Source organism: Pholcus phalangioides, unplaced genomic scaffold (genome assembly GCF_987345545.1).
Source record: "Pholcus phalangioides strain wild (caught in Gottingen) unplaced genomic scaffold, Ppha-v1.0 ptg000024l_1, whole genome shotgun sequence".
NCBI lineage: Eukaryota > Metazoa > Arthropoda > Arachnida > Araneae > Pholcidae > Pholcus > Pholcus phalangioides.
In genome coordinates this window covers 19,314,425-19,386,513 of record NW_028301616.1, presented here as the reverse complement: position 1 = coordinate 19,386,513, position 72,089 = coordinate 19,314,425, and the positions used below count along the sequence as shown (strand labels likewise).

Genomic DNA, 72,089 nt, shown 5'->3' with positions numbered 1-72,089 from the left:
ATATTTCATATCTTCAAGAAGGGGTGGTTGATGACGTAAGCAACCTTCAAACCCCCCTCGTCATCAAAAGTCAGCAGATCCGAAACCCCCCCCCCCCTCGATGATGACGTAATACTTGAATGACCCCTAATTACTGTTATAAAGTGATCAGAAATGACGAGGAGAGAAAAACTATTGTTTTTAGAGTAAAAAGATTTGACAAACACAAACTGTTGTACTGTATTAGCCTTTCCGTTATACCGGGGATCTTCGACATTTGGGCTTTGGAAATTTTTGTCGTAGCACACCGATCATTTTCAGAAAATGGTTGAAAACATTGAAAAAGGATTTATTGCAGAGAATTTAATTAAAGAAATATGTAATTTCGGAATCAATGGAAAAGGTAATTTCAGAATTTATGAAAGAAATAATTCTAGAACAAATCGATGAAAATTCAAAATTACTGAAATAAATAATTTTAGAATTTTTGAAGATAATAATTTCCGAATTAGTGAAAGAAAAAACTTATAAATCAATGAGAGAAATATATTTTTATATTGTCTGATGGAAATTATTTCATAATCAATAATTGCATAATTATTGAAAGAAATATGATCTCAAAATGCATATAATGTACTGGGAAAGAAAATAATTTCAGAATTACCGAAATAAATAATTACAAGATCATTTAAAGTGATTTCAGATTGAAATTAATCTCAGAATCAATCAATTTCAATCAGTAACTAAACAAAAAAAAAAATTCAGAACTAATTATAAAATAGAAAAAATAATATAATTTCAGAATAAAAAAAAAAAGTCTTCAGTTATTTTTCTCCTTGGAACTCCTTCCAACTCTGGACCATAGGCGTAAACTTATTGAAAATGTTGGGGGGGCTCAGGCTCTAGTGGAACCTCGTTTATACGACGCGTCGTATAAATGCGAAAGCAGTACTGAAAAACGAACTTTTTCCGAAAATTACCCTCCCCCCCACTTTTTTTTTACAGACGTTTCCGAAAAAAAATTTTGTGAAAATCTGTCGTTTTGATTCAAAATCTTATGCTTGAGAAGAAATATACTTATAATACTATCATAACATTATTGTTGCTAAAGTCTCAAGCAATTTTACGGTATTCATTTCAAGATTTAACAGAAAAAAAAGCGTTATTTAAACGTTATGTAAAACGTCCTTTACTTGACAGAGAACACCGTTACAAAATTATCGAATGTGGGGGCGACAAAAATCCCAGTTACAGCCCTGGCTATCAGCATACCGTAGCCCGTTCAATAATTATTTCAGTACCTGTCAAAAGCCATGGAACACAGGGCCACAACTAGGGAGGAGCAGGCGGGTCTCGTGTCCCGGGCGCTAGACCGGATGGGGTGCAAATTTCATTCTAAAACCTCTCCTTCAACATTACAAGGGGGGCGTCAAAATGCGCGCTTGCCCCGGGTAACCAAGCATCTAGTTGCAGCCCTGATTGAACCAGTCAATCATTTTAAATTTTATTACTTTTTCAGTAAAAAATATGCATGAGAAACTACAGTCGATCCCGCTTAGTTTTTCCGCTTACAAAGTTTCTTCATGATGGGTTTTTGAAAACTGTAAAACACTGTATTTCAGTGACACGTTTTCACCAATTGAAAAATTATGTGATTCGATTGATAGAAAAGGTGTTTTCCAAAGACTTGGGAGTTCGAATCGAAGTGAAAACGTCGATTAATTGAAGTGTATACAGGCAGGGCCCTGGGTAAAGCAGGAATTAGGAGGCTCTTGCGACAAGAGTCAAAGATGTTAATTGGTCAGTGAATGTATGTTGTTTGAATTTCGGGGGCTCAAAGTTATAAAGGCTTCATTTGCCCATGAAGAAATTAGGCCCTGTATACAGGGATAATGTATAGAAATGTATAGCAACTGAAGCAAAACCTCGTACAAATAAGTAAGGTCAGAAACGTAATAGGGAGATATATACAAAGGGTTCCATTACATTTTCCTAAATACAGTAAAATCTCCACAAATGATCACCTGTACTCAAACACAAATATGCATCAGTGGTCGCCTCTATTCGGCGTAAAATTTCTATGGTGGAGCCCCGTACGCTCTCCTTATATTCATTTATCGAATTTACTGATTTATTTTCTTCGAGTGGGTGCGGAGCCCCCGGGAAGTGTACACGGAGCACCGGTTGAGAACCGCTGCTTCAGTGAAAAGTCTCCCAAACTTTTTGTGTTCCATAGCTCTTCTTTAAAAAAAATTTCTTTCTCATTTCTCCCAACTCAAGCCCACCCATAGGATCCTATACTAAACCCATAGCTTCTATCGACCCTTTGGACAATTGCATCGACCCCTTCCCCCAGGGGTCGATATTTCACACTTTGGAAAGCACAGCTTCAGTGGCCATTCTTGGTTATTATACAACTTAATTTAATGAAAGGTCACGGGAAATTGACCTTTTTAATTTTGATTTATTCTTTTTTTTTTTTTGCACTATTTATAAATTTGTTATGATTAGTCCTGTTTGTTGCATTTATATAAATTAACCTCTTTTTAGCATTAATGTGTATATAAATGTATGTAATTGAAGAATTTTCAGAATAAGTGCAAATTTTCAAGTTGTGCGGAAGATTAATTAAATTTTTGTAATTTTTCAAATTAATATTGCTCATAATACAATAAAAGTTCGTTATAACAACAGCTCACAACCACAAGAAAAGTTCTCGCTGTAACGTAGTTCTCATTATAAACGAATTTTCACGTTTCGCTCTGTAAGGACATAAAATTATTGAAAATTGCTGCTTTATCTGCATTGGGACCATAGACTTAAGATATAAATAGACCGCGCACGCTATTCATAAAACTTGTCGAACGTGAAGAAAAGATGAGCAGTATTGTCGGGGAAAGAACAGGTTCTGCGCTATTACATTTGGCGCGTTTTCGCAGAAGCTAGGATGTTGCTGTAACGAAATTTGACTCAATTCGATCAAGTTGATGAAAACTTTCCTTCATTTTTTCAATGAATTTCACTCATTTTTATGTGAAATATTTAGGGAGTATCAGATTTGAAAAAATAAATTCTATAAAATAAACAAATATTGGAAAACGGAATTTATTTATTTTCCATTAAGTGATAATTCTTAATAATTTCTTAACACATGGGTTTTTAAATTTTAATTGAATATATAATATTTGAAGGAAGTGAATATAAACAGTATAAATTTCATGAAATAAATTTTTTTGGCACAGTTTTTAATAGCTTTCTAAATATCTATACACACACAGGAAACAAAATATTGTATACAACAAATATATAATGTTTATGTTACTGTAAATTTGATAAATCCGTAGTGCGCGTTATCTTCAGAAATTATGTATAATAGTTGGTAAATATATGCATAATTACCAATATTTTTAGTAAGTTTGATGAATTTCGTAGCATTTATCACTTTTTACGAATGAATCGAATAATTCTCAAAATGAAGTTAGTAAGTTTAATGAATATGGAAAAAATCCATGCTGAAATATCACTTTATTTCAACAACTTAGTTCTGTCCGTATGAGATGCGTGCACTACACATATTTCGCCATAAAAATTAAATTAATAATAAATGCGAAGATAGAGAGAGATTTTTTTTCATCGGCTTAGTTCATGTTGGCTTTTGCTGTATTTATCAGCATATGCAAACATAACCGTTACGAAGAGGGGTAAAAATACTATTATTTTTAGAGGTTGTTATGCATTTTTATGCAAAACTGCAATTGTCTAGAGGGGGGGGGAAGTTTTCCTCACATTCTATTTAAATAGAATATTTTTCATAAATTTCTCCATCTGAAAAGCATATTTTCTTCCAAGTTGAGCAAAACTCGAATGAACTCACTAGCTCGCCAAATCTCGCCAAATCTTGCGGAGACGTATATTTCAGTTAAAACTTCATAAAACTCACAATTTCAATCATTTATTGCCAAAAATTCTATTAAAACATTTAATAATGATTCATGCCATTTGAATTTTACCAAAACTTGGAACTTTAATTGAATTAAATCCAAAATGGAGTCGTTAGAAACTGAGATTACGTCAGAAATCCATTGCATCGTCAATTTAATATTCCAATTTTTAATTTATAAGAAGGGGAATAAGCAAAAAAGTATTCCTTTGTGAAAGGATAATGTTCCTCCTTTCCTAAACCGTTCAGAACATCCGAAAGCTGCACACGTGGTGACCATTCTAATGAAAAATAAGACAGCACTTGGAGATCGTCATACGAACAGCCATAAGGAAAGCATTGCCAGCGAGATTCCCTGACCAGCCTTTCGACCGGAATCACGTGACTCCGGATCTTTGCTTCACATTGTAACCCCTCGCGCGCACTCTATAGTATTATTACTCTGTGATTGGGACGTCTTTGAGATCATTTCGTTCTAATATTAACGATTGAACGGAACTCTAGTCATGTGAAATTGATTTTTGATCTCAAATCAGTTGATTCTCTAAGAGTATAAGACGTTTTCCATAGAATTTCGTATCATCAAAGCGGTTTAGATGACCAACTGAACAATTAAAAGTCTGAACTTATTACATTCATGCTCACTTCCATGGATTTATGGATCAGGCAACATCGTCTATCGAATCGGAAATTCGACATTTTCAAATAGTTTGGTTGCTCAACTCCAAGGACCTTCTAGCTACATGGACCATACCCGAAGCCCGGGTGCTTTATTTGCTTGTCATTTCTTTTTTTTCAAGTAAAAAGAAGTAAAATCTCAGGAGAAAAATCCGCCCATTTTTGACATTATTCATGTTTTGTTACTTGTGTGCACGTGTAGTTTGCTTCTTTTTCGAGCAACTTTTTCTTTCTATTAGTGAGCAGCTACAGTACTAATAACTAGAAATTCTTAAATAAAATACATGTAGAAATCATTTGCATGAGAATGTTTTTGCAAATGAATATGCATCGAGATAAATAGAAAAGATGCATTTAAAAAAGCATTTGCGTTTTTTGCTTGGTTATTTGTTCTTTTAGCACATATTTTCTCAGTTTTAGTTCATATTTAGCCATTTTTTTTAAGTGGAAAATTCGGGCTCTAATTACAGGCGAATCCCGTTTTAACGAATACCGTTACAGCGAAAATATCGTTTTAACGAATGGTTTTCTAATCCCTCTAATAAGTATACATAGGAACAATGCAAACAATCTGAAATTTCTTTATAATGAAGTGTTTTCTCCGGTTTCTTGGAGTTCGTTATAACAGGATATTCGACTGTATAACAATCATTTAATGTATTGTTATCAAAGTGAATGGGACAAGGGCGTAGCCAGAAATTTCGTTCGGCAGGGGGGACCAAAGTGACAGAACAATAGATTTGGTCATCTTTTTCCCCTTTTTTCGGTCATTTTCTCACATTTCGGACGAGGGGACCAGACACCCAAGTCTTCCTCTTCGCTACGCCCTTGGAATGGGACTACCCCTGAGCATGAGCGTACCCAAGAAAACCAATCTATTGGGGGGGGGGGGGACACGGAATTTCTTTCAGAGAATTTTTGAGTTGGTGCCAATTTCCCAAAAGCATTTAATTAACAAAAATTTATTTGATTGTTGGGGGCGTAGCCTTTGCCCTTGAGCCCCATTCTAGTTTGATCACGGTCCAAGTAAAAATATACTTTCATTCTCTCTCTCTCATTGAAACGAGCACAACTCCGGTCTATCGCCATAGGCAATTTATTCAGATCTAGTCATGCCGTAAATCTGAGTATATCCTCCCAGGATTCCCCCAGATCTCATGAATCCCGAAATCCCCTGGGCGGGGTCATGAAAATGACTATATACAAAAAATATATTCAGAACAGTATATGCATCTTTATTTATTCCAGGGTTGGACAAACCCCAAGTGCCAGGTCACCATGGTGACTGGAAAATCTGTATTCGCGCCTAAAATTTTGTATATGTGATTGCTAAATCAGAATCTAGTGATGGCTCAAAATTTTCCGATTTCATAATTGTCTTCCAACATGGAAAGGAGCAGAGCCACAACTAGAGAAAGCAGGTAGGTCTGGTGCTCCGGACGCTGGACCAGAATGTGAGTCGAATTCACCCTTTAACTGCTTCTTCTACATGCAAGGGACGCCGAAATTCCGAATTGCCCCAGGTGACAAAGTATCTAGTTGCGGCCCTGGGAAGGGGTCATCAATTCCCAGAAAGGTTGAAAAAAGATTATTTAAGATACTTCTCTCGTGAAAAAACCATGCTTGGCTCTTACAAAATTTGGCTGGTGCCTAGATTTTTTAATGATTTTTATCGAGCCCTGTATTTATTTATATTTTATGATACAGTGTATATTTCCCCCAAAATCAAATTACATGTCACTTATTTAAGATTTATTTTGCTCTCATATATTGAGTCATATATCAGGTTTTAAATTAGAAAAATAATAATTTTTTTAGTTGCATAAATTTCTTATTAAAAACTCGATTCAAATATTGTCACTTTTACAAGTATGCAAGCCAAATGGAGTTTAAATTTTTCTTAAACAAATTTTAAATATGATTGAAAAAAATAAAACATGGTAAGTTTTATTAATTTATTGATATGTCTAACAGAAAAAAAAGTATTTTATACTACGCTTTATTGATTATAAGTATTAGAGGGCTGCAAAATCTAGATTGTTTTTGAAGATTCTGAATAAATTATCATTAAAGAAAATGTTTAAAATGCATGAATTTATCAAAAATGTGTAGCTATATTTAATATTGCTTACTTTTTCTGTCAGGAAACTGTGCGGAATCACGAGGAACTTTTCCGTTTTCTTGTAATACAACATGTTTTACTAACAGAAGGTTATAATGTACGTGCACAACCGAATGTGGTCCACACAAACCATAAAATACTGTGGAACTGTCTATCTCAACATTTGTGGGGTTTTTTTTTTCAGGGGAAAAACAAGGAGTTTACTTCAAGTGGCTCCAAACACAGCTATTCTTATTTTGCAGAATCGCAAACCTCGTCTAGATTTTTCTTCACCACCGTAATTTCTTTATATTCCAATTAGGATCATCTATGTCGGCGTCCTTCACGGATGGCCATCCATTAAGCACAAAAGCTTTTAAAGCCTTGACCGGCGGCGTCAAGAAGAATGTAGTTTTCAGGATCAGAAGGGGGGTCCCCATATGGACGGATGCCTCCAGGTGACATATTCCCCACATAAGCGACACGCTATACACTCCCCGTCCTTCTAATTAGGAAATGGTGATTGTATTCAGTAAACCTGCATTGAAGCAGCCGAAACTGAACCCTATTGAAATGCTCTTTGTCAGCTGCAGAAGGTGCGGCCCCTTTATCATGGAAAAAAAAAAAATACATGGAATAAAAAGTCCGTCAAAGCTCCCAGGCTAGAAGCCCTTCTCCAGTATGTGGGAGTCCATGGCCGTGCTTATAGCTCGCTGAGTGCCCCCCCCCCCGGGAAACACGCCACTAGATGCCACAGACGGGCTGTAACTAGGAGTGAAGATCATTTTATTGTCGGGAAAGGGGGGGGGAAGCATCGAAATACCTCCTTGAGATCGACTGTGATGCCGCAAGATATTTAAAATTTCTAACAGTGCTGCGAACGTAAACAGGGCATGTAAAACCCCCTCTTTGCGGTCACCGGCTGGACAAATAGAAATTCGTCCGTAAAAAAGAATTGATCGGGAAAGGAGGAACCCTATTAAAACCTTGAGAATAATTCTTCATTTTGAAATAAACACAATTTTTCGAATAACATAAGTAAGAAATACTACATCCTTTTTGGAAAAATTCCCCAATTTAATTTGCAATGGAACATAGAAAAAATTACAGTATTTTCCGATAAATAGAGGTCGCATCCTGTAAAATGGCCGGAAAAAAGTGTTTGTGGAAAAATCGCCACTTTTTTTTTTACATGTCACAGCTTCGTATAAAGGCCCAAACTCACTGTACTGACGTGACGTGATTATTCCGAGTCTAGGTGTGGAAAACGTATCCATGCGATTTTTTTGGGGGGGGGGAGAGGGGAAGATTGAGCCAGCTCTCCGAAATTAATAAGAGGGGGGGGGGGGGAGTCTCGATCCCATTGGCTTAAAACAAGTTACGACAGGTAATATAAGTTACGACTTAATGCACTTAACATACGACTTAATACAAGTTACGCTTACGACAGGTCCAAGCACTTCCCTGTGAAAAATCGGGGTCCTCGCGAAAGATCTGTCCAACGGCGACAGGATCATTTTAGTCGTGGAGGGAGGGAAGAGTATGTAATTTTTTCACCCTCTCCCCACTAAAAAAAAACGATCGAAACGATATTTCTCGTCTTCCACCCCCCCCCCCCCAGAATTAGCAGTCCCCACAAGAATTCCGCCTGTGAAAACTGCCTTCTTCCCCAGTTCCGGCCCTGGCTACCTAAGTGTTGGAGTACTGGAAACAGGGCTGGGGGGGAGGGGTCGAATGTCTAGGGTGCCGGACCAGAGGGGGGGGGGACGCAAATTTCACCTTTTAACCTCTCTTCAACATTTATTGAAATACCGTATTTAAAATTTCTATATAAGAGTGCTGCTAACGTAGATAGTTTGAGAATCCCTGATTTATAAGGAGGAAATTTCATATTCCTAGTATTAGAATGCAATGGTACCCGGCTCAGGGGGCTTTGAAATTTTCCATTCATTTCTTATTTTCTTTTTTTTTGTGTGTTAATTTTATTTTACTATTATTTATTTGATTCCCCTCAAAGGCACCGGAACCTAGGAGTGGAGGATATTTGAGCCCAAAAAATTTTGTAAGGTGGTTGAGCCCCCCCCCCCAATAGTTTTTAGAAGAACAATGCAGTGCGTCCTCTGTTTCCTGCGTATGTGCTTCATTTCATCCCCGTATATAGGGGACGGCCAGCAACTTTCAGCGCTCTCTCCCCACCCAATGTTAATTTCTTCATGTCAGCGCCTCTGTTGTGAAGAACTTGTTAATAAGCTTAATCATTGTTCACTTTACCTCCTCCCACTTTTTTTCTTTTTTGTGTTGTATCATGTCCCGGTAGCGAGTCAAAATCGGACGGGACATATGCGGACAACATGGAAATAGGGTCAAAATCGGACAAATTTTGCCGCGCCCTCGATGTTGGCGCTGTATCTCCCATTTGTTTCTCCAACCTGTTAAATGGCGACAAAATGGATACAACAAGAAACCGGGTCAAAATCGGACAAATTTTGCAGAGCCGGCGATGTTGGCGGTTTATCCCTAATTTTTCCACCAAGATGCTAAGTGGCGATTTTCTCTTGGATGGACATTATAAAGACATGCAGAGAAACTTTTGATGAAATTTGAACAATGAAAGACATGAGTCGTCTACCAGTCGCCAGAACAAGTTAAGAAAAACCCGTCCTCTTTGAACCACTGACAAGTGACGGAGGTCACTTGTCCCCAAAGGTCACACTCAACAAAAGAAGGAAGAGATGCTCTTGAGTTTACCGACAGTGCAAGCAAGAGAAAGGTTCCGCCCCCCCCCCCAAGTTATCTACACTGGTGCCTTCAGGCACCACTCTGGGAGGACGCAATTTAGGATGAATGGATGCTGGATTGATTCGGAGATAAGACTACTATTGTCACAGAACAAGTGCGTTGAGATTCTGAAGAAAAGTAAAAAAATAAAATTTCGAGCAGATGGATTTCTACTATTTAAAGAAATTTTTTGTCAAAAATTTTTTTCTGAGCCAAGTGTGAAAAACTTATCCACTCGAATTTTTGGGGGGGCCGAGCCGGCTCTTCTAAAATGTTGGGGGGGGGGGGGGGAGCTCGGGCCCATGGGCCGGATACAAGTTTACGCCTATGTTCTACCCCCACCCCCAGTCAAATTTTGTTGTAAAGGGGCTTGAAAAATGTTTCGGCATCGGTCCTCAAGATCTGTTATGAATGGGCATTTAGAATGTGCTTTTTTCCCCAATATTTTTCAAAAAAACATTGGGGGGGGGGGCTAAAAGTTATTGGTCCTCCCGCATATACCAGACTCAAACGTGTACGAAGGAGAGGAAGAATGCATTGCACAATGGTTTTTTTCAGTAATTACTGGGAGGCTCAGTCCCCTTACAAAATGTATTGCGGAGAGGGGGGGGGGCTCAAATGGCCTCAGCCTCTAGGTTCTGGCACCTATTCTTTATAGAGTGTAATTTATTTCGGTTTCAATATCATTGCTTCCCAATTTTCAACCTTCCCCCTCCCCCCACCATGCATCTTTGGGCATATTTTCATGTTGGCGCCATGGCCGTCCTCCGGTCGCAGTGAACAAAAGAAGAGACACTCAGTTTTTGCCACAGGCAAAGAAGAAAGAGCCCCCTCAACACCTCAAAGAATCTTCCTCTCAGCCGTGTCTTCTGGCAGTAAGGATTGGAACCGATGGAGGGTGCAATTGGGGATTGAACGGCAGGGAAGAAATGAGATAAACGTATTGTCATGGAACAAGAAAGACAAAGACCATCCAGATTTTTTAAAAGAACTAAAATTTTGTGCAGATTGTTTCCATTAACTAATTCATAATTAGGACAACTTTTGGTTAAAAAGAAATTTTCATCATTGCAAAATGAATAAGCCATATTCATACGAATTTTTGGGGGGGCTGAGCCGCGTCTTCAAAAATGTTGGGGGGGCTCAGGCCCATGGGCCCTATAGAAGTTTACGCCTATGCTCTGGACCCGATTGACCCCTTCCATTAAGATGCCACAAAATTACATAAGTTGGTTTCCCGCGGGTTTCATGGGAAGTTTAAATTTTTCCCACCGTGCATGAAAATTGAGAGAGACCCCCTTCCATTATACTTTTTTTAATCAAGAATCTTCCCGCGTACATAATGGTTCACTTACTGGTTTTTTTTTTTAAATCTTAGGCTTCAGAAACTATCTCTAAGTATTCAGTTTCAGCAACATGGACAGACAGGCTATTCAGAGCCATGAATGTGAAATCAGACGAAACAACCCCAGAGAGAGAGATAGCTAAACTTTTTTCGGTTCTTGCGCAAATATGGAGTGTAAGCCAACTACTTTGACAAATTATGTTAAATAATACAAAAGTGACTTAAATCTTGTGGATGTTAAAATTAGTGATGTCCCACTCATCCTATAGTAATTGAAGGATGCTGAAGAAATTTTTAAGGTAATGTTTACAGACAGTGACATTGCAGAAAAGGGAAATCTTGCATTCCTTGATTGTGTTAAAATTTTTTCAATAAGCCTATTTGAAACGCATAAATGCATGTATAAAAAAATTTAATAATTAATAAGTTACGATCATGATGGTGTTTGGTAATTAATTAATATAATTAATTTCGTAATTAATATAGTTAATTTTTTATATTAAATTTTCGATTAAAAAACTAACTGGAATTTTTTAAAAATTTGATAGGAAATGTCGGGGAAATTTTATTACGAAAGCATTTTTTTGTGCTTCAGTACTCGTGTTAATTTGTTGACATTAGACCGAGCACCTCCAGAACCGATTCAGAAATAAAAATTTCCCAAGTGGAGCTCAAGTTAAGCAGCCACATGTTTGAAACACTTCTGACGCCTGGAGAAGTGACCAGCTACATCGTCAGACTTCAAACACTGGCCGTTTCCCACAGTTCCCCAAACTTCTTGTTCCATCTCAAGCTCCTTTAAATTTTTTTCTCCTCGTCAACCCATACTTTCTGAGGTGGGTGATGGAATGCAGGGCCGTAATTGGGGGCGGGGGCATGGGCGGAAATACGGGGAGGGGCCCCCAGCGTCAAAGGTGGAGTCGACCTATTTAATGTATATATGTGCTGACATCATCATCGTGCCCCCCCCCCCAGACTTCCAAGTCAATCTCCACCTATGGTCGGGGAGCAACTGCCTAGGACGGCAAGATTCAGGGGGCGGCAGTTTTAGGTAAGAACAAAGAACACCATTACAAAATTATCGAATTTCGAAGTTGTGGGGGGCGGCAAAAATCCCAGTTACGGCCCTGATGGAATGGTCCAGAGGGACACAGGCTAAAATAATATGCCTCTGAAAAAAATGTCCATATTTCCTCAATATATTATCATTAATATATCAATGATTTAAAACTGATCTCGCATATATTGCTTGCGAGCACCCAAGACTGCTGTTCAACATCCTGCAACTGAGATCTTTGGCACCCACAGCAAATTTATACTGTGAAAAAAATATAATTAAAGAATCGTCCTGATCTGGAGCCTTGTCAGACCCATCTTTGTGTGTGGACATGACACTCACCCGCATAGGGGAGATCATGGCCCCCACATCCTGGAGCAGGTCCCTTAGGCTGGGATCTTTTGCGGGCCCCCGGCCACACTTTCACTGGCCCGGCCCCAGGGCTGGAGCCCAGTCAGCCCACCTCTTGTGGGGGCCATGGGGGAGATAGACTTGAACGGTAGGGGCATGATGATGTCAATTCATATATGTGCCTGTGGCCGGGATTAAACTATAAAAGTTTGATAAAAGATCTTGCATTTTTCAAGTTTTATAAAAGGACTTTCAGAAAACTTTTATAGCGTAATCCTGGCCTATGGCTGGGTTCTCAGGGTTAGACTTTTATACTGGAAAGAGCTCTGGGCAAAGCCTTAGAGGAGAAATAAAAAAAATAAACTTATATTTCTTCTCGATGGGCAAAGCAGACATTAAAGAGCCTCCTCTATAACTTTTGTGTGTGTGTGTGTGTGTGTGGTGGGGGGGACAAAATCTCTTTTTTTTCCTGACATGTTTTTTTAATTATAATCTGCACTGGTGAAATTCATGTTTTTATCCGATTTATAAGCAGCAAAACGCTCTAGTCATCTCTGGAATATTGTAAGCATTTAACATTTAGGACGGTATTACACTATAAAAGTTTTCTGAAAGTCCTTTTATAAAACTTGAAAAATTCAACCAATAAGCTTATCGGTTGCATTTTCTAGAATGTAACGTATGAGCTTCATTGGTTGGATTTTTTAAGTTCTATAAAAGGATTTTATCAAACTTTCAGTGTAATACAGGTCTTTAGCCGGGTTTTCCTAGGTAGGAGCAGGTTTTTCTTCGCCGTGTGAACCGAATAGGACCATTTTCGGTCGGCAGAAACGTATAACTTTATCACACTACGCGGTTTTTTTTTCCTAGCGGGGCGCATCATCTGATCTGTCGTCTGCATATTCACGCATTTTTGCCATTTTTTACAATAAAAAAGAAAACGATGAAATGAAAAAGAAAAATTCCCTTCCAAGAATTGATTATTTCTTGAAATTAATATTCAAAAGACAAAAAAATCCAATGAAGGGGAAAAAGGCTTTTCTTTTCTATTTTTGTTATTCGGAATAAAACAAAAATAGAATATAGCGGAATAACTTATTCCGCTTCAAATAACCTCAGTGAGGTGAGACGTTAACGGTATTTTCGCCAGAATGTTTGCTAAAGATGTTATTTTGGCATTAACGATAAATGGCCAGGCCTGACCACTTTACAAAATCAACCAATCAGGGAACAGAATATAGACTGCCTAACATTTTGTCTGTAGATATAGTAAACACACTGAGCTATAAGTAATAAGTAAGCTTACTTATAGCTCAGTGAGTAAACATGCCCTGCTGTTGGCACCATTGAGTTAACTCTACGCACTTCCCTGCGCCCGTCATCTCGGTTTTCTTTCTGCACGTTTGATTGTTAAATTTAAGATAACGTGATCGAAACAAAAAAATCAATACAGTAGAACCTCTGGATAAATGGGATCAAAATTTTTGTCCGCTGATGGGGAGGTAAGATATGCAGTGGAACTTCGTTTATACGCCTTTCACATTTATACGACGCTTGGGTCTCGCAATTTGTTTATATACCTTTTAATGGCAAAATATGTGTGTTGCTGTCTCTCTGAAAGTGATACACCGGTGGTTAACCTTAATCACCAACCGTCTCTATAGAGAAATTTCATTTATATTTCACAAAATTTATCTATTTCTCCGGTGTGATTATGCATAATTTCTAAATAAAGTAAGAAAAGCTGATAAATATGGAATACATAACCTTTCTTCTCTTCATTAAACCAATTAATTGTTTTTACCCGTACATGATGCGTGCACTACACATATGATTTGCAATACAAACTAAATTAAAATAAGAGCGAAGATAAAAAAATTAGTAATAACATTATCAGTCTTGTAATGCTGACTTTCTTTACACGTATCAACAAACAAAACCAACATTACCATTCGAATTCACCATCGTGGACCTTAGTTATGTTCAGATAATTAAGTGATTAATTGACACTTTATCAATAGTACGAGCTTGGGATTAAACATAATCTTAGCTGAATATGATAAATTCTCGGTTCATGACCGAAAATTAATAAATTGGAGTTCAGAAAAAAATTAGAGTTTGCCTGATCCGCTATCGAGAATGTCCGCTAACGGGGAGTGAAAACATTAAAGCCCTATTCCATGGGACCGGGGGGTCAGAAAAGTGTCCGCTAATGGAGAGTGTCCGTTCGAGGAGGTTCCACTGTACAGGGTGACATGTGCGAGCTCTTGAAATGAAAACACAAATTCTCGTGAATATGCAATGGTAAAAATATAATAATAATAGTTTGTCTCTAATTAGCTACGGGGGCTTTTTATATATTTCTCGCATATAATCCGTTCACGTACGTTTGGCCTGTAGCCATGCTTTTGATTCCTGCATTGAATCATCATGGAATGAATCGCTTACACTTGATGAAAAATGTCCAGAATCGGTCCTGCATGGTAGAAACGGCATGTGCCCAGCGTCTAAAAATTATTGAATGCCAAAGAGGTACTCTTCTACATCTACATGGAATCTGCATAGAGTCATTGTAATGAGAAACAATAATATAGTTCTCTCAACAGATGATTTAAGAGAGATGTTGAATTCTCAGCACAAAACACGTAAAAAAAAAAAGGCTTTCTGAATATTAATCCCTTTACGATCACGGGCGAAATATCTTGCTCAAGTTCCAGTGAAAAAAATTCATTCCAACTGTCTACTTCCTTTAACACCTTTCTTCTCATCGCGAAGCTTCATTGTAACTCTATGTGCGAACCGAAGTTGTTTTCCCTTCCCCCCCCCCCTCATTGTTGTTTCTATTCTCTTGTATTTAATGTGTTTTCCCGTACGAGAGCGATAAAGAAATCCACTCTGTGGAACTACTCCCTTTTCTAATTTAGTGTTTTCCCCTTCTATTTCTCTTTTTGTTTGTTTCTTTACCTCCTTCTTCCTTCTTTAAAGTGCGAACAATCCGGATTTATCGCCGATACTTTTGATAGAGATCATCCAAATGTACTTAATGTTGAGATGAACTTTTTGACGAGAAAAAACTGTGCTCTAACTTCAACTTCCAATTTGAAAGTTGTTGCCCTGTATCTCCCGAGGCCAACGGAAAAAAAAATTCCATGTTTCTAAGTGTAATATTCACAGAGATTATTTTCGAATTCGGAAAAATGGAGGAAGTTTGGGAAAGAAGAGCACTGAATGTGTAAAAACCGTTTTAACCGCATTTAACGTTGCTGTTTCCCAAACTTCTCCGTTTTCGGAATTCGAATGTCTTTGTGAATATTGCACTTCAAAACATGGATTTTTTTTTTTCGGCATCAGGAGAGACGCGCAACAACTTTTTAATGGGAAGTTACACCACAGGAAGACCGCATAAAAATTTATTTTGATTTTTTATTTTGTGACACGCTGCATTTTCCACTCTCAAAACTGGTACAGGGCAATATTTGAACGTTTGTTGAGCATTTTTAAACTGGAATCACACCTCTACGACGGACGGTTGATGATATAAAGGGCGTGCTATCACTTATAGAACACCCTGTATATCTAAAGCCAGGGTTATATACGAATTCACAGCCTACTTGCAGTGATGGTAATTGGTAACCTCTTCGAGCGAAATTTCCCTCAAAAAAAATTTCCCTTTTGACAAAATTTTTCCCACGCATTCAGGAAAATGTGCTGCTATCTAGCGGGAAAAATACGTAATCAAGTATTTTACAATAATAATAATAAAAAGTATAGTAATGCATTAATTTATTTTTTTGCCAAAATTCTTCTGTTTGATGAATTCTCGAAATTTCCCACTTGAGCAAATTTTGGCCAATTTTACCCACGAATATGGGAAATTTCCCACGAGTTACCATCACTGCCTACTTGCATATGTTTTGGAATTTTTAAAATATTAGTGCATATAAAATGCATAAAATTTATGAATTTTCAAAAAAAGTTGATATTTTTAAAGTTTTACGAAAGCTCAATCATATTTTTATAATTTTGCAAATGGTCATTGCCGAACCTTATTTCTTTCCACGAAATCTCGTATTTCAGCGAACATTAGCATTTTGTAAATGAATATGTAAAAAAGAGATAGGCAATATGCATTTGAAAAACAAGTTTGCTTTTTTTCGCCTGATTATTTGTTTTTTTAAAAGCATATTTTCTCAGTTGTAGGACACATTCTGGAATTCTTTTAAGACTTTTTTGAGTGTTTTTGGAGTATGCTTTTTGCATATTTCGCAACATTTTAAGTGCATATTTTTAGATCATATTTTGTCATTGCTTTAAGTGCACATAATCCAGCCTCTAGTTAAGGATGCAACGATGGTAATAGTAAAGTAGACCACAGGGATCGTAGTAAAGCAAATTTGATTCCAAAATTAAAAAGAAAAAATGCAAAAAAAAGATTTTTCCCCACAAAATGCTGATGGTTTCCCATGATGCTGCTTTCTCTCGATATAACAATAATTAAGGGATATAAAACTTGTTCTAGATGCAGTGGTTCCCAACCTCTTTTTGGCCATTCCCCACCTAAGTATCTTGTAAAACCCCGATGCCCCCCCCCACCCCCAAGTGGCACGCGGAGGGTTATATGGGATCGATGCCGCCAGAGGCGTATTAACTGTTGGTACACCGACTTCCCTGCAAAAACCTCAACTTCACAATTTTTTTTTCTAATTTAAAGAGAGGGTGGCGCCATGGTCCCTTCATCTCGGAGCAGGGCTCCTAGGCTGGGATCTTTTATGATAAATTTACAGCGTGCAAACCAAAAAGTTATGAGAATCGTCCCAGGGCCGGAGCCCTGCAGCCCCCCCCCCTTGTGGGGCGAGCCCAATATTTTCTTCTGTGCTCGGGACCTCAACTGATCTTAATCCGTCTTTGCATGCAGCCTCCCTTCAAAATGATCGAAATTAGAACGAAACTGTAAAACAAAAAATTCTTCATAAATGATGTTTTAATCAATTTCTCTGTGTGAGAATTTGAAATGCTTTTGACGGTCAAAGACTCCAAATTTCTTGGAAAGGAAAAACTCAAACCTCAAATCAACCTGTGTGCCCTCCGCCCCAAAAAGTAAGTCCTGCGTACACCCCCCTTGTCCATTTTCCGTGGCATGTAGTTCTTATTACGCAAATAAAGAATTCCTATTCACATGGAGGAGGCCGAAAAGACTATTAATTGGTCTAAAGATGGGGTTTCCAACTTTCTAAATATTGCGGGTCAAAAAAACAAAAAAAAAAAAATCCATGAAGCTCAAAGGCCAACAAGCCATACTGTGGTATCTCGATTTACACAATGGCGTCTTAACGGGGAAGTCAAACGGAGCGCAGCAGTTCTGAGTCAAACAGAGCGCCCTACGTTATTGGAGAATTTTATATTATGGGATGATTGTTTTTCATTGAATATGAACTTTCATAAATCATGATTGCTTCCCTTAAAAGTTAAATAGTTCCCTTCAAAAATCATATTGCCGCCGCCGCCTCCTTGTGAGTTGTGGGGTCCCACATTGGGAATCAGGATTCTACAGGGCCGGATAAACCCATATGAATACCCTAAGCACTCAAGTGATTTTGGTGCCCCAATCTCCTTTCAAGGGCGTAAAGTTATTGAAAATGTTGGGGGGGCTCAAGCCCCATACAATGGAACCTCGTTTATTCGTCGCGTCGTATAAACGAGGTTTTTAAGCACGTCGCCGAACAGTCGGGTCAAAGCGTCGTATAAATGAAAAACCGTATAACTGAAACGTTATCTCTACCTTACTCTTCCGCAAAAATTTCCCTAAGAAAACTAAAAATTATTGTAATTCAAAACCATATTTCATGAAATTGAAATCAAGAAAAAATTATATTACAAAAAAAATTACTCTAAATACAGCATAACATTGCTGTTTCATAAACCTCAAGCACTCTTATGATGTTCCTTTCAAGATTTGAAATGCAAAAATGCGTTATTTATAAACTTAAACAAAAAATTCGTCAGTGTTGTTCGATTTCTATATTCAAGAAAAAAGTCAATAAAGCATAGAGTTCAGCTCTTTGAAAAAAAATCAGTTCTGCTTTAAAGAACTGTTTTTGCGTGCATCTACGGTCAACAATCAACCTCCGTTAGCAGTCAGTTCATTTCGGAACTTGCAACAGATATTGTTGAAGCCACCTCCATTCCGTGGCCACATCCGCAGGCGATCAACGACCAGCCTGGCCCCAAGAACTTTTTCAGTACATATGTTATATCGATATGTTATACCCGGTTCCTACAGGAAAGTCTTATTACTGTCCACTTTTATTGTATCATTGAGAACATAACATGTTGAATCAGCGTTATCTTCAGGTCTGTCTAGTCACAAAAAATTCTCTCGCGCAGTCCCCGCACTTGGCGACCGTTGGCCACAGTCTTTGGTGAGCCGCCGCACACTCCCCCCCCCCCCCCCAGTAGCGAACTTACGGTTCGAAACGGTCCGGGAAATGGACAGTTCGTCCGGAACGTGTTTTTCTTGTCTGAGGAACGGGAGGCGTAGGTAAGGTAATTCTTGTTGGTGACGGACTGGAATCGTTCACGTCTGAAGCCAGGAAGGCGGGTTTCAGTCTGTCCAGAGAAACAGGGGGTCTATTACGCTCATGTCGTTATGCCCGCGTTTCAAACGTGTTTGGGGTTTGCGGTGCATTGTGGGATAGATTTACGTCACCATCGCTAAAGGTTGATTTTTCTCACATCGTTACTAGCGATTTTCGTTATCGACATCGCTACGTGAAACGTTAACTAACGAGACCGGAGACCACTCGTTATGTTCGCGTTACGGAAATAAACATGGCCGCTCGCGCGTACATTTTTCGATGGTGAGAGCAACGGAGACAAATTAGTTAGAATTGGAAATTATTCATTCATTATTAATTTATCAAGTTCATTATAATGAATAATAATTCTCTGAATTACATTACTTAATTTAGTAACATGATTCAGAGACAGCATTATCGTTTAAAATGTTATCTGTACACATAACTGATTGGAAAAAATTATTCAGTGGTAAATCGTTATAAATTATTATACTCGGTACAAAGATAAATCACTCTACACAACGTTATTTTTTTTTTTAATCTTGTATGGAAATGTCTTTATTCTAATCTTAAACTCATCTCAATATAAGAATATTATTTAACTGGTAAATCTCTCTATCGCGATGTTTCAAGACATTTTGAAATTTGCTCAATATTTTTTTTACATCTCGTTCAAAATCGACGTCAATATATATTTAAACGTCTCCAGATTTTCCCCTTCTTAATTCGTTTAATAACATTGATATTTTGTAATATGAATTAAGTGTTGCTACTTTCTGTGCAGTACACAGAAGTGTAATGCAGTAAACACCATTACACACACACACACTATACTCTGTGCACTAAGTACACTATAAAAAATCAAAGTAAATTTTATTAATCAACAAATAAATTTTTTCTAATCCTTGAGTGCATTTTCTGATCGGAGTATAAAAAAGATGTCAACAACAGTGTAAATTTGGTGGTACTTCATTTTCATGTGTGAAACAAGAAAACCAATTTTCTAATTAATGATGTAAATAAAAGGTTACTTGTTCTTGATTTTGACTTAATATCAAGACGGTAGATAAATGTGTTAAAAACATGGTAAGATATGATATTTTTGATAGTCGTTTTGGAAATTCATCACATCATTGAACTTCAATAGAAAATCATTTTTTAAACGTAATAATTTAGAAAATTTCCCCGCGCCAGTATCATGTGCGTGCATAGCCTACCTTTTTCTCAAATGTTTGATGAAAATAAAAATAATCCGGATGAATTAAAAAAATGCAGCTTAGAAAATTAGGGACAACCAACACACACTAACGCGTACAAATAAATAAAATAATAATAACGCACGTGCTGCAGCACTCGTTGATAGTGATGATGATTATCAGCAGCGGAGAAAATTATCCGATTGGTCCATCCCTTTCGGAGCTAACGCAACTCTCGGACCAGGGAGTTTTTCGTAAAATAGATAACGACATACCGCTGGTTGCTGAGAAAAATCAAGTTTTTGACGATGGTCGCTGAGATTTGCGTTATGAGGCTCGTTGAGAATTTGCGTTAAGGGCGTGACGTCACTAACGACCTCGCTGTATAACGACGTGAGCGTAATAGACCCCCTGTTCTTTTTTTTCCACGGACATCGATGTCGAATGTCTTTTCACGTCGTTGAATCACTTGAAATGGTCCGTCATATGGAGCTTGAAGCGGCTTTCGCACTCCATCGTGCCGAATGAATACGTGTGAGCAGTCTTTCAAATGAGGGTGGACGAAAATACTTTGTGGTGCATGACAAGATGTTGGTCGCGGTCGTAATTTTGTAAAATGTTCTTTGATAGTCTCAATAAGTTCTTTTGATGATGTTTCCCTCGGAGTGGGATCGATAAAATATCTGAAACGAAAGCGAGCGTTTCTGGATCTATAACCGCAATCACGTTATTGTATTTGGTAGCGTCGTTAGTTATGGTGGATATTGAAAAACAACTTTCCACTTGAATGAACCATAACTTTATATTTTGCCGCCATATGGGCGGGAGTTTCAAGGCAACGCGACAAATTTGTAAGTTTTCTGGTGATGGGTCAGGTGGCGAAGGGTTAGGAGAGTTATCGTTAGGCATTTTTGGATACAGACTTTTATGCGAATCTAGTTATATAATTGCGAAAATAAAAATAAGAACATTTGTTATCCTGACCAAACAAAATAGAGCGATCACAAAAAGGTCCTACCCTGATCTTAATGGCATCGGCGGTGCTGCACACATTGGGCTTCGGCTGAGTAGATTCGTCATCTTTATGTCATCAGAAGGTTGCTTCGGTCTAGGTCACCACTATTACTGTCCACTTTTATTGTATCATTGAGAACATAACATGTTGAATCAGCGTTATCTTCAGGTCTGTCTAGTCACAAAAAATTCTCTCGCGCAGTCCCCGCACTTGGCGACCGTTGGCCACAGTCTTTGGTGAGCCGCCGCAGTCTGTTCAAAGGTTCTGGTGCACCATGCGCTGACCAGAGAGGGTGCCAATTTCACCATTTAACCTCTCCTTCAACATTACAAAGGGGCGTCAAAATGCGTGCTCACCCTGGCCGACCAAGCATCTACTTGCGGTCCTGTTTGCAACTGACATTCATTAATTTAATAGTTTGAAATAATTTCAGAGCAATATCTCAAGTGCAGTATTTTTCTGTCAGATTTAAGAGCAACACCTTTTAAAGCTCAGAAATACCTCTAGATATGCGTGACCATGTATTCTGTTTTGAACATTGTCCCGTAACTCAAAGGTTCTGACTTTTGTCAGCAGCGGCTTTTTGCCCAATTCATGGTTCATCCGCGACTCCACGGAATAGCTTGGTAGATATTTTTACTTATAAAAGAACCACTTTTCAAAGAATAAATAAGCATACAAATCAATATTCCAGCTTGTCGCGCCGCCCCTGACAAAGGTTAGCTACACCGCTAGAAGCCACTACGCACACTTGAGAAACACTGACGTAACTCATATGATCGTTGTTGTTCAGTTCGTTTCCATCTCAGCAGAAAGTAGTTTAGCGGGGATTGCGGAGGGGGGGGGGGGGGGTAAGACAAAAATTGATGGAAGAAATTCACGAAAAAAAATTCAAACACCTTGAAAATGATTATAACTTTTTCAAGGACTTTTAAAGACTTGAAAATGAACTTTTTCTCTAAGGATTTTCAAGGACGGTACGAACCCTGTCCCTATATACCAGGGCTTGACAAATCTCGGGCTCCAGGTCACCATGGCGACTAGAAAATTGATATCGGCACCAAACATTCTCTGCATGTGATTGCTGGAGTGGAATCATAGGATGACGAAAACAGTGTGGCCTTCGACATGGGGGGGGGGGGTCTCCGTAAGTCCTGAAAAAATCTAAAAAACTTCTTCAGCAAAAACCATGCTTGGCTCCTCAGGAATATGGCTGTTTCCTACATAGTTTTTGATTTGTCAAGATCGGCTATATTCAAATGAGATCAAAACAGGAATCATTCAATGTTTTTAAAACAGTATTGAAATTCATACTCGATGAAAATTCCAAAAAAGCATGGTCATATAGGCTTATGCAGCCAGAGCCGCTATCCTATAAAATGTTTGACAAATGATTTTACTTCATGTTCATTTCTTTTTCTCTTTAGAGGTGGGGGGGGGGGGTGAAGAGGACAAAATCACTGAAAATATTACGATTTGATATTTTGGTTTTTTGTTGGTCGGCATTTCTTCGAGCAGAAATACTTAATTTCGTTTCATTTGTGTTCAATAATGTGCATTTCAATATAGTACAGGAGTACCGTATTTGATTTGCAAAAAATTCAATATAAACAAACAAAACAAAAATATTAAAATGTCTGAGTGAGTACAGTGTTTAAAGAGAGGAAAAATGCAACAAACACCATACTGAGCTCTTTCGCGTATTAATAATGAGAAAATTATTATTGCGTAATTAATGACAAAAGTTCGGTGTAGATAATATCTGATATGCTGATAATCTCATTATGAAATCAATGATGCAATAACTTTATTGCATCAATTAAAAAAAATGTGAAGGAAGAGCAACTTTTTTGCGCATTAACCCTATATAGTCCCGTTGATTTTTGAATAGACATGGTAAATGGTCAAAAAACTACAAACAGGTTTTTTGGTATTTCAGAAAGTACATCCTTTAGTGTCATTTCAGTACAAGGTACAGCTATATAAGTACAATAATTTTTATCTATCTAGAAAAAGCTGATTCCTTGTTGGTGTCATATTTGAGAGCTGTCCCAATTTTACGTGCTCAGAGATTTATATTATAGCACCAAATTGAGGGAAATGGAAATGAAATTCAAGGGACGAAACTATTCAACTTTGCTGAACAAAATTCTAATCTGTTTATAGATAACATTAAAATTAAGGCAGACTATATTTTACCCTTAATTAATTATTTTAGCTAGTTAAATCCAGTATAATTAATTAAATTGCTGTGATGATGTATTGTTTCTGTTAAAAATATGCTAACAGTGCCAATTTACATCGGTTTCTGGAAAAAAAATAATTTTCAATACGTTTTATGGAGGAGAACCATAGAGGGTATAAAAACATTGGTTTCGATTTTATTTGGCCAACATAGGTGATCAGTTGCTATTAATATTAAGGTGCGCCGCAGATAGCAAACGTTTAAAAACCCATTGGCATAGCAGCTCGCTTATTTTTCTTAACAAACACACACTTCAGTATTAGTATAATACTGAAGTCATACTGATATCAGTAAAAGTATAAATACTTTTTTTTAAATTCATAAATCAGAAGGGGGGAAAATCTTTGTTTACATGTAATATACGTCTGAGCGAGTGCTTATTAACCGAAATTTTAGTGTTTTTTTTGCTCATATACTACTGATGTATGTAAAACATTTCAACGTTGAAGGACCCTGCAGGACCGGTAATTATTTTTGGTCAAGCATTATCTTATTTGCAATCATTTTCAATAAATCAATTGATCAGTTTTGACCATAAACACCTACGTGATAGATATGCCATTCATATTTTATCCTAAAAATTAATTTTAACAAAAATAACTTAATAATCTAACGATATAAAAATTTTCAATCATGTAATGCTGACCACGGCCTATCGAAAACCACGGTTTAAATCACCAGGAATAACCAAACATAGCAGCAATAGCAAACAGTTCGAATGAAACGCATATTTATACATTTCGTTGATTTAAAATAAATATTTATTGTATCCTCATGTTGTTCATGTCAAATACTCACATTTAAATTTTCCTCAAAAAATACACACAAGAACCTAGTTATACAATTATATAGTTTCTGAACCGGTCCTAATTTCTGCATGAAGTGGCCCATTTAATTTAAACAGCACAGTATTTACTCTATTCGCTAATAAACTAAGCATCTTTGACCCTATTTATGCAGGGTTATAATTGTCCACTTTTTTCTAGGGGCACTTCAAGTCAAAGGTCCTGACTTGCAGAAAAACCAAAAAATTTGGGTGTCATAAGATGTTTTTTTTACACAAATTATTTTCGACTTATTTTGTTCCTTGTTATTAGAGACACTGTTTAAGCAAAACAAATTTGAATAATCCAACTCGCAGTTTTCCAAACTTTTTGTTTCATCGTCCTCCTCTTCAGAATTTGTTTTTTTCTCAATCCCCCCCCCCCCCCGGACCTTTCCATGCCCCGAAGGAGCGATATTGCCCATTATAGGATACTCTGATCTAACTGATCATAACTTCAATAACAATCTCTGTTCCCATTCTTCTAATCACTATCACCGAATATTATTTCCAAAATCTCTTGTGTTGTCTGATCAATAATTTCATGGTCGGTTTTCTTTCACCTTTCGTAGTTTTGTAATTTCTGAACTCCGGATAATCCACCCTCGGATAATCGAGGTTCTACTGTACTTTCGATTTCTTTAACAATCTTGTTCCAAACAATGTTTGTCGTAAAAGCTTTTGGCCTCAAGAATATCTGTATAAACATTTTATGCAATCGCAAAATTCCCAAAAAATTAGAGAAACTGCTAATGAGGTTGTACTTACCAAGATTATTGTTGCTCTGCTACAAATTGGGCTTTGATGATGATTCCTTCATCATGAAGGAAGGGTAAGGATGCAACGATCGATCAGCGTTGACTTGAAAATTTGTAACATGAACACTCAACGATGACACTTGGATTAAAAAACAACTGGATGTTTCTTCCTCTTCCTATATGCTATAGTTAATATGACAATCCTGTTTTCGGTATTGTCAACTCTGTACAGAAAAATTTCTCACGTCTTCGTGCGCAACCATTTATCGGCAATTACCTTTTGTAACTACTATAGTTCGGCTGGTCAAATTTGACCAGCCGAATTAATCTTTTGTGAACATTTCGGATGTCTTATTCTTCGTTTTTTTCTCATGGTTAGTACATCTGGACAACATAAAAATGTAACACTGTGCTAGCTTCCTGAAGGAGGGACACAGAGATGTGTGTTACTTAAACACCTATAAACACATGATTCAGTTAGATGGCGGTATCCATGACTGAAAATTTCGGGAAAGTTCTCACGCTTCCTCAGGGAAAAATTTCCAATACATCTGGCTGCCCATTCGTGTGCGTCTTTGTTCGGAATTCACCTATATATATGTGTGTGTTTGTGTATGCTCCGCCTCGCTTCAGGGCAGTTGTATTCTAGAAAGGCTACTAAATTTCTACAGTGGAACAAAAATAGTCAAAGCGCCGCTGACAGGAAAACTACAACATCCATCTCATTATTGCTATCATATAATACATTGCTACCTCCAGAGGGGTGTACAAACAATGAGGAAGGAGATCGTACAGGAAGCGATATAGACCCGTCAACCAGTTCCCAAGTTAACAAGTGAGGGGGGGTTGGGGTGTATTCTGTTGAATAGTTTTCTCCTTTTTTTTCCTTTTTTTTTTTAAACTCATAATGGGTATCTGTCACAGGCATAGTACAGAAGTGCATTCAAGAGGATTCACTGATGGCATTTTCTACTTCTGTCGCCAGCCGATCTACAGAGACAGAAAACAATCGTCAGCTAAGAAAAAATAAATTAGTGATTGCTCTTTTCTGATGCCCGTGTCAGGAGTACGTGCTTTGTTGTCCTCAATGGTTAATCCTGCCTATTGCGACCCAACGCTTTTCTTTGATCTTGTCCCAAAGCGATTTGCCTTGTCCTATCTACCCGCGAAAGCTAGTTGTCTGGAATAACTACTATATGGTCATACAGGCCCCCTAACTAGGCTGGGGCAACCAGGGCATTGCACCAGGGCCACATGCTTAATTGGGCGCCACAAAATAATGTACATTTATTTTGCATAATAATAATCCTTTCCAAGGGCCCCCAGAAAAAGTGTGCCCTGGGGGCCCCGAAAAGGCACGATATGGTCCTGTGTTCATAGAAAAAGAATTTTCTCGCTAAACATGGAAAGGAAACCTATCAATGTATAATTTTTTCTTTGTTGAATTAATTTTCAATTTGAAATCTTATAAACGGATGACCGAGAGAGAGTCTTGAAAAGATCTCTCATCCAAAGATCTCGTTGTAAAGTCATAACTATTAACATCATCAGACATACATTGCACTATAAACATGCCCCCCCCCCCAGTCAACGGTGGGACTAACCAACACCTTCTAGAGCAAGCTGCTTTAGAAGGTATTGGACTAACAGGGCTCCAGTGCGGGGGGACGATTCCCCCCCCCCCTCTATCATTTTTTGTTTTTCACACGAAAAATTCACTATATCCACCAAAGGCCCCAGCCTGAGGCCCTGATTCGGGATAGGGGATGCCTATAACATCTCTTTTATAGTCCTTGCCAACAAAATTAGTGAAAATAGTGGAATTACTCGTTATCAAGTTATCGCAGCTTCCGGTCATTTTTATTTGGTCCCCGAGTGACGTTATACCGAGGACTGACTATTTATGATTTATTGAATTTTAAATAGATACATTTTGCGGCACTTACATACCGATATTGTGCATGCATTTCACTATTTATAAAGGGGTGGCCAACCTGCTTCCTTAGGTAATTGAAGATTAATTTTTACTTTTTAAATTGAAGAAATTCTTTTCAATTTGTGAGCAATATTCTTTTTATGAATGAACGAGTCTTGTAGCCAACTTGTAGGCTATCTCCCTTCCCCCCCCCCTAACCGATAATGTGCAGTAGGCCATCTTTGCAATGACCTAATTGATAACTTTTTATTGAATTAGTTTTAGTTTCGTTTCTCATCTTCGAAATTCCCAACCAGATGGGGAGAAAACGTTGAGGGGGTGGGGATATCACATACCTCATTGGCGTTGCTGTCACTGCCTTTTCAGTCACCTCATCAATAAAAATTATACAGTTTGTACAATTTTTATTGATACACATGCACAATTTAGATTAGGATGTTCAGTTTTCCTACTCAAAAATTCAAAAAAAAAATTCTAATTTTCTTTCCTAAATGAGCATTCTTACGAAAACGAAGAGCCAGTCAAATTATATTAGTGGAGGGTGCAAATCTGTTCCACAAAACAAGGGTTATGGTGTTGACTACACTCTTTAGGAAGACGTTGGCTGAGGTGTTGGGCAGCATTTAAAATTTCCATGAGTGCTGCGAACGTAAATAATTCAGGAATCCCTTAGTTATAAAGATAATATTTTGTATTCATTGTTAAAATGTAGTGGTGACTTAACGAATGGGCCAATAAAGCCCGGTCGAGGGGTTGGTCTTGGACCTTTGAAAAATTATCATTTAGTTTTCATTTCCTTTTTTAAAATCAATATTATAATTCACTTGTTGTTTATTTGATTGAGGGAGAATGCATTGCACAATGGTTTTTTTCAGTAATTACTGGGGAGGCTCGGTCCCCTTACAAAATTTATTGCGGGGGGGGGGGCTGAAATGGCCTCAGCCTCTAGGTTCTGGCACCTATTCTTTATAGAGTGTAATTTATTTCGGTTTCAATATCATTGCTTCCCAATTTTCAACCTCCCCCTCCCCCCCACCATGCATCTTTGGGCTTATTTTCATGTCGGCGCCATGGCCGTCCTCCGGTCGCAGTGAACAAAAGAAGAGACACTCAGTTTTTGCCACAGGCAAAGAAGAAAGAGTCCCCTCAACACCTCAAAGAATCTTCCTCTCAGCCGTGCCTTCTGGCAGTAAGGATTGGAACCGATGGAGGGTGCAATTGGGGATTGAACGGCAGGGAAGAAATGAGATAAACGTATTGTCATGGAACAAGACAGCCAAAGACCATCCAGATTTTTTAAAAGAACTAAAATTTTGAGCAGATTGTTTCCATTAACTAATTCATAATTAGGACAACTTTTGGTTAAAAAAAAATTTTTCATCATTGCAAAATGAATAAGCCATATTCATACGAATTTTTGGGGGGGCTGAGCCGCGTCTTCAAAAATGTTGGGGGGGCTCGGGCCCATGGGCCCTATAGAAGTTTACGCCTATGTCTCCTTTACCACATTGTCCTGGGCTAGAACTCCTTAATACACTCCTTAATAAAGGCGTCTTACCCTGGGCCTCATGACAATCAGATCTGTTCACAATTTTCGAGAGTATGTAAATTGGTAAGCAGCAGAAGCGGATTAAGGTCAGTTGAGGCCCGGGCGCGGAAATATATATTGAGCCCTTTAAATTGAAAAAACAGTGTAAAGTTGGGGTTTTTCGATGCCCTTCAGAAGTCGGGGCCCAGGGCACGTGCTCGCCTCTGGTAAGTAAGTATTTTTTGAGGGATTCAGAAAAATCATTTTGTCCGAGGCCTATGTGATGTTACGGCTTGGTAATTCCAAGTGCCAGGAAAGCGTCATGACAATTTTATATGGTTTAACTTTTGGAGAGAGTAAGTATGCAAATTGGCAGGTAGGTATTTATAGCAGGACCACCATTACCAGAAGCGGGGCCTGGCACGAAAATAATAGAGGGGCTTCTTAGCCTTGATTTTTTTCTTCTGCGAGGGAAGAGGTCAAAAATATTCAGAAAATAAAAATCATGAAAAAATTCAGAATCAATTCAAGAAATACTTTTAGAATTGATGAAAATTCAGAAAATTCCACACACAATATTAAAGAAAATTCAGAATTTCAAAATTGGTGAAAATTCAGAACAAATGAAAAGTTTCAGAATAGATGAAAGTTTAGAATTTATTTAAAAAAATAATTCCAGACGTGGTGGAAATTTCGAATTTCCAGAACTGATGAAAATGTCGATTTACCGAATTAATGAAAATTCTAGATGAAAATGTCGATTTACCGAATTAATGAAAATTCTAGATGAAAATGTCGATTTACCGAATTAATGAAAATTCTAGATGAAAATGTCGATTTACCGAATTAATGAAAATTCCGAATTTATGAAAGACAATTATTACAACAAATGCGAGGCTCCCTAAAACACGGGTGACTGATTTATAGCTGAATAGGGGGGGGGGGGTGGCCCAGAAAAATTTGTTTTGTTCAGTGCGCCTATTATGCTATTCAGACAGCAGTGGGCTTACTTTTTGGAAACTGGGCGAAATCTCAATCCAAAAACTTAGCATTTGCATGAGTTCTTGTTCGAAATTTCAACTTAGTTTCTCTGCTTTTGTGTGACCCCAGAACCGTAGCTAGAAATGAAAATTTACTTCGTCAGAGTATGTATCTATTTTGGCACCCCTTCCCCGTAATTTGTTACGAAAAAAAGAGTAAACTCGGTGCTCTTCTTGGTACAGCGACGGGAGCACCAACAGATCCATTACCCTCCCTTGGTTGCACGTTTCGATAAAGATCTTCACCTAAGCAATCGAGTACTCTTGAAATTTTGACAGTTTCTACCAGATGGTTGATGTTGGGGGGAAAAATGCTCATTTAAAAGAAATATATACTATTTGATCCTTTTTTGTGGTGCTCCCTTTTCTCCCGATACTATAAGCGCGTACTCCTTTTGCTTAATGGTTAATTCGGCCCTGGGACTCTAGCTAGACTCAGAATGGCCGCACAGGGATGTTTTTAGCCGCTGAAAAATTTCTTCAGAAAACAGATTGCTTGTAGTTTCTTCTCGAGACTTTTATTGATCCCATTTCCTATTGAAAAATCCTTAATTAGACCGAGCTGTTCGCGAACGGTATATTCGCGTATTTGTAACTGATATTATCGCTTATCACATCACCACCATAAATTGCTCTCGAAAACGAATCGAGAACAATTGTGGAAAATAATAAATGCGACCTTGGGTGAAAAGTCTCTCTTGTGAGCCAGGTGTGAGTTACGGTATTATCTCAATGTCGTAAAAAGCATGTGCGTCAGATTGTATTTTAATCTACATATTTTGTGACAAAACATTTCAGAATGTTTACGAAAGAAAAATATTTGCGATAAACAGATATGCATTAAAAAATGCTATCGAGATATAACTGAATTTTCTAATTTTCTCTGCAAACTTCTCTGCGTCTTCTTTTACAGACATCCCATACTTCCTCCCGGGGGGGGGGTCATGTATCCAAGTGTAATGTTCGCTGAAATATTTGGGTTCAAAAATCGCCGAAAATGAGGGAAATAGCAGCCCCGTGGGAGGAGCTCGTCCGTTGTTTATGCGGTTCTTTAACTCATTTTCAGCGATTTTTGAATTCAAATATCTAACCTAATATTGCACTTATAATTATAGATTTTTTTTTCGGCCTCGGGAGAGACAGAGCAACAACTTTCTAATTGAAAGTTAGAGGACAGGTAAAAAATTAAATTCTGTATATCGGTACATATACGTTTTCGTAAAATAAATGACACATCTAAGATAGGCACGGCATTTAAATACTTTTTCTACGTGAAGGTATGTTTCGACGTATAGCCAATGGTTTCCGAGTTATTTGTGCTGAAACGAATTTAAGTTTACATCCTGTATATTAGGTTACACGAACATACTTTTAACCCCCCCCCCCCCCTCCCAACGGTACTCAACCGAATACCCCCGTTATCAAAAGTTCCGATAATAAACATAATAAAATCTTTCCCACGCGATATATCGCGTGAAGATATCGCCATGATAAGAACTTCATTTTAATACACGCTCATTGTGTTTAAAATAAGAATTATGAAATTCTCATTCGTGATTTTATGGTGAAATAACAAAGAAATAGTGGGAAAGAGTTGGAGGAGGGAAAGAATTCCCTGTAAGGCCGGTATTACACCATAAAAGTTTGATAAAATCCCTTTTATAAAATTCAAAAAATCCAACCAATAAAGCTCATAGGTTACATTCGAGCAAATGCAACTGATAAACTTATTGGTTGAATTTTCCACGTTTTATAAAAGGACTTTTATACAACTTTTTTATAGTGTAATCCCGGCCTAATTCCAATTTCATGTAAATAATGAATGCACCTGACACGCATTCTTAGTAATTGTCGAAGCAAAGTCGACCAAGTCGAAGGAAACATTCGCGTATTTGTATTAACATTTTACAGGCTGAATTCAGATTTCAATTTCTTTCAATATTTTTTTTTCCTTAGGCCGGGATTACACTATAAATGTTTGACAAAATATCTTTTATAAAAGTTGAAAATGCAACCAATAAGATCAACAGTTGCATTTGCTCGAATGAAACCGATGCTCTTATTGGTTGCATTTTTCGAGTTTGATAAAAGAACTTTCATCAAAATTTTACAGTTTAATAGCGGCCTTAGGCCGAGATTACACTATAAGTGTTTCATAAAATTTCATTTATAAAACTCAAAAAATACAACTAATAAGGTGCGTGATTGCATTTGCTAGAATGTTACCAATGCTTTTATTGGTTGCATTTTGCAACATTTATAAAAGTACTTTTATCAAACGTTTATAGTGTAATGCCGGCCTTAGAGATATCAACCGAAACATGCATGAATTTTTTTTTCCTGTATGGTTTCTGGACTTCCCATGTCCATAGAAACAACATTAAAATTAAAAAACAAAGACACTAAATTTTATTCTTTTTTAAAATTACGTTTAAAAAAACTAAATTAGTGACATATAAGTTCTTAAATTAATGAAATTTTTGTTTTGTAAATCAAGTTAGGAATCATATGTTCAGCGAAAAAAAAAAAAAAATCAAGTGCTTTCACGAACAAAACTATTTCTTTCTAATTAATAAAAACGATGTTCCCAATTGGGAACATTGGCCGATAAAGGTGATTACAGTGGATCCCACATGGTACGATTATCACCGTGGTCCCAACTTCTGTATCAGAGCTTGGCAGATCCCAGGCGCTAGGTCATCATGGCAATTAAGAAATTTGTATTGGCACCTAGAATTTTTCACGTGTGATCACTAAATTAGGGTTTGAGGACGACATAAAACTTGTTTCAGCACGTCTACTAACATACAAAGCGAATCATTGAAGTCAGGGGTTTTCAAACTGTGCGAGGAGAAGAGACGCAGCCCTGATAAAGGTTTTTCGAAAAGTTTCTTTGTTAAACTGCTCTGAGAAACGCGGATAAACGTTGATTAGGAAAAAGGCACCGCGGGTTTGGAAAATTTCAGATTTCAGATCTATATACTGTTTTATCTTGAAGAAAAACATGTTTTTGAGGCTTCTAAAAAATTCAGCTGACTCCCGAATTTCTTTTCAATTTGCCCTGAGAACGCATTTTACCCACATTTATCCTGTTTTTTTCCCCCATCTTTTCTCCATTTTTGAGTTCAAAAATATCTCATCGAATATTGCACTTAGAAATGTATAATCAGTTTGTTGGCCTCGGGAGAGACAATGCATCAACTTTCTAACTGGGTTTTTGGGCACAGGGTGTCCGTATGAAAAGTTAATTTTTTTTAAAATAACTATGCAACCCCTTGCAACACGAATGACGTATCTGAGTAAACGGATACGTACGTATTTGGATACTTTTTCTAATTGTATGCCTCCAGGATCAACGGTACACCAGTAATTTGCGGTTCGTGCTGTTACCTGTGCACCCTGTACGCAGGGCCGTCTTAAGAGCATCGTAGGCCCTCGGGCCAAGTGATATTTCTGAGGCCCTACCTGGCCAATTCTCGAAAAATTCAACTACTTTTCGTTTTTCGGAGGCCCCTCTTCTCTTGAGGTGCCCGGGTGGGCCCATGCGTTAAGGCGGCACTGCCTGTACGTGATCTTTTTCGTATTATGTGTAACCAGTGCCGTCTTAACTCATGGGCACAACTAGGCACCGCCCGGGGGGGGGGGGCCCTCACAAAAATGAGATCTGGTTAAATTTCGAGAGTAAGCATGTAAATTTGCCTGGTAGGGCCTCAGAAAAATTACTTGGCCTGGGGGCCCCATGATGCTCTTGAAACGGCCCAGGTGTATACTTATACGGTATATAATGTGTATGTTCTTAATTTAATACGTATATACGGTATGATGTCTCGTGCAAAATTATATGTAAGCTTTTCGGGCGTCATCTGTAATGGGCTGCAAATGGAAATCGGCTCAAGGGCAATATTGGCCCACAATAGAAATAGTTTAGAGCTCAATGTGCGGAAATTTTTGATATCCTTTTTGAAATGTATTTATTACAATTTTTTTTTCGTATTTTCACATGGTTTGGATGCTGGCCCACCCTCCAAAATAAATAACAAATAGAGTCCGGAATAATATGCTATTTTCCTACGTTGCATATTTTAGCATTTTTTATATTTATTGCATAAAACCATAGAAATTTTAGAATAAGTGCATATTTTTAGCATTTTTTTCTATTAATCGCATTGTACTTTTTTATTATAGCTAATATATTTATCTTTTTATTTTTCGAATTTGATCGCATTTCTCTAATTCCAAGAGAATATTTTAGAATTGAGTTCCTTTTAGGCATAATTCTGCGTATTTATAAATGTAAGTATTTATAAATACGCAGCATTTATACTCAGCATTTTTGCATTTCTGAATGCATGTTTCCTACTGAGTTTTTGCGTATATTTTTCAGTTTTACTGTATATTTTTCTTTTAGGACATATTTCAGTGCTTTTAACACTTTTTTTGATTTTAGTGCAAATTTTTTGTGTAAATATTTTAAATTTTTAGGTCATATTTCTGCATTTTTAAATTAAATGCACGTTAATTTTTCAGTTTTTGCGCATATTTTCCCCTCTTTAAAGAAACTTCAGAATTTCAAAATGCATATTTTTTCATTTCACACATATATTTCAATATTCCTGTGTATGTGGGGCATATTGAATAATTTTACAGTACATTTTTATTTTATGAATATTTTATGCATATTTTTATTTTATGAATATTTTATGCATATTTTTATTTTATAAATATTTTATGCATATTTTTATTTTATGAATATTTTATGCATATTTTTATTTTATAAATATTTTATGCATATTTTTATTTTATGAATATTTTATGCATATTTTTATTTTATAAATATTTTATGCATATTTTTATTTTAATACATGCATTTTTTTCATTTTTGTATATATATTTCATTTCTAGTCCCATACTTAAGCTTTATTAGATGGATTTTTCATTTTTAGCACACATTTTTGATTTTATGTCATATCTCGGCATTTTCAAATGCAGATTTATCTTTGTTACATATTTTTTAGTGAATATTTCAGCGTTTTTAGTGCATATTTTGCAACTTTTTTAGCGCACATAATTCGTGTTCTAATAATAAATAAATGCGTCCTGGTAAAATGTTTCAAATAATGATCCCGATAAATGGTCGAAATCTTCATGCGGCCTTGTCTACGAGCGACTTTCATCCGAATAGCTCAGGGTCATGGCTAACATTCCAGGAAACCACAGCCATCACGTACTCCATCATTATTGAACATCCAGCATTGGCGCCAAACACAGATTTCTTAGAGTATATGAAATGCGTATGGGTGACAATAAGTAGGCCGGTGTTTTTCAACCTGGGGTCCGCGGATCCCTGGGGGGGGGGGGGGGGAAGTCCACCAGTAATTTGTAAGGTGCCCACGGTATCATCTTCATTTATTATCATTGCATGAATGATACACAGTGATGTAAAATTATAATTTATTACCTCAAATTTATGATATGCAAACTATAAAAAACATAATTTGTGAGGAGGGGTGGCTCGGAAAATTGACTTTCAATACGGAGGGCGTAAGGGGGGCTCCACGGAGCACTAACCTTCGCTACAGGGACAGAGGTGTATTTACAGGAGGAGGGGATTGGGGGGGCTTAGCCAACACCAGCTATAGCAGAGCAGCCAACATCTGCTATAGTTGGTGTTAACTCAGCGGACTATAGCCCAGGGCGGCAAGTTCGGAGGGGCGGCAGATTTGAAGGAGAAAATTGAAGTCAAGAAAATTAGAGTGGAATGGGAGAAGGGGGGCAAAATTTCTACAATTTTATTCTACAATTTTTTTTTAAATTTCTACAGCTCACAGTCGGTAAAGCCGTTAAAATTAATACGCGTCTTCTGACGATTGACTTGGTCAGTGAATGACTGAAATGAGTTTGCAAGCATGTGATGAATGACCAAAATTGACTTTAGAGAAAGAAGGACCAGGTCAATGAGCTGAGCGACCAAAAGAAAGACTTGCGACCATATGAGCATAGGCACTGGAACCTAGGCTATTTGAGTTCCCACCCCAATAATTTCCGAAAAAAAATTCAAAATGCAACTTCACTCTCTTTTGTACGCGCTTGAATCCCATATATACGGTAAGATCAGCAACTTTTCAACCCCCCCCCCCCAATGTCATGTGAGTGACCTGAGGTGTGGAGGAATATCTCATTGAGCGGCCAAAAGAGCAACCACTGAAATATGCAGGCATATGAGTAACCAAAAGAGAGTATTTGAGCACGTGAGTGACCTAGAAAGCGAGGGAACCAGTAAGCGAGGCACAAAAGAGTGACCTAGAGAATGACATACCATGTCGGTGAGTGACCAAAAGAGCGATTTATAGCCTCAAGAAAGGGGCCTCACAAAAATGAAAACTGGATGGAGAATTTACCGGGTAGGGGTCTCAGGAAAATTACTTGGTCCGGGGGGCATGATCATAGGCGAAGATAGATTTTGAAGGGCTGGAGTGTGGGGGGAAAGATGTCATTTCATATACATCCATCTGCGATATGAATTGACACATCTCCCCATCAGATGGAATATATTCCATACTTATAGAATAAGACAACCATAAATATATTTTATATAGGCATTGTATAATATTTTATCATGTGTATATATTGTTTCTAGTTTTTGTAATTGCATTTTTAATTGGAGGTTTTAGAAATATATGACATCCATATTTGTTATGGGCATTTTTTTCCCAGCCACCTCGTTGGGCATTTTGCCTGTTGTGGCCTTGAATTTGTATATGAATATACATAATATCAGTCGGCTCCGCCATCGACGAGGGGGGAGGGGCATTGCACATTGCAACCCCCCCCCCCCCCCCGTACTTTCCTTCGCCCATGCCCATGATGCTCCTAAGGTGAAAGTTTCTCTATAGCTCAGTGGCGATATCAAAAAGGTTGGGAAACACTGCAATAGGCGACCGTCACTATAGAGATAAACAGCCAATAGTAGTTTGAAGCAAGCTTGTTTATTTCTTCTACCAACCCTCAGTATGAAATGAAGAAAAGAAAAGTTCCGTTTCCTTTGTGTGTTTGAGATCTTAAAGATCATTTTCGTGGAATTAATTTTTCTCCGAGAATATTTTCATTGACGACGCGACAGCTGCATTATTGCGGAACATTATTCTTTCGCAACAATGTTGCTCAAAAGGATAATAATGTAAGAAATGGCATAATGATTGTCAACTGTCTTCTCACCTCCGTGTGATCCTTTGAAGCACGTGCTAGTAAGTGTTGGTAAACAATACGTATTCATCATTGATGATATAGACGTGTTTTTCCCCCCATTCATTTCTGACCCCTCCCACAGAGATCTTTTTATACCTGAATAAGCTTTTTTTGTATGAGAGCTCGGTAATTTTTAAATTTCTTACGAACTTTTAGTGAAATAATAAAGAGAAAAAAAAAATGAAATTCTTGAAAACATTGTTGTTCGCAACGTCGTTATTCATCGTACATTTCACCAGTCCGGCTCAGACTTTCTCCTGCAAGAGCGAGAAAGGTACTAATGTTGATTGGTGAGTAGTGATTTATCAAAAAAACATTGTTCAGATTGTATGTGTATATATATATATATATATCATGGTCAAGGCCCGGATGTTGTTGACCTAAAAAATCCTGAAAAATGACCATAAAAGTGTATGAAAAATTCGAAAAAAAATGCTTTAAAAACTAAAAGAAAAATTTCTCAAAATTGACAAAAACGCTATTAAAATAAGAAAACTAATATCTCTAGAAACTGAACCGGTCATTATTTTGACTGGACGTAAAAGAAAAAAAAAACTCTAGTAATGAATGAAAATTCACATTCTTTCTCAACATTATATTTCCATCAAAAATTGCCAATGGAATTTTTCAAACAAGCAATTCATAATTTATATGTGGGTTAGGAAGTCTGCCCACATATAAATTATGAATACAAGAATTACAATTATGTGAATACATATTATGAATTACAAGACAAAATAGAAATTTCTGAAAAGACAAGATAAACTCTCAACATCAACAGATGTTATTCCAGATATTTGGAGGTGAAGGGAATCATCTACTCACAATTTTAATTTCTCATCAACTTCAAACTTCTAGACCAGCGGTTCTCAACCTTTTTCAACTCGTGGAGCCCTTTTAAGTAAAAAACTTCTATGGTGGAGCCCTGACAGCCAATTATTTAATTATTCATCAAAGTTACTAATTTGTTTTTACTATTTGAAAATACTTATTTTTTAATTTTACTGTTTTTTTTAATTTTCCTTGAGCGGCTGCTGGAGCCCCAAGGGCTCCGTAGAGCACCTGTTGAGAACCGCTGTTCTAGACGTTCCTGTAAAGACATCAAAAACATTTTTTGTAGGTAATGTCTGCTTCCTCCCCCATTATTTTTTCAAATTTCATGATGGTGAATTGGCCTACCCCACTTTCAGTACACTGACTTTATCCATAGCATCAATAAGCTTCATACATTTCTGTAAGGACTGAGAATGGTAGAAACCAGAATGCTGAAGATTGCTCTAGGGTCAGGTAAAATGGTCATACTGAACATAAAATGGCATAACTTGAGAATTTCAATTGGTATTGCGGTTGAAATGCAGTGCCCAGTCCCCCTTCATTTATGACCAAGAAAGTATGAAAGCATACGAGGGACCAAAAGCGTGATCAAGAAAGCTTGCAAGCTGGTGAGAGACCAAGAATCACCTAGATAGCGAAGGACCAGGTCAATGAGCATCCAAAAAAAGTGACCTAAAATGTGTAAAAGCATGTGAGGAAAACAGTACAAAGGATAAAAGAGTAAACTGCAGTGTAAAACATGTGAGTGAGGAAAAGTGTGAATGGCAAAAAAGTGACCTAAATAGAGTGTGAGCATGGGGTGGCCTAGAGAGTATAAGGGAGCAGGTCAATGAGCAACCAAAAGAGTGACAGAGTACTTTGCTCTTTTTGTTTGGTAAGTTTTTGATTTCCTCGTACAAAACATATGAAATTCCCACAGAAAAATTAACCTAGGTTAAAAAAAAAGGTCGAAAAGCTATCAATGGATTTTCGACCATTTTTGACAGACTTCATGATAGATGTGTGTAATATTTAAAAAAAATGTCTGCATTTATTTTCTACCTTTGTCTGAAGGTTCATCAATTACAAGTTGCCAAAACTGGAAAGCTATGGAGACACACTTCTCGGTAGAGGAGCATCATACGCCTACCTCGTATCGAATAGCAAAATAGACTATTTTAGGCTCTCTTCCACATCAATCACTTCTTTGAATTCAATGGTCGGTAGAACACTCAATCAGTACTATGAAAATTCAGATAATGAGGTATCGTTGTTCATTCAAGCTTGATTTCTTTTCTTTTACATCGTAATGATAATGAGATATTTTGCATAGTCAACCAGCATATTTTCATTTTCAATCAAACGCTGTATCGTTAATGATAAATAAATACATTATATAACGCTTCTCCATATTTTACAATTCAAAATTATACAGTTGAACCTCATAAAGACGAAGTTGAAAAAACACAGAAAATATTTTGCATTAACTAAATTTCGTATTAATAAACAAAACAGCAATTTGATTATATCCAACACGGAAAATACTTAATAGGTTGTAAGTGAGTATTTGTATCAAGTGTTAATGAAATTTGACTTTCTTTCAAACCAAGCACAACTCCAGTCCTATCTCCACGGGCAATTTACTACCAAGTGAGTTAGGACATATATATGAGTGAGACACAAGTGTTAGACACACTTGTTGTGTCTGATTTTTTCAGTGCTGCTATCTATATTTCAGATTGTGAGTGAAGTGTAATAATTGAACGAAGTTTAACTGTAATGAATAAAAACATTATATAGGTGCCAATGCTTCCGAGATTTACCCAAATGCCTTCCGATTTTTTTAGCCTTATGAAAATCTTCTGATTTTGTGTATCTTTATAAAAAAAATCCCAGAGAATTCTCAAATTATACTTCAAAGAAAATGAAAATCCCTGAACAAAATCACTGAGTTCTTGCATGCCAATCGTCGCCAAATATGATACGAAAACTCAGCAAAGTTTTGAAATATTGCTAAAATCTAAAAAAAAAAATCACTAGTAGGTGAGAAATGAAATCCTACTTCAAATCAGTGGATTAAAATGAATTCCTCGAGAAAAAAAATAACATAACAGACATGTGAGATAGAACATTCAGAGCCATAATTCCTGCAGCAAGGAATAAAAATTTTAAAAGGCTTCCTTGAAAATACGAGAAGAAATGCAACAATTTTTATAAAAAACTGTTGGCATAAAGGAAAATACAGAAACATCCCTGGTTAACTGGTCATATGGCCACCATAAAAATCCAGTTTTCCCTTTTATTTGTATGACGTGACTTCTTCAGCAGCGGAATGTATTGTCATGTGACAAACTACAGATTTTTCGAGTCTAAAAATTGTCAGCTATGTATTAAGAACTATAAGAATGAAATCTGATTGAATTTTATTTATTTTTTTCTGATTACAGGAACTAACTTATTTATTCTACAACGATGATCCTCCTGATGGAAAGAGCTTTGCAAATGGCCATACCAAAGGTAAATTGAATTTTTAGAGAAACCACAAACATTTCGTTTAATAGACGTTCAGATCGGTTGTTTGATTTCCATTCAGGTTTTACTGAAAAAAAAAGTTACTGTATATACTAGAGTATGAGTCTACTCCTCAATAAGATATAAAAGATATACACTCATTGCCATAAAAATTTGCGCACCAAGAAATAATTGTGGGATCGAAACGAAAGTTGGCCTGAAGGTACATGTCGGGCAGATATGCAAATGATTAGAAATGCAGCGTGATTGCGCATTGCATAATGCCACTAGAGGGCGTTGAACTTCATTCTCCTTGGAGTATAAAGCAGGTAAGCAGAGCTTGCTGGAGTGTATTTAATCGTTTGCAAAGGAAATGCTGAGGCAGACATGCCGTTACGCCGCCGTCGAAGACCATATGAGCAATTGTCAGAGTTTGATAGGGGAAGAATCATCGGGATGATGGAAGCTGGGTGGTCAGCTCGGCGAGTAGCTCGTCAACTAGGCCATTCTGATTTTACTGTGAGGAGGTGTTGGGACCAGTGGACAGAAGAGACGTCATTTACACGGCTACCAGGTTCAGGACGCCCTCGACAGAACCAGGTCGTCTTCAGCGACGAATCGAGATTCAACTTGAGCAGTGATGACAATCGTGTTCGTGTGTGGAGGTCCCGTGGTGAATGCTTCAGTCCTGCCTTCGCTTTACAGCGACACACCGCTCCCACAGCTGGTGTCATGGTATGGGGTGCTATTGCTTACGATACACGGTCACCCCTAATATTGATCCATGGCACAATGACAGCCCAGCGGTACGTCCATAACATCCTTCAGCCACATGTGTTGCCACTCATGGCAGGGCTCCCAGGAGCCATTTTTCAACAAGACAATGCTAGGCCACACACAGCAAGGATGTCACAAGACTGTCTCCACCACAGTACCACCCTTCCCTGGCCTGCTCTATCCCCAGATTTGTCACCAATAGAGCATATCTGGGATCATTTGGGAAGGCAAGTTGGACACCCTACGAGGTTGGTCGAACTAGAGGCGCATTTACAGCAACTGTGGAACGAGATGTCTCAGGACATCATACGGAACTTGTATGCCTCAATGCCCGCTCATATCGCATCGTGCATTCACGCTAGAGGGGGTCCAACAGAGTACTAAAACTTCTGTTCATCTGTACTTTTTTCTGCAATAAATGATCCTTTTTCTTGGATTTTCTAATCACTCACTTATATCAACGTAGTACTTACATGTGTAAAATTTTGTTTCATTTTGACGACTTCTTCTGGGTGTGCAAATTTTTATGACAATGAGTGTATATATATGTTACTGCCAAGGCCTGAAGTGTCCAATTTGCGAATTGCCTAACAGTTTCGGGCAAAAACTGATTTTCAAAAATGATTAAGGCTTTGGCCGGCCAATTCGCTGCCAAAGCCTTAATGGCTAAAGTGCAATGTGCTGATGTAAGACGGTCCAGTAAGTGCCAAATTCATTCTTTTACAGCCATGTGAAAAATGTCTATATATAGTGCTGTATTGAATTAGCTCCATGAGATGAGAGAGAGAAAGAAAATTTGAGAGAAAAAAACTATAAAAATAATAATGTATAGAAAAAAATTTCTGTAGAATTTTTTGAAGAGAAAAAACTGATTACCTCATAGTGTCTAGCTATGGGTTGCCATAGCTAGCATGGACATAATTATCACAAAAGGATATGCCAACTTGGCAATGACTCCCAATCATGTCTTCTGTTGTTGGACTTTTGCCTGGCATCTCTGGCCACTTCTTGAACTGGCTGGCTAAAGCCTGAAATTTTGACACATTACTGGATCAATTTACAATGAAATTGGCCAATTCATGAACTGGCCAATTTCGGGTTTTGGCAGTAACATATGCAACATATGCAATGGAAAATGATCAAAACCTTCCAAATATTTTTTCCTCCTCCCATTTACTCACTCAATCCTCTCCACTCTATAGGACAGCATTATTTTTTTTTATATTGTATCAATGGCTACAGCATGGACAAAAAAGCATGGTTGTACAAAATGTTCAGTCTGCAAGCCACATGCAAGAGATGGCTACCGTTCGTGGGTTTATAATCTGTTGTAATTATTGTGCTATATTGATACTTTTTTTAAACCTCTCTCTTTGCTGTAGGATCATCTCAATGTAGGCACTTACCTGTGGGCCTCGTGGTGCAGGGGGCTTATATGATCTTGCATAGCAATTACCATAAATTTTATCTAAATTGCAGGGGGGTCTTAGTGTATTGCTAAGCAGAAGGCCCAATGATTCTGAAACATGGCTTTATGTTCATGGGCCAAGTGGAACTACTTTGTGAACCTGAACTAGTGCACTTTTTGCTATGGGGGGGGGGGGGGGATGAAACTCTGGCTGAATTTTTTCCCCTAAAAACTGACTGGTGTATAAGCCCACCCTTTCAACGTGATAAATTTTCTGAACAAAAGAACCTGGCTTATACACGAGTATATATGGTATGTCTTTTGGAAATTGTGTTCATGCTAATATCATAGGCATCCAAGATAAAGATGAGTGACATTATTGGTTCTTCTTGCGGGGGGGGGGGGTGCGCAATTGTCTGTCTAGGTTTGACCATTAGACAGAGTTACACAGGTCACATCGCCATATGGCAACATCAGCTCATATTTTTTTAATTTTGGATGCCACATTCCATTTTTTTCATGGCAACCCACCACCTGTAATTCATCAAGTCCTGATAGTTGTTAATAAAAAAACATTCAGGTGCCTAAGAAAAAGAAAGGAAAAGGTTAAGTTGGTTTTTTGGATCTTGGATTCATTATGGTGGAGTGAATAATTCATGGTTCCGAAACTAAGGTGAAATATTTGATTAGGTCACAATCGTATAATTGCATTCATGTATACAGTGGAACCTCCCATTCACAGACACCATTTCAAATCCAGTGGTGCTTCAATGTATTTTACTATTTACAGACACTCCCCAATTAGTGGATACAGTTCTCAGTCTCACTGGTATCCGCTATCAACAGGTTCCACTAGGTTTCAATGAAATCACAGATTTCTATGTTCTCTGTTTACTTTTGCTACAACAAAATTTGAAAAGACAAATCCTTGAAGCATGTCATGATGCAATTTAACAGTGTAGGCCTATTGATCTGTGTCAACTGGCGAGAATAAAACATGAATAAGAAACATTTGACCTATAGTATACGATATCTGTACTACAGTGCACACCGCCGCTTAATGTGATCACATCAGGACTCAGGAGTTGTGATTAAAAAACCAATTGATAACTATATTTAAAAAAAAAACGCCTGTTGTAAGTACTATGACATGTCCCAATCAGCTAGATGGGGCATATGGAAACAAGACAACTCTGTTTTTCTTTCCAACAGAACAGGTTCAAAAATGTTATAAATTGTGAATTTTTTTTTTCAGTTTGATCTAAAATCCTTTATTAATTTAGAAATTGTAAAGAATTAAAATGGAACTTGTCTAAACTGTAGTAAAAATCACAATTTTTTTATAATGTATAAAATGTGTTATATAGAAGTGGATACAGTTTATAGTAGATAGTTATTAGTGAACCGTGAATGTGGTCATTTGAAAGAAACCGACCAAGAACTTAAGATAGGGATTTTCTTTTAATCTTACACATGCCATCATTATAGGAAAGAAATTGCAAAAGCAGCGCTATATACACGTATGGATCATAGCGGCTATTACAGCCCGATTCCGATTAGGACATAGTGAACTGAGTACTGAAATTTTTGCCAACAAGAAAGCCTTCTGACCTCCTACATAGTCTATCACAGTAGTTCTCAACCTTTGGAAGTCTGTGGCCCAGTAGATTTCTTTTTTTTTGTCAGGGGAAGGCCCTGTCATACACACGACTAACAGGGAATAAATGGGGGAAAATGAGACAGTGAATCATTCACGGCACGGTTTGATTGATGTCAGGGCCTGGCGGTTGAGAAGCACTGATCTAGCAGATTGATAATGATAACTTATAGGAAAAAAATGAGTCAACCTGAACTTCATAATATACAAAAAAAAAAGCTTTCAATAAAAAAAAATTGATAACAAACTTAAGTTCAAATAACTTTAAACAAGTTTTTTTTTCATGTTATGATATTGGTCTGTTGTGCACTTAACAAAAGTGACAACAATACCCGAATGGTAACATTATCTGAGATTTTAATAAGCGGCATCTACTGTATTGGTAATAAGGTTACTAGTCTTCTGTAATTTTGATGGGAAATAGCTTTATATTTATAGCTTTATTCATTTGGAATGTTGATGCACTTTCATGCCATTGTATCCATGAACAAATAACAGTAAACATCCTTTTTTTTTGGGTGGTGCAAGGGGAAAATAAACACAAAAATATAAAATTTTTCTGAAGTTTTATTTTTTCTGGAAATAAGATTTACCAATTGCATTTACAAATTTAATGTACAGCTAATGTGTACATGTTAATGTACAGCTTTATTTTTCATCCTTGGAACTTTCATTTCAGGCGCTCTTGTATTTGGTGAAAATAGTGGATTTTGGTTGATTCACAGTGTTCCGAAATTTCCATCCGATGATTCATATGAATATCCTTTGAATGGCTTTCAGAATGGCCAATCTTTCCTGTGCGTGACCTTCAACGTGGATGAGTTGAACGAAATAGGTATGGTTTTTTACTAAAAAAATTAAGTACTTAGGGGTCATTCAAGTATTACGTCAGCATCGAGGGGGTGTTTCTGATTTGCTGACTTTTGATGACAAGGGGACAGGGGGGTTTGAAGTTGCTTACATCATCAACCAACCTTTTTGAAGATATGAAATATTCTAAGCTGCTGATGAAATTTTGCTGACAAGGGAGGGGGTCAGTGTTTTGCTGACAAGAGGAGTGGGGGGGGGGGGTGGTCAAAAATGGCTAAAAATCTGCTTGCGTAATACTTGAATGGCCCCTTACTAAGTCTACCACCTTTTTTTAGAAAGAAACAGATTTCTCGTATACTCAACCATCAAATTATTGATGTTGTTTCATATTCAAATGTACTCATGCTCTTGGTCAAACTTTTATTTTTCAGGAAAACAGCTTTTGTTCTATGCACCTGGCACTTATGCAAATAAATTGAGTGACAGAATGGCTGACATACTCGACGATGACGTGAAAACACTTTTCACAGAGAAACCCATTCAAATTCGATCGCCACCTTTCAGTAGAATTACCATGTTAAAGAGCAAGCGAAAACAAAAATTCACCAGTTTTGCCAAAGACAATCAGTTGGGAAAGGGTAATTAGAATTTTGTTTTTGAATAAGACTGGATTACGTATTGCACAATTGATGCAATTTTCTATCTAAAATGTGTGATTTATGTCATGGTTAGTTTTTTTTTTCTAGTTAGTCATTTTTATCAGAAAAATTATTGATATTAAGAGATTTGAATCTCATGCTTGAGCATTGGTGTATACAAAAAGAAATTATAGTGTTATTTAGCAGGAAAAAAACGTAAATCCCCCAGAAGAAAAAAATCTTGATACTCCCCCTTCCAAAAATCCTGTGTATGTGCCTATGTCCTTGAGTATTTTTTCGTACAAGGTGGACACAAGAAAGAGAATTTCAGCATTTCATAGAGAAATAAATATCCCCACAATTTGACCTTGATTTAATGAATTAGATAAAGTCGACATTTTTATTCCTTAAATCGAGAAAAATTGCAGCTGAGATTAACACAAATATATGTGCAATAGCTTCTAAAAAAATTCATTGAATAGGGATCCAATTGTATTACAGTTGAACCAAGTGGATAGCAGGGAGGAGGATAAACCGGCTAAGTGGATAACTGTTTTAGTGAATGAAACTGCTCACCCAATACTCATTATAAGCTTGAAATTTCGAAGCACAATCTAAATAGCACTCCACAAACAGATACCCAATTTTCTTAGTGCATCTGTTTTTAAAAACATTTGGAAAGTGTGCAATTTACATTCAAAAATCTATTTAAGTATACTTTTGTAATAGAACAAATCAGTATTATTTTACTGCATGGGCCCACCCCAGCCTGGGAATCTGGCACATATCAAACGAGGGCGTGCTGCATTAGAGAAATTGCTAGATAACGGGAAGCCAATTAAAAAAAGAGGCCATTTAAATGATATAAATTTCTGCGTTAAGACATGCTTTTCTCTCAAATGCTCAAAGAAAAACCACCTAAAAATACAGAATTGCTGGACGGGCGGGATAAGCAAGAGTCTCCTATATTGTGATGGAATGACAGCTATAACATGTTGTCATTATATCGAGCGTTGACTGTACTAGACTGGAAGTCACCTGAAAACAGTCCTGCATGAAGTAAACTACAGCATCTATCTTGAGAATGTGTCAGTGTTTGCTTAGCAACAGCTAAATGCATCAGGAGGTGGTTATCCAGGGCTGTCTCAACAGCATCATGGGTCCTAGGGCAAATCAATTCTGTTCACCTAGCTAGAAATATCAACCTACCAGTTCACATACTTTCCAGAATCACGGAACCACATCTCATTGCAGCACCCAAGTGGCGTGGTGGTAAAATACTCGACTACCACCGCTAAGGTTGCAGTCACAGATTCAGGTTCAAACCCGGAGAAGAATATAAGATATTTTCCCTAACGAGCTTGAGGAAATCACAGATAGATATGACTTCTTCATTTCCAACCCATCTCATTAACAGCAGTAAATTGCAATGGCCAGAGTTGGTGTTTGGTGAAGTAGATCTCACTGTTATGGAGCCCACTCCCAGTGGGGTCAGAGCCACAGGTGCTCTTGGTGCAGGAGTGCACCACACTTTATTCATGGATCAAAATTTCCTACATTAAGTTCAAAGCCAAGCACTTCCAGGTCTAAAACACTTCAGATGCCTCTGAGTCCTTCTATGCAGCAGAGGCCCCATCAAATGGGTCTATAGGTAAAGACAAGGATTACATCTCTTTTTTTCTTTCACTCAGAAATAAACACAATGGGTTTAACAACAATGACTGATTCCTTAATAAACACCATCTGTTAAAACCAACCATTTAAAAAAAAATGCTGTGTACATAATGAAAGAGGGCCTGTTTTGGTTGATAAAGTGATGTGCAAACATATGTAAGTGATGTAAAATATAATGCAGAGAGAAAGACTATTAATTTTCACAATTTGCTGTAAAGGATTGTTAATTGCAACTGCTGAATTTGAACAATGATTTTGAATGTTGGAAAAATGGTGGTTAGGCTTACTGCAGAAATTTTCTATGTCAATATTGTGTTGATAGAGCATTATTTTTCTCCTGTGTGGGTGTAGATGTAATGAAAAAATAATTCCATCAATAATAGTAATAAATTATGAGTACCATAATAGAATGCAAAACAATTTTGGTGACAATCTCCCCCTCCCCAATTTTTATTGAATTTTATATGACTGGATGAGCAGATCCCAAACTGTACTATGGGGTGGGGGGGGGGGAAATGGCAATTACCGGAAATTTTTTTTCTGTGGGGTGGGGACTGAAAACACTTATAAAATTACTGAATTTTTTTGTGAAGTGGTGGGTGGGGCAGTAAAATCATTTTTCCCTCTCCCCCAGGGCAGTAGCCAGAAATTCCTTTCAGAAGGGGGGAGGCAACTGTTTGGGGGGGGAGGCAAAGTGATGGAACAATAGACTTAACCATGTTATTCCATAAAAATCAGCTGTTTTCTAACATATTAGGGACGATGACTGGAGCCTAGTCTTTTCCAGCCCTGATTACCATGAATGAATAGGCTACTTGTTGCAAATTGTAACGTGAATCATATTAACAAAATATGATATAACTAAATATAGGCATCAGCAGAATTTTCTTGAGGGAGGTTTAAGATTTTTTTTCCTTCTGAGGGGGGTTTTACTTTTTTTCCCTGCAAAATATTCCTCGGGGGGGGGGGGGGAAGGTCCCCCTTCTTTGCATACGCCAATGTAACTATAAATAATTTCATAATTAGATACCTACAATAATTGTTTTTATTTTCCTTACTCTATTGAACGCAGATCTTTACAGTGCCTTGATCGCTCCAGAACTCGATTCGGATTTGTTTGTGGAGACCTGGAGAAGAGGGAGCGGCACACCTTTGGATCCAACTTGCGATGTGAAATATGATGTGGAAGACGTTCTAGTGATCGGCATGTCTCTCAAAAATAAAAGCACAGAATACCGAATCGAGTTCAATTCTATGGAGGACCACAGCAAGTGGACCATCTCTCAAGATGCGAAATCCAGATGGGTCTGCATCGGAGACATAAATCGAATGGTAAGTGCAGAAGCCTGAATACCTCTGGTTCCATGATACTTTCAAAGTGAATACCAATCTTTTGCAGTTTTCCTTAGTTGAAATTTTAATTATTATTTGCAGGCATCCCAAGAAAAGCGGGGTGGAGGTTCCTTATGTTTTCAGTCTCTGAAAGCTTGGAGTGCTTTTAGCTCATCCATTGTCGAAACCGATCAGTGCAAATAATCCACAACAAGAAAATGTCTTGTTTCTTCTACTTAACATATATATATGTTTTTGTTGATCATTGATCATTTTTGTCACACCACGGTTATTTTCTGCACATGAGGGCTAATTAGACCAGGACCTACAATTTATTGTCGAATCTGAACGGTAGCCTTGTTTTTTTATACTCATCAAACGGTTGATGCATTAACCCCTTGATGGGGGGGGGGGTAATATCTTGCGGTAACAATCTTTTTCTGTGGTCATATCACCATTTCTGTTGCACCTGAGTCAGGAAAGTTTCTGACAAGGACGAACCGGGTATCAAACTCTCATGACACCTCTAAACATCCTTTGGTGAGTATCGACGTGGGCTACAGTGCCCCATACGTCTTTGTGTGAATGTTGGTTCAAATTGATTGTTTCCATGACGACAAAAATATTTACTGATACAATATTAATCTGAAGGTAACTGAAATCAGAAAAATTTAGAAGAATGTTGTCATATCATTTCAATATACAATAGCCCCCCTCCTCCTCCTGCAGTGGAATATGGATATCCACGAAGTTACAAATTACAGGAATGTAATGAGTCTATGCAGTTTCAGTTCACATAAATGAGTGCTGAATTGCAGAAATCATCATATACAGGGTGTTTGTAATTAAACTGACAGTACTCAGAGCCATCTGTAGCTTGATCTAAAAATCAGAATGACATCAAACTTGGTGTGGGGGAGGGGACCAATGGACAATATGGGATGAAGAATTCCGCAAAAAATATTTTAGGTCCAAATATTGCCAATAAGAGAACATTGCAATGAAACATCACTCTTTATGCATCACATTCACCTCCGTAGTCAGGACATGGACCACCTTCATCGTGACCGCCGTTCTCGTGGCCTACACTTTGCATAACATCCCCGGCTGCTGTTAGTACTAGAAATGGTTCACTGGGTGGCATTGATGATCTCTCTCACAATATCTAATTGTCTGTTCTGATCACTGACATATATGGGGGGGGGGGCATCTAAATAGTGCTATAATCTCTGCTTGGGTGGTCTAACCTGCCAGCCGTGATTATAGTGTTATTTTGTCAAGAAAAAATGTAACTCCCCTCCCCTTCAGAAGAAAAAAATGACTCTCCCAGCCCGAGAAAATCCTGTGTGCATCTATGGTTCTGAACTGTTTTCTGTCCTCTGCCATGCCAAACTGTGATTGAGCCTGTTCCTTTAAACTTCTGAATCATGCCTGTCAGAGAAATTAATTTATAAATAACTTTTACAAAGGTTGTGCAGTGTTTAAACTTGCGAAGAGCAAAAGCTGTGTTTCACTGATGATTGCACTGAAAACAATTTCATAAGTGTGTAATGCACTATTTTAACATAAAGCATCCGTTGAGCTGAGCTAGTTTACAAGATGACTTTCATACTTTTACCCATGTCTCTAGAGCCCAAATTACTGGCGATGTTTTCGCCTTGGTGGGTGTGAATTTGCATTTTGAATTCTTACCCGTGTTTTATAAAAATTCTCAGTAATACAGACTAAAAGAGCTCTACATTTTCTCATACCAGCAACATTTCAACTGTATTTTTTTTTGGAATCCATCTCCCATGTCTTCATTTGTTTCCGCCTAAGTTTGGAGTGAATCCGGTTGTTAGATCGAGCTACAGATGACTGAGTAGTACAATTTTAATAATAAAAAAAATAACTACTGCAATTCTACTCAATATGAAAATTCCAAAATTTTAATGGTTAACATAGCTCATCAGTGCCACATATGGAATTTCATCATTTTTTTTAATTACACTTGCTCAATGAAAGAGAGATAGGATATCAGCAGAGTGCTATCACTGCTACTATTCAATACTTATTTGTAATGCAGGATACAGAAACGACCAAGCTGAGCTGAATGCATCATTTGATTTTGATAGCCAGTGATCGAATCCGGATTTCAAACCTGCATTTAATTTTATGAATTCTCAAATTATTTTTACAGATCTGTGTTCTTATAGATCTTTGGATATGTTCAATGATAATTACTGACCACCAAAACTCTGAAGTAATTATTCATATTGCGAACTTCTATGAATTCTTTGTTGTTACTGAATATATATTAACATTTGACTATATACAGTCGCTGTTGTTATTGTATTTTTTTTTGCCATATTATATACTTTATATGCATTATGTCTGAAAAATTCACGGACAACTATTCACTGCTGGGAAAATTCACAGACTATAATTTGACTACAGTTAGTGATCTAGTGAATGAGGGAATGAGTAGGACTCGCTTATTCTGCAACTTGGTAATTTAGTCACTCACTGGTGTCCAACATTTGATGGTCAATTTTCCTTTCCGTCAATTATTGTTGGTGAATTTTCCACAAATCTTTACACATATATGTGTTTGCCTTCAGCAGGCTACTTTCATATTGTTATAGGAATATATACACTGTTTATATAATAAGATATGAATTATATACTGATTGAAATAAAGCTCCTTCAAAAGTCAGTTCATGTGTTTAAATAAGTTCTGTTCTATTATGGAACATTTCTAGAAACCTGCTTAAATCTGGTAACTCAGTGGTTTCCAAACTGTGGGTTGCGACCCCCTCCCCCGGGCATAAATGAGCTGGTAGGGGTTTTTTCCAAAATATAAAAATGCTTTAAAATAAATTTATTTTATTCTTTCGCAATGTAAACAAATATATGGAAAATATAAAACACCTCAACTCTTAGCTGAGCTGCATATTATACGTGCACACACTCACTAGTCAAAAGTAAAGCGCACAACTAATAAATTAGAAACTACAGGGTGTGTCTGGAAAAGCAAATTGCCCCATTAAAATCAAAAATCTGTAAGTGGGAGAAATTTTTTTTTTTTATGATTGCAGACAGACCTGTAAAATTTAAATTATCAGGTGTGACGAAATCATTTAGTTGCAGATTTTTATGATAGGAAGCCCTGCAATCATTCAACTTTTATTGGTTGTCAAACACAGGTTGATGTATCCACTGCATACACCCATGCATGCACAAACACTGATGTATTTTGATCAGAATGTTGATTTCTCAAAAAATTCAAAAAATACGGAGTTATGCACATATGGATAATATCAGTGCAGCAGTATCTATGGATTAAATTTTAACTGAAGTGGAAAAAAAAGGGGTCGTCAAAATTCTTGTCAAAAGGAGGGGGGGGGGGGTCGCTCTTGAAAAAGTTTGGGAACCACTGCGGTAATGTACCAAAAGGTGACAATCGACAGTGAACAGCAACTGTTAGAGAATCTGTTTAAATTCATATATATATTGTTTATTTATTTTTCCTCAACATAATACAGACTTATGTAATTTGAGGAATCGAAAAAACTCGAAATCATAACATTTTTTTTGTCATTACGAATGGCATATGCAAGGAGGTTTATGGAAACTTGGCCCAACCATTTCGTCCCTGACATTTTGCCCCCCTGTAAAATGCATTCTGCCTCGTACAGGGCCGAGTGGGTGAGTGACTACTTCACCAAACACCAACTCTGGCCATATCGCTATATTGCAATTTAATTTATTGCCATTAATAAGATGAGTTGGAAATGAAAGCACTGTCTATTGGTGGTCGCCTCAATTTCATTAAGGAAAAATATGTATATCCTCCCTCTTATACCAAGTGAGTGGGTGAGTTACAGACTGAGGAATGCATGTATGAAAGTTTTACACTTACCCACTCACTCACCACTCAATTGGTCCTTCCATACAATCACTCTCACTCATATGGTCACTTATCTGCTCACTTGGCCATTCATACTATCACTCATCCACTCAATTGATCACTCATGCAGTTACTTACCCACTCACTGGGTCACTCATATGATCACTCACTCTTATGGTTACTCCCCCACTTACTTGGTCACTCATATAGCCACTTCTTACTTGAGAGGCAAATTTCCCAGATTCCCTGCAAGGAAGATAGACAAGGATGGGCGGCAGAAAGAATAAAGACTAGGATTCTCAAACTCCCATGTTGCTCAGCTGGAGATGGGTGTTCTTACCCACACAGCTTCAAAATAGTGAAGGAGTCCATCATGTATTTGAAGTTAAACAAACCAACACCACAAAAGAGCGGACAGATGCTGTTCTTAAACATTTTAGTTTCAACATGAACTGTGCACAGTCATCAACATACTCATTTTTCAACGGCAATCAAAGATTTCACTTGACCTAGTTAATTATTTTGAAAAAAAGAATGACTAGGCTGTTAAGTATATAAGTTCGAAGAAAGAGGGAACTCCTTTGTCAGTCTTGGTCGTCAACACCGATTGGAATCAGGATGCGCATTTTTTCCCTCAAACTTCGGATAAGCTCTGAAAACATAAAGGAAAGCTTGAAATAATGATTTCACAAATGCCTACTGCATTTACAACTACTTTAATACTGTTGAATAACAATTTACTCAACATTTTTATGGTTATCATGGTGATATTGACGAGCACTGGGGGGGGGGGGAATTTGGGGGCCCCATGGGCTACCATAGTACACATTCATCTGCAAAGTTTTTAACCAATCTGTACATGCCAGAATGTATGTTGTGAGTCTATGTGTGGGCTCCTAACACATTTATGTTGTCAGAGCTTGTTTCGTTCTCTTGCTGCCATCTCTCTTTCATATTTTGAAGTAAAGATGTCAAATGCTTGAATTTTTATGTTTTGGATTATAATGTTGGTCTGCTGGTTTTATGGGGTGGTGAGACTTTTTCAGAGAATTGTTGTATTGTTGAGAATTGTCTGTCTGCCAAATCTGGACAGATAACTGTTGCATTATGCATGAGTTTTTAATGTTTTAGACGTGATTGCACTCTGCCTAAAGACTTTTTTAAATAAGAGGTCACACTGACTTTTTTTTCTTTCAAACGCACACCTACTCTTGTCATATCAATATACAACAATTTATTACCAACTGTGAGTAGGTTTGGAAATCTCTCTGGAGTGAAAGCCATGCTATATTTCCATCCTAGACTTGAGCGGGGGACTTCAGACAAGGGCGTATTGAGAAGGTACCATCTATCGTTGTCACCTCAGGTCCAATAGGGAAGGAACCTTTCTATCTTTGCCAATCCTTGGGATAAGACCAGAGGACCTGACGGTACCTTTATGATGGTAGAGGCGCATCTTACCACTGCGCCACTCATCCCCAGTGCATGGCCCTAATGTACATTATGTTTTCAAAGTTGAGCTTGTTTAATTTTTTTGCTGGTGCTGCCACCCTGACTTCCATATGTTTGAAGTGAAGATGGTAAATGCTTGAATTTTCCATGTTATGTAAGTATCATGTTGAGGGTCTGCCTGCTCTCGCTCTCTACCGAGACTTTTCAAATGGAAGATCAGCTTGCATTCACATCTCAAAGTTGGGGAACCGAATAAAAACAACTTCAGCAAGGGCCCCATGGAACGGATAAAAGTTTATGCCTATGGTAGGGAGCAGGATTTTTTGAAGTTTAGTAGGGAAGTGACATTTTACCACATGGGGAGGGGGGGAAATCAAGTGCCTAAAGGGCTTCATGATAATGAGCTTTAATTGCTGCTAATATTTTTTGCACAGGTATGAATTCGTAGGCAGGCACTTTCTGCTGGGCAGGATATGGATGGCTCCCACATCCTGCATCAGTGCAACAACTATGTATCTAGAAAGTTCTTCATTTGCAGCTGAAGTAGTTATGTCCTGTAAAATATGGGTCATATGATCAGTTCAAATAAAGCCCATTGTAAACTGAACTGAATCTTTCATATCCTATGGCATCCCTGTGTAATGCTGAAGGAGCTGATATAAGCGTGGATCTGGGGTAGCGGGAAAGATGAACAATATGGGGTAAATTTGTCTGTTCTGTAAAATATGAGATGATTCAATGTATCTACACAAGTCGTTTCTCCTACACATCACCCTGGATCCATCTGCCTCTGCCCTAGTCACAGCTGAAGATGGCTGTCTTCACTCTATTCGAAGCTGACAATATCTATCTCTGTTCTATTCGTAGCTAAAGATATCTGCCTCAGCTTCATTAACAGCTGAAGATATCTGCTTAGGTTTCATTTACAGCCGAAAATGCCTGCCTCAGCTTCATTCCTATCTGAAGATGCCGGCCTTCGCTCCATTCACAGCTGAATATGTCTGCCTTCACTCAGGCGGAGATCCAGTGGGGGGGGGGGGGGAACAATCTCCCCCTCCCAAGAGCTGAATTAATATGGGGAAAGTTTGTTTGTAAAATAAGGTTGATTCAAAGAACTTTTACAATTCGCCACTCCCAACACATTGTCCAGGATCTGCATCTGAGCTGATAAAGGGTGAATTTTGGCATCTGTACTAGTCCAGCGCCTAGAAACCAGACCAGCTCAGTATTCCCCCCCCCCCCCAATTACAGCCTTGCCCTTAGGCTGGGATCTTTGACAGGCCCAATGAAAAAAATAGTGAAAATCAATATCGTGAAAAAAAAGAGAGAATCTTCCCAGGCTGGAACACTGTCCGCCCCACCCTTGTGAGGATCATGAGATGGGGGGGGGGGCACCAAGAACATCCTTTTGCCCAGGTCCTTCCATTGCTGTCTTAACGCATGGGCCCCACCCGAGCGCCTCAAGAGAAGAGGGGGCCCTCAGAAAAACGAGTAGTTCAATGTTTTGAGAAATTATCAGCTAGGGCCTAAGAAAAACCACTTAGCCTGGGAGCCCATGATGCTCTTAAGACGACCCTGGGGCCCCCTCCTCTCAGTGCCGTGTTAACGCATGGGAACAGCCTGGGGGGGGGGGGGCCTCAAGAAAAAAGGGGCCCATAAAAATGAGAAACGGTTCAAATTTTCAAGAATTCGCCAGGTAAGGCCTCAGAAAAATCACTTGGCCCAGGGGCCCATGATGTTCTTAAGACCCCCCCCACTTCCTGACGGCCTTGAGGAGGGTCCAGTTAACACGGGTTCTACAGCATTTGTTTTGTATGCATTGTTTAAGGTTATTTAATGATATCTTGATAGCGGATATATATTTTATACTCACCGTCCATCACGTTCTCGATGTTTTCCGAGTGCTTCCTCTGGAAGTAGTCGGCGGCATAATCGAGGATGCTGTCGGGATTGGCCCGGATGACGTCCTTGCAGAAATCGTGCATCACTCGCGGCAGGGATTCCGGCACCGGTTTGCGCGGTTTCGGATCCGTCATAATTATCGCTCCTTCTTCCTAATATCGCTCCTCACGAAATAACTCGCGATTGGAATTTATCTTCTGCAATTTTCAGCGGCTCGGGGGGAAACAGTTCTCCGGAAGAATAAGTTCGTGGCTTCGTATCGACTTGGTCACACAATAAATGAATATTATTATTTATTTTTTAAACTATTGCGCGTGTAAATTACGTATGAAAATAAAACATCGACGAAGGGCTGTGTTCTTGGTCTGGAAGAAAAAGTGATTTCTAACAGTGACGTACTCTGTCTGTGAAACATGAGAAATTGAGAATTTCGGACGTCTAAAATAGATGGCAACACCTTCTGTTACATAATCTGACTCTGCTGTCATCTATTAGTGAAGTAACTCAACTCGAGTGTGAGTTTTATTTTAGTGTCGTTAGATGGCAGCACTGCGAACAATTTCCCATAGGCCAGCGGTTCTCAACCTTTTTTAAAAAATTCTATGGCGGAGCCCCGTAGGCCCATTTTTAATTATTCATTAAAGTTACTGATTTATTTTTACTATTTTCCCCCAGCATCAAAAGGGGAAGTCGATAGATCTAATCTCTAATGCATATATGTATAGATGAATCGACATCATCATAATCATATGCCCCCCCCCCCCCCCTCCCAGACTTCGAAGTCTATCTCCACCTATGGTCAGAAATCGTCCATCAAGCAAAAGTTTTCCGCAATTGCATTTTCCATTGTTGCGGATTAGCCTAACCAGCCTTAATACTCTATACTTAGAAGATCAACATTTTTAGCCTAATAATGGGTATTATGAATATTAAAACTTGCCTCATCTGACTAAATATTATGGAATAGTACATCAAGATTCTTTTGAGATACCTCTGACCATGTGCTAGCCATGGGGACAAGGGAATTACGAGCCGCTTTCACCCTTTCTAGGGAATTCTTGACCAAACTGTCCAAGCTTTGCTCCTCGACCAAAGTAATTTGAGCACCTTTTTTTGGAGGAAGACGACTCAGTCTATTGCAATGATGTTGATGCTCTGTACGTTGCATTGGGGCATCAATATAATCCCCTAGAGTGGAGGTTATTCATAGATTCCTCTAAAACCAGCTTGAAAGCAGTACTTTTTCACAATGGTAACGAAAACCCCTCCATTCGCATCGCTTAAGGGGCCCACATGAAGGAGACATATGAAAACATTATTACGGATGGTTCAGTATGAAAGACATGTCTGGCACTTTCGCGGAGATTTGAAAGTCATTGCCCTTGTACTCGGTCTTCAACTAGGATATACCAAATTTTGCTGTTTCTTGTGCTTGTGGGACAGCAGATATAGACAAAACCATTATGTAAAAAAAACAATGGACACCAAGAAGACAGATCGTTCTGGGAACCAAAAATGTCGTCAGTCAGCCCCTGGTGGATCCTCAGAAAGTCTACCTGCCACCTCTACACATTAAACTAGGATTGATGAAAAATTTTGTTAAAGAAATGAACTGAAACGGCGACGGTTTCAGCTTTCTACAAAACAAATTTCCACGGGTCAGTGACGCTAAAATCAAGGAAGCCATATTCGTTGGCCCTCAAATTCGAGAATTAATGAACGATGCTGAGTTCGATGCCACCCTAAATGAGTAAGAAACACCAGCATGGGAGTCATTCAAGAAAGTAGTCCAGAACTTTCTTGGAAATAACAAGACGGACAGACAAATATAAGGACCTTGTGGAGGAATTACTTCAGAACTATAAAGCTCTTGGTTGCAATATGTCGCTGAAGATAAATTTTCTTCATTCACATTTGGATTTTTTCCCAGTAAACCTAGGTGATGTCAGCGACGAGCGCGGCGAGCGATTCCACCAGAACATATCCATCACGCATTATCAAAGCAAATGGAGCCCAAACATGCTGGCCGATTACTGTTGGACATTAAAAAGAAATATTCCTGCTGCAAAATACAGAAGAAAATCATGTAAAAATACCTTTTGAACTGCCATTAATATTAGAATTTAAGCTACGTATTTTAAGTTGTAAGCAAATGCGAAAAATATACGTTTCTCAAAATTTTAAACGCGTGTTACTCAAACACTATGCCTGACACACAAATTCTGATAGCAGATTCGGAATCAGTGGGAAAAATACTCTAAGAATGACCCTATTTGATCAAAGAAACACGAAAAAAGTGAAATTTTGTTTACCAGTGTTATTTTTTTAAATTTTAATGGGTTTTTTTTGTTTCCCTAGAGCGGTCGCGGAGCCCCTGGAGAATGCACAAGGAGCACCGCTGAGATAGACTATAAATAGAAAAGTTGTTGACAAAAACCCCGCGAATTTTCATTATTAGAGCCCGGAAGTTTAGGCACTAAAAATGGCCGAAATAGGTACAGTCAAACCTCGTTAATGAGTCACTCTTGGGAGAGCAAAAATATGACTTAGTAAGCGGAGTGACTCGTTAAACGGAGTAAGCCATAGCTGTGCCAATTCCTGCATGAGGACAATTGGGACTTCCAAAAAATGACCCAGTAAGCGGAGTGACGTGTTAACCGGGTGACGCACTAACGAGGTTTGGCTGTACTAAAAAAGCATTTATAATTTTTGGAAGTGAAAAAAAATAACTAAAAACAAATGTATTAAAAGAGTGCAAAAACTAGCTGAAAAATTCTCGTTTATTTGTTGTATTATTTGGAATAACTATTATCACTTCTATAGTTGAAACATGGATACCTCGTTCTATTTTGGGAGGGAAAAAATTAACTTTTTGTTTTTATATTGCCATGTCTGCGAGATTCCTTCAAGCGGGAGGGGGGCATGCTGTCACATCTGTCAAATGCCCCTGAGGGCCACTCTGGTCAATTCAATCGAATTTAATCAAACTTAATGCATGGCAACACCAATCCCTCAGATCACTTATTTGCGTCTAAATGGGACTGGAGCTTTCTGATGATAATTAATACTGAGAGTTGAAAACTTTTAAAGAACAATTCTTTTGCAGTTTTCAATGCTCAAAATATCCAAGTTCACGACTTTTCATGACAGTTTCAGGACAGAACCTCTGTAATATAGGGAATTTTTTTCTTTTTGAGCAGCAAAAAATTCTGTGTACACGGAAGTATTCTCAGACTTTAAACGTACATATTTCATAAACTTATTGACTATGAAATAATGGTTTCTTTCTTATATATATATATAATTACTTTTGTCCATAACCAATAAATGAGTAAAAATAATATTTTATCAGCAATATGCCTTCTAGAAAATATCGGAAACAACTACACAATACATATAAGCATATTGGCGAACATTGCGTTCGCCAATATGCTCATAGATCATAAATCCAATTTCACTCCTCTAAATTTCATTGAAGAGTGAAAATACTCCTTCAATTTTAGATTTTTCTTTTAAAGAGTTATTTCTCTGTTTTTCTTTAAGGAAATGTCCCTCTTTTTTACAAAATTATCCTTTAAAATTTCGGAGAGAAGTGAAATTACTCTTCAAACTTATTTTTGCGGATAACACTGAGTATAGAACCTATCGTATAGCATGTAGGAAACATCATTGAACTGGAACATCTGTTGCCACCTGTCATTATAAAAACACAACTGTTATAATTCTTGGATTGAAATTGGTGACCGCATAGAAAAAAAATAATATGATATCAATTAATATTTTTTGAGCAATAATAATAGTTTAATTATTAAATTTACTTCAAAATTTTAACAGTCGTTTTCCGTTTAATGTAAAACAACTAATATCTAACTAATATTTGAGGAGTAAAATTGAATTTTAATACGCGAATCACGCATCTACATGCGTGTGCATATTGGCGTACACTGCTGTATAGTTATGTTCAATATTCTCTAGAGAACATATTTTTTGCTGATAAAACTATATTTTTACCCGTTATAGACAAAGTAGGGAAAGGCACCACTTTTCTATGGCGAATAAATTTACAAAATATGGACGTTATGGAGACTGAGAATGCTTTCGAGTATATAGAATTTTTTTTCTGCGCTGAAAAAATATATTGAATAAGGTAGCATGTTATTTGTCATTCCGGCACAGACATCAAAATTCTGTCCGCAGAGAAACAACAGGTATGTGCAGATGAAATAAAAGAGAATGTGCCCCCATCTGGGGAGGGAAGGCACATTTCATGTAAGAACAAAATTTTTCTTTTCTTTCCCCGTGAGCACCTCATGGCCCCCAACATCCTGGTGCCATGCCCCCTAGACCATATGTTTCCAACTGGTGTTCCACGTTCCGTGATAGCTTTTTTGGGGGATCAAACGCCCCGGAACCCTTAAAAATCCTAGAACCAGGAGAGCTTTCAAAGAAGAAAACTTTGTTATTACTCGCAAAGCTGTTCTTTATTTCGAATTTTATTGAGATAGTGTCGTTTAAAAAAATCAGATCTTTCGGATAACTAAGCAACTTAGAGCGCAGAGTAAGTAGTATTACATTTTTCACATTTTACATCGAATTTTCGAACCAGAAACTTCAGCCTCACCTTTTAGTGGGGAGCCATGCGAAGATCTCAAATGCATAGGGTCTTCTACGATAAGATCTGGAAATGAATAATGGCAATAAATATGTAAGTTGAGAGGTAGTTCCTAAGCCCCCTTTCATTTTGCCCTGGAGCTATAATGCTGTTAGGACGGCGGTAGGGACACACTTTTTTTGTTTAAATATTCAAAAATTTGTTTGAGTTCCTTCACTGACGGAGGTTGGCAGACGAAATTTATGGTTTTAATGACGGCGGTTGGCGGTGTGCCAGGGCACCGCGGCGCACAGTTTGAGACTCAACGCGTCTGGTAGCAAGCGCGGATCCAGGACGATGCAACGGGTAAAGCGAATTGTGTGAGTTAGTTCGATCGTCCCATATTTTACGGGACAAATTCCCCCATATTATCGGACTCTTGGGAGGGGCATTCGTTCTCATCACCTACCTCTGGATCCACACCTGAGCCGAGGCAGCTATTTAGCCTTTTGACAGCCTTCAGCTGCGAACGAAACCAAGGCAGATATTTTCGGCTGCAAATGGAATGGAGGCAGGCATCTGCAGCTGCGGATGAGCCGAGGCAGATATCTTCAGTTAAGAAAGAAGCCGAGGCAGATATCTTCAGTTAAGAAAGAAGCCGAGGCAGATATCTTCAGCTGCGAATGAAGAGGAGGTAGGCATCTTTACCTGCGATTAGAGCGGAGGCAGGAGGATCCAGAGAAATGTGTCGGAGAGGCGACTTATAGCGTAGGTGCATAGGATCATCCTGTATTTTACGACACAGAATTTCCCCTATGTTATTCGGTTTTTGGGAGTAGTGATCACCCCATCGCCCCTCCCCCTTTGGATCCACGCTTGTCTGGTAGATATCACGTGCACGGTGTCGCAGGTTTCTTTTTTCTCCTTATCGTAGATTCAACCAAACAAAAGACAATCGAACACAAACACGGTTTTAGACGGACTAGATTAAAACTTTCTTTCAGTTATAAGTCAAATCTTTTTTTTCAAGGATTCAATTCTCAACACGACGTTTCAATCGCAATTGTGCACAACGTTAAATAAAAAGCCATGGAGACAAACGAAAACGATGTCAATGTCTACGTCAGTGACATTATCAAATTCAACCCATTGAAAAAAAAAGAAAAGAAAAATTGCCCTTGATTTCAAAAATACGGTCCGATCGTTACGACTGATGCCAACCAAATACATGATACGCATCTAGTACGTACAAATCCGACTAACGATCGAAAATACCACCGACGAGAGTCGAGTATGTGGAGTGTCAATACGTATCGGAGCACTCGAATTTCCATGTAATGACCCTTTTACTCTATACGCATATGTGATCATTATTACACGGACCTCAAACATTTCGCTAGATACACAACACACATAATACAGTATATCCAAGAACAAAGACCCGATACAAAGCGTTGGGACAACGAACCCGCCGTCCGTCCGTCGTTGTGGGTTCGGTTCCAACCCATTGTGGCCAGCAACTGAACCGTAACTGTTGGGTTAAGTGTTCGCGCGTGATCTGGACTTTTTTCTCATTATATAAGTACGTACCTTTGCCTCTTTAAAGGTAGCCGTAATAAAGGCTAAACACATGAGCCAGCACACGCTATGTCCGATTCCACCACATAAGATCTTACTGAGAAAGATAACATGAGATTATATATACGAGTTAAATGTCCTTTATTATCTCGCTTGTGCTCCTCATCTCTTAAGATGGTGGACATTACCAGAAATATCGAGAATTCTTTGTTTTGGTCGGACATTTGCACGTCAATGGAAAACACAGAACGTGTTTCTTGTTGTTATAAGCGGGGTATAGGGAAGGGTGTATTGCGTGCCGTTCGTTATATCGGAGGGTTTTTTGAACCGGGCCACAAGAAAGGATTTTTGATCATTTGTCCGCTCATTATACGGACCATACGCCGTTATTTTATAGACACGGAGAGAACACTCTCATTATTATTTTTGGTGCTGTTTGGGAATCCCGAACAAAAGAGAGAAAGACGTGATTTACATGGGCATGTGTGCATGCCTACTCGACGATCGGGCATGTTATAATGAAGATAAGCGGGGACTGTATGTGTGCGTGTGTTTATAAGGAACAAAGCGGGATCGTTGTCTCTCCTCTAACGAAGGTCGTGCGCAGTTTTCGGATGTTTGTGTTAATATCCGTTTCTATGTCTAACGAAGCGTACATAAATACCCGAAAAGTGACCATCGATACCGACAGGCTAACCGCGCGTGTTCGGTTTCGTTATTTTTATGTAATTGAATACAGAGTAGTAATAAAATTTAGAGCCACGGCATTTTGGCTTTAAAAGTTGATTTTTAGCTGTCGATGCCACACACAATTTCAGTTCTTAATAAATAAATGATAGAAACGATTTCCAGACTGACAAGAAGAAATGGAAGAAATTGTTTGTGGACCAGTAAAAAATGAATAAATAAATGAGAGAAATTATTCGCCGAACTCTGAGACGGCTAAGACATGTATATAATGATATTTATAATTGAATCTAAAATTATATATATATATAGTATTGCTGGGCAAATCCCAAGTACGAAATCGCCATGGCGACGAAAAAAATCGGCGTTGGCGCCTAAAATTTTCCACGTTTGATCACCAAATTAGAGTCCGGATGGTAGCGTAAAATTTTCAGGATTTAACCAACTTGACTGGTTTTTCCGATTTTTCCACCCCCCCCCCCCTATATATAGGCTATATGAAATGTTTCGTGGCCCCTTAGAAAATTCTTACCGGTCCGCTGAAGAACACTGCTTCAGAGGTTTCTAAGAAGGGAATCCATTTTATAATTACTGCCCTGTATAGTATTTCGCACACGAGTGAGTTCATTTCTCCTTATTATGAATTTTTGAAGCTGATTGATTTTTTTTCACTCTGGCAGTTACCTCTTGCAACGATGAGATTAGACTCTTGATATATTTTTTTCTATGCCCGTTGGTTAGCTTAATATTGGCCATTTTAAGGTTCGTGAGCTTGACAAGTTCAGTCGGATTGTCCAATTGACCTGATAAAAGAAAACGAATACTTACAGTATAGTTGCAGTTAATTTGCTTATTGGAGTGTGGATGATGTGGATGTTCGATTCGTTTTCTTTCATCTGACAGCCTGTCGCCGAAAACTGACCACCGGATGAGCGGATTCGCTGTCACCTGCTGTCATAATAAATTCGATCACCGGTGAGTCAGTCGAAGTTCATCGTATGAGGAGGTCTCATCTCGTTATATAGTCCGCACTGTTACAAAAGAAAGATGAACAAAATTTTAAAGACGACGTATAACACTCCTAAAAAATGGTCAACCGAATCCATGGTCAAGTTGAAAACAGTGATGACGGTACAAGGTGTTTTCTGGTGACTGTATAACGCAGAGGTATTCAACCTTTCAGACATGGGGCTAAATTGAAACTTCTCGCGGTAAGCCCGCGGACAACAAACTCATGTAATTTGGTGATGGCTTAATAGAAAGGGACCAATTGGGGGGGGGGGGGGGGCTCCAGAGTTGACCAGGTACAAAAATAATTGAAGACTCATTTATTCTGAAACTATTTCTGTTATTAATTATCGATTTTGATTAGTTCTGAAATAGTTTTTGTCACTAATTCTGAAAAAGGTTTTCATTAATTACTGATTAAACTAATTGATTCTGAGATGAATTTTGATCTGAAATCACTTTAAATCAGCGTTTCTCAATCCATGGTCCGCAGACCAGAGGCTGTCCGTGACGATGATGAAGGTGGTCCGCAGGTAGACTTGATAATTTACTTCCAAATCAATTGTAAAATTGTTGAGTTGGTGCAATTGATATTAGTAATAGCCTTATGGGTTCAAGTATAAATTACAGCTTCATACTTGGCGTCACCATATCTCATCAAGGAAAATCCCAGAAATTTCGACCCTAAATACGGCATGTCACTAATTGTGCACAAAATGCAATTTATGATAAATTTGCGAAATATCGCAAAATTTGCTGAGATAAAGAGTTGTTGCAAATCTCGGTAAACAAAGATGTACTTCCTGAAAAAAAAAACAAGTCCCAAAAAAAAACATTTGTCATGACTTGGTGACCATATTTCATTAAGTAAAATATGGGAAACTGGGATCTCAAATACGGCATAATATGGGACATCTTCATTTTAAACTTAAACATAACCATAAGTCAGCAAAATCATTAATAGCTAAAATTACAAATGCTCGGGAAATGTAGCTACTGGAAATCATTGTTAACTTAAATGCAGCCATAACTACATCGTAATATGATTTATGAGTTAAAAAATTTTAAAAATTATTATCATTCACGAGTTTAGCAAGCATTACAAATTCAACTAAGTTTCGTTGAGAAAAAAAACGTGTCAAGTGTATAAAATAGTCGGAACAGCCAAATCTGACCATTCTGACAGTCCCGTAAAATACGGGACACCATCATGTTGTAAGTTTGCGGTCCGTCGCGAATTGTTTCAGACATTTTACTGGTCCTCAGATTTAGAAATGTTGGGAAACATTGCTTTAAATGATTCTTTAATTATTTATTCCGGTTATTACTGAATTTATTTTTCCCTCTCGTTATATACAGTATCTTGAAATCATTTCTTTCAATAATTATGCAATTATTCTTTTATTGATTGTGAAATAATTGTTATCAGAAATTACGAAATTATTTCACTAATTGATTTTTAAGTTATTTTTTTTTTACTAATTCTTGAATTATTTTCTTCAAAATTCAAAAATGAGTCCTTTCAGTAATTCTGAGTTTCATCAGTATTTTTTCATTAATTCTAGAATCAATCGTTTTTCAATGGCTTAAATATTTTCTGAAACTGATCGGTGGGCCAAGACAAAGAGTTCCGAGGGCCAAATGTGGCTCCATGGGCGATACGTTGAAGACGCCAGGTACATTCTTAGACCTCCTTTAAGGGTATAACAGCATTATACCCGCCCCGTCTTGCTAGGTGTGCTGAAGTGTCTGCTCGCAGGATGTACTTGGAGACATCAATTCTGACGTAATTCCAACATACAGTCAACTCACGATGAGTCGAACTTCGATAGTTCGAATATCTGTTTAAGTCGAAGTTTTGACTCAGTTCCAGAACTTTTTCTGTATTTCAGTATTGAAATTTTCCCTTAACTCGAAGTTTTCTTCCTTCGAGTAGAAGTTTTCGGAAATGAGAGAAATTTAAAAAATAGCATTTAGTACTAGCATTTTTTTTTTAGCAATAGAATTTAGCATTTAGCAATAGAATTTAGCATTTAGCAATAGAATTTACCATTTAGCAATAGGATTTAGCAATTATCAATAGGATTTATCATTTATGAATATGATTTAGCATTTATGAATAGGATTTAGCATTTAGCAGTAGGATTATCAGATTCATTTATCGAATTCATTTGCCTATTTGCAAAAAATGAATGACTTTCTTACGGAAGGACAAAAAAAGATAGATGGTCAAAAAACACTGCATTTTCTGACAATAATCTTGTATAATATGTATTTTATAACTCGCTTCATTTACACGAGTATTATGAATACGTCCGTCTATTACGTCCGTCGTATAATGCAATATGCACGTCTCTAGTTCATTCCTAAATATTCTCATTCAATAGTGAAATTAAATAACTAAATTAGAATAACTTAGGTTTTCGAATTTCTTCATCTCCAGTACTTTAACATGTTTTACTGGTAAGATATTTGTGAATAGCACTGTGTTTATTTTGATAAATCTTTCTTTTCCCCTCATTTTGAAATCGGAATTTCCGATAAGTCGAACCAGGGCCGTAACTAGAGGGGGGAGGGGCAACTGCCCCGGGTGGCAAAATTTAGGGGGGGGGGGTGGCAGTTTTTTAGGTGGGAACAAAGAACACCATTAAAAATGATCGGATTTTAAAGTTGTGGGGGCGGCACAATAATGTTTGCACCGGCCGGCAAAAATCCTAGTTACGGCCCTGAGCCGAACTAACGATAACTTGAAGCTTTATGTCGCCCACTACGCATTCGACTTATGGAGATTTGACCGTATTTAGAGCATCGTTATATTCTCACCTTTAAGGCGACAAGTAGCGTAGTTCCTCGTAACAAAGCCGCGTGTTATATAGTTTTAAGAAGTAAATTTTTTAGCTCTCGAGGCTAATTACAAAACTCCTCTTTACATAACTTTGAAAGTAGATTTTTAACTTTTGAAGCCGATTTAGAGTCCCGGCTTGTAGAGCTTTAAAAGTCTATTTTTAGCTATTGAGACTAATTTAGAGTCACGGCTTATATTGCATTAAAAGAAAAATTTTTAGTTCTCGAGGCTAGTGCCGTAACTAGGATATTTTTACCACCCGGAGAAAACATTGCCGCCTCCCCCTCCTTCAAAATTATATAATTTTGTAACGGTGTGCTTTGTTCTCACCTAATACTGCCGCCCCTAAATTTTACCACCCGGTGGTAAAATTGCCCCTGGCCCCCCTGCTCGAGGCTAATTAAGTTAACCGCTTCTTACGTGGCTTTGAAAACCAATTTTTATCTCTCGAGGCCGATTTACAGACATGGCTTACATATCTGTAAAATGTGATTTCTAGCTTTCAACGCTAATTCAAAGCCGCTGCTTTGTATTAACTTCAAAAGTTAATATTTAGTTCTTGAGACTAATTAAAAACCGTGGCCTGCACAGCTTTAAAATTTGATTTTTAGCTCTCGACATCAATTCAAAACCACGGCCATGGCTGTGCATATCCCTCTACTGATAATAATTTGAAACAATTTTTTAGCATCCCGTGATAACTTTTTCGCAAAAAATGCATTCTAATTTCCCAATTCCTTCAATTTGCGCGAATTTTTGGGGCGCGGTAGCACATCGAGATAAGATACTCGCCTTAAGTACCGAATAATGTTCAGAGGTGTATCGAGCTCGATACCCGATTCGTCCTCGTCAAAAACTTTCCTGACGCGGAGGTACAACAGATACGGTGGCACCATGACCGTATAGAAAAACATTGCTACCTCACAGCAGGGGCGTAGCCAGAAATTTCATTAGAAATTTTGTGATAGAACAATATATTTGGCCATCTTTTTCAGTCATTTTTTCACATTTCGGGGGGGACCAGACCTCCAAGTCTCCCCCTCGCTACGCCCTTGCCTCACAGATTTCCACAATGAGGAGTTAACGCACCAACCCTTCGGTGAGTATATACAGGGTGTCCAAAATTAAAAGACTCCATTTTAAAGTAGTTTACAGGCGAAACCGGTCATCAGAAAAGTGTGAAATTTCGTGAAAGATTTCATGAAGTGATGGGAATTTGTTTCGCGGGGTAAAAATTAGTTGCACATGTCGCCACCAGAGGGCGTATCACTTTAAATACCTGTAGTAAACATGTAAATTTATGTGATGTCACACAGAACATGTTATAAAATCTAGAAACATTCGCGAAGATCTTGTTTGTCAATGTGTTTACTGCTCACAATGACGATAAGTTTACGAGATCGGGCTTTCTTTGTCAAGTTGTTTTAGCAAAACAACAATTCCGCAGTAACTGCTCTACGGAAATATCGGACTTGGAAGAGGATTCGAAAAGATCCAATGAATGTTAAAAGCCTTCGGAGTATGGTAACGAAATTTGAAACCACATGATCGTTGGCTGTTCGTCCTGGAAGAGTAAGAAACCTTTTTCTATAGACGAGGTTTCGCTTCAGGTGGAAGAGGACACAGCTTCAAATTCTCGTGGTAGTGTCAGGCTGTGTAGCACAGGCGTTGGATAGGCCACGTTCAACTGTCCATAAGATCATGCGGAATATCCTCCGATATTATGCGTACGAACTTTCACTTGTGCAGCGGTTGCTTCCACATTATCATGACGCTCGACTACGGTTCTTACTGCAGTTCCTAGTTCGCATTGAGGTCGATTCTGAATGGCCTTGGAATACCCTCTGGACAGACGAAGCGCATTTTCACTTGGATGGTGCAGTCATATAATACTTATAACTGCCGAATTAGGGAACCAGAAAATCCCCACGCTATCTTAGAGGTCCCGTTGTATTCACCAAAAGTGACGGTGTGGTGTGGATTTACTGCATCATTTATTCTCAGCCCCTACTTCTACGATGAGTTACGTTCTACAGTTCCAGTGACATGTTCGATCAATGGGAAGCGATATGCATTGCTGTTACAGAACGAAATTGTTCCGGCTCTGCAAGCACGTCACTGCCTTGCAGACACAGTCTGTTTGCAAGACGGAGCTCCTCCACACATTGCAGTGTGTGTTAAGACTGTTCTTAAAACACATTTTACAGAAGAACGTGTCATCAGCCGGCACTTTCCTAACCTATGGCCTTCCCGATCCCCAGACCTTAATCCATGTGATTTTTGGCTTTGGGGGCATTTGAAACGTCTGGTAAGTCATGGCAATCCAAGAACTTTACCTTACCTTAAGGCAGCATTTCACTCCACGTGCTGAACATTTCCCCACACACATTTCGGTCAGTTGTGGAACGTGCCATCTTGCGATTTCACATGGTATCTGAAAATGATGGCCATCATGTGGAACATGTTTTGTTGCACTATAACAATTGTAAAAGTAATTACTAATTTACATAAAGCAAACGTTACAAGTAAACGTTTGCCTAAATGTGCCATTTCTTAATAAAACGCCCTCTGGTGACGAAATGTGCAACTAACCCCCCCCCGCCCCCTCCTCGCCCGAAACATTCCTATCACTTCATGAAGTCCTCCACAAAATTTCACAATTTTCCGATGAATGGCTTCGCCTGTAGGGCTACTTCAAAATAGGGTCTTTTAATTATGGACGCCCTGTATATATATATTTAAAAAAAAAAAAAATCGGCAATAAATTGTAGGTAACGGTCTATACTTAGTCCTCGAAAAAGACCATATTGCGACAAAAATGATCAATTTGTGAATTTTTGAATGAATTTTTATTTACAAATTTATTAGAGACAATTTAAAAATAAAAATTTAAAAAGATTCTCAAGTCTGTGTGGGAACGAATCTTTCTAGAGGATGTTCTCGAATGAAAACATTTCAACTAGAAAATGAAACCACCCGAGGGGACGCTACCGATTCCGATCGATCTCGGAGATAATCCTAATTTGCAATCGTACACCTTCTTCCTCCTCGTTGCCACCGGTTGATCATTAACGGTGAACTATTTATGTGTATACTGTATATCATATGCGTATTTTGGAGGGTTACAGGATCTGCCGAGAGATCCAAACAACGTCCCAATTAAGAATTCCGTAAAAAGACACGATTTTTCTAAAACTTGTCCATTGGGAAGTGTGTCATGTGTCGAGATATTTCTTATCTCTCCGAAATTTTTGCGAAAAATTATAAAATTTGTGGAAAAAACCAGGAACCATCTTAACGAAAACTCCCAACTTTGACGAACTGTTCTCTACTTAAACATACACCTCCTCATACACATACATTACTCTCTTGTTTTTCTCTTCCCACGGGGCTCCCAAGAGGCCCCCAGCCCGTATGGTGACTTATGGCCCACGTTAAGGGCCAGGTACTACCGGTAAACTTCTGATTTTGGTTCTGGAGATATTTCTTAGATTTGTATAATGCAATCCAATATTCTGGTTTCCAAATCAAAAAAGGTTCTTCGGCAGGGGTTCTCAACCCCCTCGTGTTTCACATTTTTTTGTGCCGATAAGATGAAGTCCACGGGCCCCTTGTGCCAATAAAATGAAGGCCATGAACTCCCCTCCTTAAAAAATAATATCAAGTGTATTGCGATGTAAAAACAATGAGCTTTTCTCGTCCAAGCTCAAGGATCCCGTGGAATCTCTCCGAGGACATCTGCGGGGGGGGGGGGGGGTCATGGCACCCACAAGGGGGAGGCTGACAGGGCTCCAGCCCTGGGACCCGGGACGATTCTCATTATTTGTTTTGTTTTTTCCCGCCATAAATTCACTATAAAGGGGCCCGTGAAAAGTCTGGTCTGGGGGCCCACCAAAGGTCCCATCCTAGGGGCCCCGCATCAGGATGTGAGGGCCATGGGGGGATCACCGGACACCCCCCCCCGGTTGAGAATCCCTTCTACAGTGGTAGAAAAAAATCTATAAGGCCAGGTAAAAAATGGCGATTAAAAAAAAAGTAACAATCAAAATATTTCGAAATTGAATACGATGAAAAATTACATCTTGAAAATTTACTCGAAAATTCACAATACTTTTTTAATAACATAGGCGCCGAAACCTGGGGTTTGAGCCTGAGGCTGTTTGACAACCCCCAATAAATTTTACGAGGAGGGGACTGAGGCCCCCCAATAATTAATAAACATACAGTGCAACGCATCACTCCCTCTTCGTGCATGAGGGCTTGAGTCCCGTTTATGCGACGCAACTGGCAACTTTTAGCCCCCTCCCTTAAATGTTTTTTTCACTTCGCGGTCATCTCTGTTCAGCTCAGTGAATACAATTGTTTTTCCCGATTATCAGTGTAATGCAGCTGGAAAAAAAACTGTATAATGTAGGCCACTCTTCTCTCGTTTATTTGCATATCCTTATGGTTAGACATGATTTCCACAGAAGCTTCACGAATAATTCGACGTGGTTATTGTTTCCACTAAGCTCGATTCGTAAAGATGGAACGAAGTAAAAGGCTGTCTCTTATAGGCTGGGGTTACACTATAAAAGTTTGATAAAAGTACTTTTATGAAACTTGAAAAATGCCACCAATGACATAATCGGGTACATTCTAGAAAATGCAACCGATGATTTTATTGGTAGCATTTAAAGTTTTATAAAAGTAGTTTTATCAAACTTTTATAGTGTAATCCCAGCCTTAGGCCGGTATTACACTATAAAAGTTTGACAAGATATTTTACAAGACTTGAAAAAAAAAAATCAAACAAATAAGAGTATTGATTACATTCGCTCGAATGTAACCGATTCGCTTATTGGTTGCATTTTCAAGTTTTATAAAAGGACTTTTCTGAAACTTTAAAAATTCAACTAATAAGGTGATCTTATAGGTTGAATTTTTCAAGTTTTATCAAATCGCAAAGAGCAGCGAATGTTATTGCGAGTATAAGATTGGGATTACACTTTGAAAGTTTTAGAAAAGTTCTTTTACAAAACTGAGAAAATGCAACCAATAAACATATCGGTTACTTAAAAGCGAATGTAACCCATAAGTCTATTGGTTGCTTTTCTTTCAAGTGTTGTAAAAGATCCTATATCAAACTTTTATAGTGTAATCCAGACCTAAAGAGGTACGTTGTTCTTCAATAGATTGACAGAGGAGAACAACAATAATTAGAGATATGAATAAAAAAAAATGTCTTCAGAGAAAATTGCGAACGATTTAGAACTCTCTTGGACCAGTAGAAATGTCCACAATAGAAGGTTAGGAGGTCCGCATATACAGTGTGTTTGAAAGTAAATGCTCTCTCTCTCTCTCTCTCTCTGCCCTGACCATCCCATACAAAAAAACACAGTGATGAGATTTGAGTTCGCTAAAAAATTCTCAATTTTGAGAGGGATGAACGGTGGAATTTAGTATTTTCTGATTACATCACACAAAGACTATACAGTGTGATTCTAAATTCATGGGACAAACTTTAAAGAAAAAGGACAAACTTTAGTGTGGTTGAATCGCAACAGCAAAGGCTGTAGAGCATAGTTTCCCAACCCTTTTTGTCCCATCGCCCCCTCCTTCAGAAATTTTTTTCTCCCATCGTCCCCAACGCAATACAACTCATAGGATCCTATGTTATATCCGTAGCTTCTACCGCCCCCCAGGGGGCGTTAACGCCCACGTTGGGAATCACTGCTGCCGAGGGTGTTTTTATAGAGAGTGCACACAACAGCACGTCACCAAGTAGCAAATTATATTTTCCGACGAATTTGCTGCGATATGTGCTATCTACCATTCGAGGGTGCATATTCACCTTCGGCTTGGAGTTTCTTATTGGTGCAAGGACCACAAACGTTATGCTGCGCCAAACAATGATAAAGCGGTGTAATGACTTGTGATAGAATTTG

General features: G+C 38.0%; 2 protein-coding genes across 3 annotated transcripts; one reads left to right on the top strand and one right to left on the bottom strand.

Annotated features, from left to right (window-relative positions):
• The first annotated feature begins 36,250 nt into the window (after positions 1-36,250).
• On the top strand, positions 36,251-50,905 carry DNaseII (deoxyribonuclease II). Its single transcript, XM_089250411.1, has 7 exons — positions 36,251-36,880; positions 38,478-38,667; positions 39,851-39,920; positions 44,436-44,591; positions 44,998-45,204; positions 47,951-48,210; positions 48,313-50,905. Exons 1-7 carry the CDS (start codon positions 36,771-36,773, stop codon positions 48,412-48,414), a joined length of 1,095 nt encoding a protein of 364 aa, XP_089106537.1. The 5' UTR covers positions 36,251-36,770; the 3' UTR covers positions 48,415-50,905.
• On the bottom strand, positions 41,574-55,872 carry LOC149068911 (uncharacterized). Of its 2 annotated transcripts, none has more exons than XM_089250412.1 (2): positions 55,425-55,688; positions 41,574-41,719 (listed from the first exon to the last, which is right to left on the bottom strand). In XM_089250412.1, exons 1-2 carry the CDS (start codon positions 55,585-55,587, stop codon positions 41,616-41,618), a joined length of 267 nt encoding a protein of 88 aa, XP_089106538.1. In that variant the 5' UTR covers positions 55,588-55,688; the 3' UTR covers positions 41,574-41,615. The 2 variants fall into 2 exon arrangements, with proteins under 2 accessions (XP_089106538.1, XP_089106539.1); XM_089250413.1 differs by lacking the exon at positions 41,574-41,719 and adding an exon at positions 52,522-52,751 and having other exon boundaries at positions 55,425-55,872.
• Positions 55,873-72,089: the final 16,217 nt, after the last annotated feature.

What these genes read in the sequence shown, in the direction of transcription:
- DNaseII (XM_089250411.1), top strand. Translation starts at nt 36,771, where the DNA reads ATGAAATTCTTGAAAACATTGTTGTTCGCAACGTCGTTATTCATCGTA. An exon ending in ATGAAAATTCAGATAATGAG is followed by an intron (nt 38,668 to 39,850) that starts GTATCGTTGTTC and finishes TTCTGATTACAG; the next exon opens with GAACTAACTTATTTATTCTA. An exon ending in AGACAATCAGTTGGGAAAGG is followed by an intron (nt 45,205 to 47,950) that starts GTAATTAGAATT and finishes TATTGAACGCAG; the next exon opens with ATCTTTACAGTGCCTTGATC.
- LOC149068911 (XM_089250412.1), bottom strand. Translation starts at nt 55,587, where the DNA reads ATGACGGATCCGAAACCGCGCAAACCGGTGCCGGAATCCCTGCCGCGA. An exon ending in CATCGAGAACGTGATGGACG is followed by an intron (nt 41,720 to 55,424) that starts GTGAGTATAAAA and finishes TCAAAATTTCAG; the next exon opens with GCTTTAGCCAGCCAGTTCAA.